At 43.3% G+C, this 69788-nt stretch overlaps 7 protein-coding genes across 9 annotated transcripts; 3 read left to right on the top strand and 4 right to left on the bottom strand.

Moving 5' to 3' along the window:
* Positions 1-1665: 1665 nt before the first annotated feature.
* LOC146614836 (cadherin-like and PC-esterase domain-containing protein 1) lies at positions 1666-3732 on the bottom strand. Its single transcript, XM_085375839.1, has 5 exons — positions 3681-3732; positions 3497-3600; positions 3362-3414; positions 2520-2706; positions 1666-1949 (listed from the first exon to the last, which is right to left on the bottom strand). Exons 1-5 carry the CDS (start codon positions 3705-3707, stop codon positions 1739-1741), a joined length of 582 nt encoding a protein of 193 aa, XP_085231965.1. The 5' UTR covers positions 3708-3732; the 3' UTR covers positions 1666-1738.
* LOC146614837 (uncharacterized) lies at positions 3730-11550 on the bottom strand. Its single transcript, XM_085375836.1, has 9 exons — positions 10979-11550; positions 7985-8159; positions 6157-6251; positions 5995-6079; positions 5738-5807; positions 5521-5668; positions 4869-4941; positions 4172-4330; positions 3730-3785 (listed from the first exon to the last, which is right to left on the bottom strand). Exons 1-9 carry the CDS (start codon positions 11171-11173, stop codon positions 3745-3747), a joined length of 1041 nt encoding a protein of 346 aa, XP_085231962.1. The 5' UTR covers positions 11174-11550; the 3' UTR covers positions 3730-3744.
* Positions 11551-16279: 4729 nt separating this feature from the next.
* ing3 (inhibitor of growth family, member 3) lies at positions 16280-22754 on the bottom strand. The gene is made up of 12 exons (XM_085375492.1): positions 22646-22754; positions 22433-22504; positions 20373-20473; positions 20206-20271; positions 19447-19543; positions 19288-19359; positions 18486-18602; positions 18242-18408; positions 17516-17709; positions 17249-17441; positions 17114-17152; positions 16280-17031 (listed from the first exon to the last, which is right to left on the bottom strand). Exons 1-12 carry the CDS (start codon positions 22671-22673, stop codon positions 16915-16917), a joined length of 1263 nt encoding a protein of 420 aa, XP_085231618.1. The 5' UTR covers positions 22674-22754; the 3' UTR covers positions 16280-16914.
* Positions 22755-23987: 1233 nt separating this feature from the next.
* tspan12 (tetraspanin 12) lies at positions 23988-31559 on the top strand. Of its 2 annotated transcripts, none has more exons than XM_085375951.1 (7): positions 23988-24391; positions 24782-24864; positions 25044-25179; positions 26449-26514; positions 29127-29234; positions 29350-29493; positions 29606-31559. In XM_085375951.1, the coding sequence occupies exons 1-7, from the start codon at positions 24242-24244 to the stop codon at positions 29936-29938; spliced, it is 1020 nt and encodes a 339-aa protein (XP_085232077.1). In that variant the 5' UTR covers positions 23988-24241; the 3' UTR covers positions 29939-31559. The 2 variants fall into 2 exon arrangements, with proteins under 2 accessions (XP_085232077.1, XP_085232078.1); XM_085375952.1 differs by having other exon boundaries at positions 24234-24356.
* Positions 31560-34887: 3328 nt separating this feature from the next.
* On the top strand, positions 34888-38447 carry LOC146614840 (GTPase IMAP family member 4-like). Its single transcript, XM_085375509.1, has 2 exons — positions 34888-34921; positions 37873-38447. The coding sequence occupies exons 1-2, from the start codon at positions 34888-34890 to the stop codon at positions 38445-38447; spliced, it is 609 nt and encodes a 202-aa protein (XP_085231635.1).
* Positions 38448-50888: 12441 nt separating this feature from the next.
* Positions 50889-52163, top strand: gpr19 (G protein-coupled receptor 19). Its single transcript, XM_085376676.1, has one exon. The coding sequence runs from the start codon at positions 50889-50891 to the stop codon at positions 52161-52163; it is 1275 nt and encodes a 424-aa protein (XP_085232802.1).
* Positions 52164-54087: 1924 nt separating this feature from the next.
* On the bottom strand, positions 54088-58637 carry crebl2 (cAMP responsive element binding protein-like 2). 2 transcript variants are annotated; one of them, XM_085376131.1, is made up of 3 exons: positions 58441-58637; positions 55660-55854; positions 54088-54922 (listed from the first exon to the last, which is right to left on the bottom strand). In XM_085376131.1, exons 1-3 carry the CDS (start codon positions 58453-58455, stop codon positions 54767-54769), a joined length of 366 nt encoding a protein of 121 aa, XP_085232257.1. In that variant the 5' UTR covers positions 58456-58637; the 3' UTR covers positions 54088-54766. The 2 variants fall into 2 exon arrangements, with proteins under 2 accessions (XP_085232257.1, XP_085232259.1); XM_085376133.1 differs by lacking the exon at positions 58441-58637 and adding an exon at positions 57763-57802.
* Positions 58638-69788: the final 11151 nt, after the last annotated feature.

The following is a 69788-nucleotide window of genomic DNA, read 5'->3' on the forward strand; positions in this document are numbered from 1 at the left end:
CTAAATTCCGTTTTCATGGATGCCTGGATGTTAAACTCAATTGTTACACCTGGTAGAGCAGAACGCTGATCATTTTATTAAAGATGAAAGACTTTAGACAGTTTTTCAACTCTCAGTAATGCCATAGTGATCATTTGATATATGGACCTGCAGCGGAGTTTAGGTCCAGACACGGCTAGTGACATCAGACTGAACAACCGGATAGATACACTGTCACAGATACTTGTCTTTAAGTGAAGATTTAAGGTGATAGGAAATATAAATAAATGCAACTTGAATCTTTACTGAAGCTCAGTGTTTGGCACAGAGTTCATGTTCACTGCTGTAATAACTAATAATGATTAATATAATATTGGCCATATTATATTTACATTACCAAAGTGAGATGACTTTAGTCTCATGAACAACATTAGCTAATTGTTATTTACTAGCTAATCTTAAATGACTGTTCAGTAGAGAAATGAAGCCCAAAAATCATGTTTTACAGTCCTGTGGTCTCAGCCTCAGATACTTATCAAATCACACAAAGCTCATGTAGAAACAGATGTACAAAATATGTTCTCCTTCATTTCTGTCAAACAAAGCTGTATGAAACATTTCCATGGAGAATTTTTCTTTTTGCAGCATTTTTCTTTTTGCAAGTGTTTTTCTTTTTGCAGCATTTTTCTTTTTGCAAGTGTTTTTCTTTTTGCAAGTGTTTTTCTTTTTGCAGCATTTTTCTTTTTGTAGCATTTTTCTTTTTGCAGCATTTTTCTTTTTGCAAGTGTTTTCTGAAGTTGCAGTCCGTTTGGCCTCTCAGGGCCACCGTATTTCTTCGCTGAAAAATAGATTTCTCCTCAAACACTTGCAACTGCAGTTTTTTTTTTTTACATGCAATTTTTTTTATGTCCGCTCAATTTTTTTTTAACGTGCGCTCAGAATAGTGGCACAAAAATAACGCCATACAAAACCACCGTCACTCCTAAAACTTCCTCCCGTTTCTTAACAACTAATTGCCATGTTTTGATTGGTTGACATGGTACATTTTTCGACCAATGGGAAAGGCTGGGGGGTGTTGGTTTCATTTTTGCTCACAGGCGGAGAGTGCTTTCGAGCGTTTTCCTTATAAAATGCCGTTTTTACCGTTCATTCCCACAGTAAATATAAACAACGATAGTATTCAGGAAGAAAAACAAACACTGCATATTTTTTAATCACAACTCTGGTTTTACCTGGCCTATCAACACAATTTAAAAACTGGTATAAAGTCCACACTTTTTCCGTCAATTGTTCCGTCTGTCCTGCTCACATCTCCAATGGTTGTCCACGTTGTTAACGTGGCTTCACTCCACATCAGCCACGGCGCTTTGCCAGCTAGAACACCGGTGTCGGCACATAAGGACGCTGTCATAGCCTGTCAACGACGTTGATTAGCTGCGTATATACGTGAATGTGAATCGCGTGATTGGCTGGACTATGGGATAAGAGAATGGTTCTAATCCTATACGGGAGCAGCCAGTCACTTACTGACTAACACTGCAAAACAGAATTGTTAACGTATTTACATTAATTTCAATTCAGGTTAGAATTTCTTTTTTGTGCGCAACGCAGATTTTTCCTGCGCAGAGACCGTGCCAGCAGTGCGCAATTGCGCACGCGCGCAGCTTAGAGGGAACATTGGATATAACTGATGCCTTCAACCTCATTGAAACAGCAAAATACAAACTTAAAGGAGACTTTGTGTTTGAAGAAATGAATGTCACACATCCTGCAGTCCACCAGCTAACAGAAAAGCTCCTACCTGCACAAAGCTGCACATCACGTGATATCCAAACATGGGCAGGCTGGGCCGACTCTCCCTGTAAACGTGGACAGTGTAGATGGACATGATAACAGGCTCCGGGTGGCTGCCGTCCATCACCAGGATGCTGATCTTGCTGTTGCCGAGGCCAACCGGGTAGTTCGCCATCCTGAAGGAAGAAACTTCTTGTTAATCCTGCTGTTGTAAAAGTGGCTGCAAGGAGGTGCTCTAAGGTTATCCTCTGTGAAAAGGAGCAAATGGAGCTACAAAGCCAGATTCACATTTTATTTGAGTTTCATATATCCAGCATGGATCACAAATCTAAACTGAAATAAAACAACTCTTGTGTCCCTTCCTTTTTCCTTATAAAAGCCCAGCATAATGCTAATGCATGACAGGGAGTCCTCCCTTGATGGCACCTGTTTCCAAACCATGACTCCAGCAGACGTTAGCAGCATAGTTAAAGCCCAGAAGAGAAGTAGTAGTAGCTGGTTGCTGTCAGTAGGCTGCTGCTTGCTTCATGCCCCAAATCAAAATGGCGAATGCTATAAAGCAGTTCATGCTCTGATTTTACTTCAATAGAAATGTGTTAAAAGAATCTAATAAAGGAAGTACATCTGTTGTCTGCTTAAACATGCTGTCCAATCAAATGTCACATTTCGAGGTTCCTTTCATTCAGGACTATCTCAACTGCACCTTCTCTGCTGTAACCTGTTGGTTTTTACAGTCCTGGTCTCACCTGGGTCCTCGGTGTTCATCCAGGTGGATCCTGCAGGCCGAGCTGACAGGCTCCGGCCGGATCCGAACTGTCATGGTGTCAAAGGTCACCTCTGCGTGGTACTCCTTCACCAGGGGATGGAACGGGGGGTTCAGAATGAGGGGGGGGTCTGTGTAGATCTGTCGAAGGTGGGGGTCCACACAGAGACCTGAAACAGAAGAATCAGCATGACGTTCGATCTCGAGGTTCTACTTCACTTCACCCATGACACCCACCACTAATGAACAGAGCTTTCACAGTAGAGTACTGAGCAAGTCCCGCTAGGAAGCCCCTGAACCTGTTTGGGGGTAAAACCATCTCCTGTTTCCTCAGGTAGAAACCAAGCATCATCCTCTAAGGCTGAAGCTGGAACTCCGTTAAAGAAAAAAACTTTGCGGATGCTGTGATCACACTTTGGCTGCATGGATCAGAAAACCTCTGCAAACTGCATCCACTAACCACAGCTTCACTTCCACTTGTACGTTAAAGCAGATAACCGTCAGTGAGCTGATGCTTTTCCATCTGCAAACAAATGCCATTTGTCCTACCGCCACCAGGAGGCACAAGTGAGTCTGTCCATATCTACATTAGTGTGACAGATATGAGCAGTACCAGGACCAGCGATGAGCACATTCTTCCTGTGCTTCTCTCACAGGTGTAGGTGTGAATGGCTGTCTGTGTTAGCCCTGTGACAGACCGCGTACCTCTACAGGTGTAATTGCCTGTCGCCTTGTGACACCTAGAACAGGTTGTATAGATTGAGCAGCATCATGTGACCACATGTGTTTCCAGATGTCAGGACAGGTCTAAAATCCACATCTCACCTTCGTCCTGTGAGGAAGACAGAGCTGGTTGCTGACTGGGCGGTTCGTCTGTCCTGTGGGAACATCAGACATAACCCTTCAGTGAACATCTAAGTTCACACACAATGGATCATCTCACACCTGTGAGCCTCTTACCTGCAGCTCCTGTTTGTTTTCAGCTTGTAGAAACCTTCGATCTGGGTCAGGAGGTCAGAGAGGCCACGAGGCAAGGATGAGGAGGAGGAAACACTGGGATAGAGCTGTGGGGACAAACAAGGCAGACACACACAGTTAACACTGCTGAAGAAGAAGATGATGAAGGAGGTGGGGCTTAACTAACCGGCTGAAACGCTGATGAGGTCTTCATCAGCAACTGAAAGTGCAGCAGAAGAAGAAACTCGTCTTCAGACAAACAGACGCCAAGTGTCCCTGTACAGCCACCGTACTGACACACACACACACACACACACACAGAGTCAGGTGGGTGACATTTAATTTTTTCATTTATTAATAAAAACAAACAGAATCTTTTTTTTTTTTTATGAATCAAATAAATGTCTGTAGGATGTCCATCAGTTTTAATTCATTTTAAACTCAGTGTTTCTAATGCTTTTATTTATTTCATTTTATTTGTTTTGGTTAATTATTCAAAAAAATACGCTTTTTATTAGTTTATTAAAATATTTATTCTTTTTCTACACATTTTATTGAGAATCTATTGATTATTTATTGTTATCTTTTGCATTAAGTATTCATTAATTATTACTTATTCATTCATTTTTTTCCTGACATGGAAAACTCCTACTCCTTTAATGACAACACGCTACTCACCTGGCTCCCCTCCCTCTCCGAGGACAGGTGTGTGTGTGAGGACAGGTGTGAGAGTGGCGGCAGCAGGAAGTCCAGCGTGTCCTCCAGGATCAGGTCTTTGGTGATCTGTTGGTCGAAGGCATCGTTGCTCAGAGCTGACACGTTTAACTGTGTGTCCACCTGAAAAGGAGAGGCAGACCAATCATAGAGCAGCTGAGGTCAAGGCGCCCTCTGCTGGTTATTCACCTGAACACCTCAGGCTGGTTGTATGTTTGAGGTCCAGTAAAGTGTGGTTATTCTCAGGTCCAGTCAGAGACGGAAGCTCTGCTGGGTCATCATGTAACTCAAGGGTGGGCAACTCCAGGCCTTGAGGGCTGGTGTCCTGCAGCTTTTAGATATCACCCTTGATCAACACACCTGAATCAAATGATTAGTTCATTACCAGCCTCTGGAGAACTTCAAGACATGTTGAGGAGGTAATTTAGCCATTTAAATCAGCTGTGTTGGATCAAGGACACATCTAAAACCTGCAGGACACTGGCCCTCATGGCCTGGAGTTGCCCACCCTGATGTAACTCAACCTCCAGGTGTCTCAGCAGCTTGAAGCTTCTTCTCTTCTTCATGAGTTTGAGACCTTTCACCCAGAGGAGGCAGAACGTCTCTGAAGACCAGCTGGAAGGCTGAGCTGAACTTGAAAAGATAATGGTCAGACTCTTACCTGGACTACCACAGGTGTGACAGAGCCGCTGAAGAACAAAGTAAAGGTGAGCAGCTGGAAGCACAACAGACACCTGAAACACACAGTAGTGACAATATGAGCCACCACTGGGCGCAGACTGCACACACTCAGTAGACATGACAGATCCAGTCTGAGGCATTTTCAAGTTTTCAGCTGAAACCAAAACAGACACCCAGACACTGCACCATCCTTTCTACCCACCTTTCTTTCTTACTCACTCCCTACTTTTCTACCTTCATTTCTTTCTACCTTCCTACTTTTAGCTGCAGTTTGAAGCAACTGCAGACAGACAGGTGTGTACTGAATCTGGATTGTGAAACAGGAAGTAAAGTTAAGAGTTTCAGCTCAGAATTCACCTGCTTATGGTTCGCTGCTTCTTATTGGTCGACGCTGCAGCCGCCTGCAGCACTTTACTTATCACCTGCTTCACCTGCCTCAAAGCCTGATGGGAGGCTGCTGGATCAAGGTGCTGCAGCAGGAAGTCCCTGAGCTGACAGGAAGAGGAGGAGCTAAAGGCTAACAGCAGTGGTCAATGATAATTTATCGTCCCCAATGGGAAACTGATTTGCAAGTGAAAGAGGATGTGCTAGCAGTGAAGTGTTAGCAAGTCCTACACAGGAACATGTTTTACCTTCACAGGTCGGCCCCTCGGATGCTGAATGGTCATTACCACGCTGATGTCATGCAGGAAAGAAGTCAGCGGGGTCACTGAGGTTACCAGGACATAAACATTCACCATGGCAACCAGAGCAGGAGGCGGGGCTTGGCTGTCAGGGAAACTTTAGAGAAACAAGAAACGTTACCTTACAGAACTCAGACAACTTCCTGTCAGCTGGTCACATACAAACCTGTCCAGAGGAATCTCCACCTTCTGATTGGTCGATCCACAGGCATGAGGGTTCATGGGTAAACTAGACTCTGAGAGAAACAGCAAGAGGTTAGCTGAGACCTTCAGATTAAAGCTCAGTTCCAGGCAGTGCTCTTATTTGGCAGTAATGTCTCATGTTGGATGAGCACAGATCATGCAACTTAGGCCACAATCAGCTGATCTATCACATTTAATCTAGATCAATAAGCTGATTTGATTTACCTGCTGCAGACTTACCTGTCAGCTGGAAGTGTGTATAGAAGTGACACAGACCTCCACCTATGTTTGAAAATGCCTCTATCAGCCCAGGCAGCAGGTTCACCTGAGCACACACACAGTTTAGCTGTTATGTCATCAAACATGCCGTCAGTTGACACAGACAGGACAGAAGGGGCTCACCGTCTGATGACGCTGCAGGTGAGAGAAGGAGATCCTCCTCAGACAGCTCTGCTCTGACGTGCTGAGGCACAGCAGGAGGCTCCACCCACCAATGCCTGTAACCATGGAGACACACAGAAGCCTCACCTGTAGTTTAGTGGAGCTTTATTCACAAAGCGACAAATCACGTCAGTCAGGTAGACTCAAATCAACGGCAGCCTGTGAGGGACATCGTCTTCGTCACACTTTCAGAGAGAATAAAAGAGCCACCTGCACGAGTCCCAGCTCGCCCCAAACTCCTTTAACTGTGAAAGACCACAGAATCCAAAACCACCGGAGGCCTTTTCTGCTTGTTTTACACAAAGAAAACGGGAACATGTGGAAGCGATTGTTGACAGGAAACGCTCTGCGGTGGGCTTTTTGCTGGAGCTGTTAGGTTTCAGCAGAAAGAGAACGAAGCAGGATGTTCAACACAGACAACTTTACTTCAACAGTGAGACCATGCTCATGCTGTGAACCAATAATACACAGATTTAAACCTGATGTCCATCCCTCCCTCTATCTGTCCTTCTGTCTATCCATCCATTTGTCCATCCATCTGTCTGTCCATCCATCCATCCCCCTACAGTGAAGACGAGTTGAGCTTCTGCTTAGTCTCTTTCTGTGTTGTTTTATGACCAAACATGAGCTAAAGGAACTTCCCGTTCCAGCTTCCTGTCGTCCTCGGTCTGCAGAAAGCTTCACTTCATGCTCTCAGGTTTCTCTCAGCTTCTCCTTAAACCTCAAGCTTTACTGTCTCACTGCTCCTCAAACATAGGGGGACACAGACAACACAATAATGTGCCTGCCTCTGATCACATAAGCCAGTCAGTGAAGGCTTTATTACTCTGATCTACAGGTTCAGGTAGAGGCTAGGTTATTGTGTAATTAATAAATAATAATACATGACTAAAGCCAACATGTTCTTACAGAGATGGTGTAAACAAGGCCTCTGGTGATACTGATATAATGTTTCTTAACACTGACCTAATGAAAGGAAACATGGTGATGAATCTTTGATGAAGGGTGTTAAGAAAATATCTGATAGAATCATCCAATCAGAGGTTCAGATCTCTTTGCCTCCACAGGATTCAGTTGATGTGGTAATGAACATGTGAATAAATCTGCATCATCATTGTTACCCTCACATCTCCCTGAATTGTTCATGATGTTCAGTGCTGTTGATAAATCATCTCTGAATTTGACATCAGCAGCTGGATGACCCTCTGGTCTGTTTTTTTTTTAGGCAAAGTGGGTGGGGTTAAACCCAGAGTGACAGGAAGCATGGAAGCCCCTCTGTGGTAACAGGCCATTTTTCGGTCTTGTGCATGCTCATGTTTCTCTGCCGTGACATGCACTACTGAAGTGATTTTCCACAAACACTTGCTGAGGTCCATCTGCTTTCACAGGAAGTCTCCACCCTCCTCCACCCACAGGAAACCCTGACCTCTGCTCGCTCATGTCGCTGTTTAAAGCTCCAGCAGGGCGGGGCCGTCTGAGCGCGCTCACACTGTTTACATGCTTGATATACAGAGACTGTGTGTGTGTGTGTGTGTGTGTGTGTGTCTCTCTGTGTGTGTGTGTGTGTGTGTGTGTGTGTGTGTGTGTGTGTCTCTCTGTGTGTGTGTGTGTGTGTGTGTGTGTGTGTGTGTGTGTGTGTGTGTGTGTGTGTGTGCGCGCGCGCGCGCGCGTTTGTCTTTCTGACAGGTTGAAATGTTTAAAGAACGGTTCATTCAGGATCAGATTCAGAGTGTTTATATTCCCAGCAGCACCTGAAGCCAGCACAGCACCCCCTCAGATGTATATTTACCCTGCGTGCTCCTCAGGAAGCTGCTCGTCTCGGCGTATCTGGACAGGTGGACCTCGTAGTCCATCTGCTGCAGGACTCTCTGGTACAGCTGGACCTCGGTGTCTGAGGTCGGGTGTCGCCCCGTCAGAACCACGGCCCGGCGCCGGTGGGGGGTCCTCTGAGACGAGAGCTGCAACTGAGGGGGCGGCAGGAGTTCGTGTGAATCAGAATACGAATCAGAATACTTTATTAATCCCTAAGGAAATTATGTGGGTTACAGTTGCTCCAAGACAGTAATAGACTAAACTCTTTAAATAATACAATATGTTACAGAGTTTACAAAAGTACAAATTGGTGTGGAGAACATTTTTGTGATAGCTTTAAGAGAGTTTGACACAGCTGAATGACACCCGGCATGGTAGAGCTCCAGTTCATGAAGCACTCAGAGATGAACATTTAAACCATGAAGCTGTGTTAGCCCTCAGACTAAGGTCAGCTTGCCGCTCTGATGATGGCTGTCTGCACACAGCCTGTCAGGTGTTTCTTCTCACCAAAGAAGAAGAAATGCAGTCAGCTCAGGCCTGCAGCTCTGAGGCTGGGATGCTGTTTTCCTGTCGGGTCAGTGGCTGTGATGTCAGCCTCACACTGCTTCCTGTTATGCTTAATCTAACACCTTCAGCTTCCTGTCAGCTGACACAACGAGGCAGCAACGCTCCGCTGTCTGGACTCCAGACAGATCGATCACAGACAGTTCTTTATCAACTGGGATTTTTACAGAGAAAATTCCAGATTAACTCAGCAGGAGGAGCAATATCAGACCATCAAGCCCACATTCCAGACTGATGGACTGAGTCACATGACCCAAAACACCCTCATCTCACCCCCTCCCCGGTTTTAATGTCTCACTCAGTTTAACGTGATCTGTGATCCCAGCGTGTTCACTGCTACAGGATTAGAAATGAGAGAAATGATTTTACACATAAATACATTAGAATTATGTCATTATAGCAAATATTAAACCAAATGACAAACACACATTTTTAATTAACCTGTCCAAACAGCCAATCAGAGTCCAGCTGATGGATCAGACTGTTTCAATTACGTTAACCCGTTCAGGACCCACTGACCATCACCCATGGACTGGACAGTATTTTCTGGTTAGTCAGAGTCTTTTCAAACCTCTGAGAGCTCATGAGGTAACATGGTGTGCTTGTCATGGTCCTCTGCTCCTGTCAGACTGGATTAAAATAGATGTTGAGAATCTGCTCCCAGCAGTAAATCCTCACGTCTGACTGGAAGCTGTGGGGAGGAACCAGAGAAATGAACAGCTGATGGCCAACAGCTGAGAGTCAGCTGACACAAGAACAACATCGACCTTTGACCCTGAAGAATGGTCAAAGAAAAGCCCAGAAACTTCCCGAAAGACCTTAAAAGGTTTCATAACACATGAAGACACTAGGGACGGCCTCTCAAACATCAGACACACCAAAGAACCCTGAAGACACAAAGACAGAGCCTAGAATTTCCTAGAGGTGGAATAATCAGGCCCTGCATCACCCGGACACCAGTACATACCACAAAATACCTGTAGCATTCAGAAAAACCTGAAAGACTCAGGAAAGAACCCTCCTGAGAGACTGAGAAAGACCCCAAAATACTCTGAAAGAGAAGGAATCCTGCAAGAATACTCAGAAGTACCCTGAAGTCTGTGGAGACCATTGTGTTCAGGGTGACCTGCACGGTGAGCCCTCCTCTGCTGTCGCTTTAATTCTGCGGAGGTCGAACAACACACACAGCAGAAATACAACATTCAAACCTTTATTTAAAGGATTTTTTTTACGTCTTACACGCTAATGAAGACCGTTCAGATGTATTGATGAAGTTTGTTTGTCTTCATGCATAAAGACTCAATAATAAATTCCTTCTCAGATGTTCCCGTCCTGTGGGTCGGCAAAATGTTTTATCGATAAAGTTTTACTGAGCCACAGCATTACGAAGATGTTACAGCTCTTCTTGAGTGGTGTAAATCTAAACTCATTATCAAGTTTTCAGATGAAGATGGAGTGAAAGCTCATTAAAGCCTCAGCGTTACTCCAACTCTGACCTCTGAGCTCTGAACACGACACTCAGTAAAAGGTGAAGGATGAGCAGACAGGAGTTTACAGCCCTCATAAAACAAAACAAACACTGTGAGTGTGTGCGTGTGTGTGTGTATGTTTACACTCTTGTTATCTGTCAGAAACTGGATCCTCGTGGCAGAAATATTTCTATCGGGACACCAAGCACCAGGACACACTTAAAATACCCAGAACACATGCCAACTGGATTGGCTGGCTCTGATTGGTCCATGCAGCTGTCAGTCACCCCGTGGTAAAATAAAACCCTCGTGCTCACAGTCGTTCATCCGTCTGTGTCTAAAAATATAGCAACAATGAGACAGAAGGAGCCTCGGCCCAGCAGGAATCCTCCTCCAGTGGATGCATTCAGAAGTCCATTCAGATATCAAAACGTTTTAAGAAGAGTTCACTCCACTCTGCTGTCTCAGGGTCGTTCACATGTATTTGAAGTGTTTTAGTTAAAACAGAGCTTTGGGGTCATTTTGGGTTCAATAATAAAGTTTATGTGGAACCAATGAGACAGTACAGTAATAAAGCGCCTTAGGAGAAATCTAAACACATTTGAGGAAGTTTTAAAACAATATGATTTTCACTAAACTCTGACACATGATAAAGTGGAGTACAGTTTGACAGAGTTTAACTGGAGTGAAAAATATAGTGTTTGAAAGGTGACGGTCATCTAAGACTCTGGAAATAATAAAAACAGCCTGACATTTGGTGATGGGATAGTGGGGCGGAGCCCTCAGGTGCCTGAATCTCACTGGCTCAGTGCAGATGCTCCTTAAATGTTTGCTTTTGTTTTAATTGAGTTTGGTGAGCAGCTTTACTAAACTGATGCTGGTGGGGGTCATTATGGGCCACTCAGAATGACGTCATGGTGTGACGCAGATATGCTCACCTGTGCGTGTCTCTGCAGAGCCTCCAGAGTGCACACAAACCTGCGGGTCAACATCTGGAGCGAGGGTACCTTGTAGCACACATCTGACCGCACCGGCTCGTCCCCCACCATCAGGTACACACAGAGTACGAGCAGGAGCGCGAGCAGCAGCAGGGGCGGGCCGGAGCGCCGGCGGAGCAGCGGGACGCACCGCATCACCGGAGGGCGAGCTTCACCGTACCTCCGTCACCTCCATCACCTCCGTCAGCTCAATCTGAGCCCACTTAGGTCAGCACAGAGCATGCGCAGTTTGAATCCTTCATTAGAAAATAAAGTCCTGCTCACCCGAAGACACGGGTGAGCGCGCAAGAGAGGCCGTGACTGCCGTGCTGCTGAGCCGTGCGCGGACCTGAGATCAGACGGAGGAGCCACGAACTCCGCAAACTCCGAGCTCACTCCTTTAAATGGACACTGTATGACTCCTCGAAGTCAAATCTGCGCCGTCCTCCCCTCATTATCTTCTCCTACTCCGTCTAAACTGCTTTACCTCCTGTGCTGGAGCCACGCATCAGGCTGGAGCTGCTGTGGAGTAGCGGGACACCATCTGGTTTGAGTTAAAGCCAGCAGCAGGAGGAGGAGGCTCCGTCGTCAGGTTTCAGGTCCTGGGTCCGTCCTCTCCTCCAACTTTTCTGCACACAAACAGGAGGAAGCTGCTTTTCCCCCTCTCTGCAAGGAGTCTGCAGGAGGTCAGCTCCTCCTAGTCCAGATATTTCAGGCGCGCGCACTCCACGTGCGTGATATATATATATATATATATATATATATATATATATATATATATATATATATATATATATATATATATATATATATGTGTGTGTGTGTGTGTGTGTGTGTGTGTGTGTGTGTGCGTGCGTGCGCGGATGTGTGACTATGTGAGTTAAAAAGCTCTCACTGTTTCTGCTGACCAACAACTTTCAAACTGCATCTTTGTACTCTAAAATCTGGAAGACTGGCTGGCCCAGAACTACAGCTGGCTAAACGTTCCTATTCCAACGGGACCCCCACACCCACCCACAGAGCTATTAAAGGGAAATTATCCACAGAAATGTAAACATATTTATCTGCTATTTTGACCCGAGAGTCTCCTGGCTGACCTCTGCCGGACGGTAGAGGAACTGCAGCTACATCAACTAATAAAAACAAACTATAAAGCAATGATGTGAACTGGCTCTGTGGTCTTCAGCAGAGGTGGGTAGTAATGAGTTACATTTACTCCGTTACATTTACCTGAGTAAGTTTTTGAGAAAAATGTACTTTTAAAGTACCTTTTTTGCACAATACTTTTTACTTTTACTTGAGTACATTTGTGAAGAAGAAACTGTACTTTTACTCCGCTCCATTTGCAAAATTCGACTTGTTACTTTTTAAAAAATAATGCCACCCAGGCAAAAGAAAAATAGAAAAGTATATTGTTCTAACAATATACCTTTCATGTTTGAACAATATAATATCACGTTATTACAATACACATAATTATCACGTTCGTACAATTTAAATATTATATAGGCTACATCGCAGCTCCAGTCACGGCTTCCATCACTGTCTTTTAGTGATGTGTAGGTCGCGAATGAAATGGCTCTTAGAGCCGGATCTTTGACGTGAACGACGCGAGCCGGCTCCTTATCGCGAGCCGTGGGTTGTTTTTTTTCTTTCTCTCACCCTCTCTCTCACACTTTTTTTTTAAAATTATTTGCATATATATGAGTTCTTGTGTATAAATACCAGAGTTGGGACTAACGCGTTATTAAGTAATGCGTTACAGTAACTACGTTATTATTGTGGTAACGAGCACGATAACTAGTTATTATGCCAAAATCAGGAACGAGTTAGTCGTTACTGGGATTTAGATAGGCTTGTTATTCGTTACTTCGTGTGGTGGCTATCGCGGAGCTTCCACAGATTCAGTAACATTAGCAAGTGGTGGAGGCCAGCAGGTGGATGAAGGAAAAGGGACGCAGAAGGAAAAGAGACCCGAGGCGGCCGTCGGTCCAAGTGTGAACTGAACTTCAGGTAAGAAGTTATGACCTGCAGTCTCTCTGGGTCAGATATGAACCAAGTTTAGGTGGAGTTTATTTTCGTTATTCTGACTTTTTCCGTACTGCGTGCTAGCTAGCATGACGGAGTTTCTATACAGCTGGGTGGTGCTATGAAGTTAATGATGTTGAACTTTATTTTGTTCATAAGTTATTAGAGTTGCCAACCTTCCCGTCTGCTATTCAGAGAAAATATTACACGTTTCTTATTGAGGTGAAAAGAAACAGTTTGTCCCGTAATTCAGCTACAATGAAAAAGGCACAAAGCTGGAGTTATTCTGTGTCTTTGCTGCACAGCTGCCTCTTCTTCTCTCATTCTCCCCCCTCCCTCTCCCGTTTCTACTTCAATCATGAAACTGATCAATGATCAGCTGATCGTCTCTCTTGTTTGTTTATCGCCCACTTTGCGCCGAAAGAGGAAACCAGCGGATGTCGCGCTAAACAACAGCAGCGCGTTTAAGCTTGATCAGCTGTTGTTAGAATTTATTTAATATTAATTTCTAGTATCAGCTGATGTTTGCTGGAGCCACAGCTGTAAAGCTGCTGGTCATGATGTCGGTTTGGATATGTGGTGAGAGGGAAACATGAAGATGAAACCAGGAGATGTCCTTACTGAATCATCAGAGCTGAACAGGTGATGGAGAAACAGGTTTACCTTTTAGGTGACATGAATGAGTTGAAGGGAAGTTATCAACAGTTTCTGAGAGACTAATAACCCCAGGATCCTTTTCTAAGTAGCTGACAGCTGGTAACTGTGCAGGGGCAGGTCTAGCAAAGTGTTGCCAGGGGGGCATGTAGGGCATTAACAGGGAGAGGGGGGCACAAAGAAATACTTTTCTTTCTTATTCTCATTTAAAATGTCTAGCTTTTAAAAAATAATTATCTGAATCTTACAACAAACGATTGATAGATTGATGCATATATACCATAAAAACAGTGTACATCACTGTCACAACAGTGTTTGTTTTCATTCAAAGGCTTTATGATTTTTCCTATAATGGTGGGCCGGTCTCTAGTCAAAATGCCCGGGCCAATTTTCTGTCCCAGTCCAGCCCTGTATGCAGCTCATCTGCAGTCTGGTGTTACCTACATCTTCCTATTCAGAAGGCAGAATTTCTGAGTTCTGAGTACAATCGAAAGCACCACGACTGCAGTTTTTGTGTTGGATGTAAAAGGCGCACATGACTCTGTGACGTAGGCTAGAATCATGGCAGCAGTCAATGACGGTCCAGGCGTGGGATTTCTCTCGTGGAAATATGCACATTATCTTTTCCTTTCTATTGGTAGGTGGCACAGTGCACTTGTGGCAAGTAAGCAAGCTAGAAGACTGGCAAAGTAATGGAAGCAACACATTAACAAGAGAATTCTGAGTAAAACCAAAGTACTTTCCCTAGTAACTAGTTACTTTGAAAGTAACAAGTAACTTGAAGTAACGGAGTTACTTTTGAGAGAAGTAACTAGTAATGTAACTAAGTTACTATTTTAAAGTAACTTACCCAACACTGATAAATACACAAACAAAACACATATGCTTTCAATTGTGTAATTTAAGTGATCTAGGTAGCTCTGTTTTGGAAGTTCAGTTAATGCTAGAAATGTGTTTTGGAGTTTGTACGTGTTTTGTCTCTAGGGGCCACCGCATATATTTATATATAAACATATATAAATAAAACCACTTTTTTTTAACATTAGTAATTCCTTTTGTGCATAATTTTATATTATTGTTAATAATAAATTAATTAAAGCAACAAAACAACCTGAAGAGCCGGTTCAGAGCCAAAAGAGCCGGTTCTCTAAAAAGAGCCGGAAATCCCATCACTACTGTCTTTCTCGTCTTTTCCCAGAGTAACAGCCAAACATTGGCTAGCACTGCTTAGCCTTGCACGCATTCTTATTTTAAACTTAATCTGGAATTCATTGCAAACTGTTTGTGCGGGATATGAATGACAAGATTTTGTTTTTCTACAAGAGTTAGTAAAAACATCTCCAGTGTGATCAAATCTTCTTGCCAAACATCTGCAGCTTGGCAGTGTATACAGCACTATAATGACCAGACCTAATTCTTTTGAAAACCATACATCTTCCACAGGTCTCAACTTCATCAGACATCACCTAGACTCAGAGGCCAGCTGAATGAGGCCAGCACAAACAGTGGCCTAACCGACTAAGATGATGGATCCATGGGGTCAGGAAAGCCAGAAGCAATGGAGCTGGAGAGGTACCTTTCATGTCCATTCACTGGAGGTGTGGATCTATTACATGGCGTTCCTCACATCAAGAAGCTGTCGATCAAAATCAGTACAGCTCTTCCTGCATCTGGAGCTTGTGAAGGACTTCTCAGTCATGCAGGACTCCTGTTCACTGCTGAACAGTTACAGCTTCACAGAAAGAACGTTGAGAGCAAACTGCTGCTGAAGCTTAACCATCACTTCACTGAGTGAAGAAATGGCACATTTTTGCTAAATATGCAGAAATAGATGCACACCCATACAATTTATGGTAAACTGAGCTCCCTTGTATGTACATATGTTGAAGATGCCTCGTTCTAATGTTTTCGCTGAGGCTGCTGTGGCATTTCGAGCAAAAATGAAAATAAAGTTGACAGCATATCGTGTCACTGGAAATTGTTTGCACTGTTTATATATTTATATTATTTACTGTAGGCATTGGTGAAAAAAGCTTTATGTTGTGAAAAACTGAAATCTGGAAATTAGAATTGTTGTGCCTTATTTTGTTGATCTTTGTACATATATTCCTGTTGAAAATACTAAAATCTGTATATTTATTTTTGTCTGATAGCATTTATTTAAAAAATAAATCAGACATTTCAAACAGTTACTCGCTACTTGAGTAGTCTTTTCACCAAGTACTTTTTTACTCTTGAGTAACTTTTTTGAAGACTACTTTTCACTTTTACTTGAGTAATAATATTTTATGGTCCAGTAATGCTACTCTTACTTGAGTACAATTTTTGGATACTCGACCCACCTCTGGTCTTCAGGCTTAGAAACTTGCGGATAATCTTTGTACACGGACTTCAGAGACACACAGATTTAATGAATAAACGGCACTACGTGGCAGCCTGAAGTTCTCACCCACCAGATGTTTACAGTTGTGACAGCCGCTCACAGCAAAAATGAAGGAAAACTGTTTCCATCAACGCTTCCTGTTGATCCCATTAGGTCAAATAACAACAACGCACCAGCTGATTTACCAAAACATCGCTTTATTGGACTCTTCATTTTAACATTTGTCACACACACGCAAACCAACACGGCACAAACCAACACACACACACACACACACACACACACACACACACACACACACACACACACACACAATACATTCTGGCTTACTATGGAGGTCAAATGAGACTCATCTAATTTGGCTCCAACGGGCATTCATAGTTGTAGTCCAACAACCCATCCTGTTTGTAGTTTTAAATGAGTGAGAGGGGAGCATGGCCTCATGGGAAATAATTTCAGCTTTGGGAAAAATCTGCATATAATGGAAGGAGACAAAAAGACCTGGTTTACAAACTTGGCTATTCCAAGTATAATCCCAGATTAACCAAATATAAAACCTGGGTTGTATCTGTGCTCTGACAGAAAGACTCATTAATTATTCTGACCAGTTTAAAATGTCAAGATTAACTTCACTGAATCTGAATAACAAAGACTAGTTTTGGCAGAGACTGTGGTTGTTTTTAGGCTTAGACTGAACCCAGATTTTATTTCTCTCAGAGCTGACATCACTTCCTCCACACGGCTTTAAATCCTCAGTGTCTGATGATGAGCAGTTTGCTGTTGGTGACCTCTGACCTCAGCCGCCTCTAATGAAGGTTACAAGGAGATGTGTCTATTTATGGCGGCTGCCCCTCCTCTTCATGGCCGCTGTGCACTGAGGGCAGTACCACTTCCCCTTCGGGGCCTCCGTCAGGCCAACACAGCCGTAGTGGAACCACTCGATCGGACACTGAGGACATACACAGACACGGTCAGCACATACACACAGACACCCGTTTCCACGGGTCAGAACCTGAAGGTAAAAGACTCACGTCTGTGTTGTCACAGCCGACCATCTCTCCATAAGAAACCTGAAACACAGAAGAGGAGTCACCATCATTCTATGAGGCCTCGTCAGTGATTGGTCCATCAGCAAACCTGATGTATGCGTGTATGTGTGTGTGTACCTGGTTACAGATGCAGTATCGGGGCTCGTTGGGGTCGTAGGTCCAGTCCACCTGACTGTTGGCCTCGGCTTCAGGCAGCACCGATGCCTGCTGGGAGAGCTCCTGAGCGAGCGCCGATGACGAAGAACAGGACGACAGTGAGGAGGAGGAGGACGACGAAGATGACTGATGGTTGGAAGACTTAATGCTGCTCCTGTAAAACAGAAGAAGAGTGAGTGTTTATCCATGCTGAGCGCTGGAGGCAAGAAGCCAAGATGGTGGTCTTACTTGGACTTGCGTCCTCGAGAGTCAGAGGTGGTGCTGGGGGTGAGGGTCTGAGTGAGGGTGGAGGCAAGGGCGGAGGAGGAGTATCCGGCAGTGCTTTCCCGGGACAGAGCGAAGTCCCTGCCCAGCTGGAAGTCGTTGTTTTTGATGGCCTCATAGCTCGCTTTGAGGCTGGACGTCCGCCGGCCCTCCTTCATCTGCTCACATGGATACATCAGCAGTAAAACGTTTAGGTCATGCATGCATGCATGTTATACTCTGTATGATACTGTATGTGACAAATAATAAAGCTTGTTTGTTTTGTTTGTTTGTCAGTAACACAGACAAGCACATCCCGTAGCCGGATGTCAGATTTTCTACCATCTTTCAGTCCTTGAACTAACAAAATGTGATTCAAGATGTCTGATTTAAAAATTCTTTGACCTGCTCATCTCAGACTGACAGTTACTTGAAATTTCAGGTTTGAGTTATACCGGAAACCCAACTAACACAGCAAAGCAGCAGAGCTGAGGCACTGATGATGATGAACAGGATGTCTGCAGATGACTTCAGAGGTGATGGAGACAGATCAGCTGCTCATGCGTTCTCTGTGGAACAAACGTTTCTGGAAGCTGTCGCTTTTTTCAAAGAACCTTTAAAAGATTTTAACTGATCCAAAACGACAAGTTTGGCCTGCAGGTGAAAACACCTGAGAAACTCCACCCCTTCTCTAACTGGATGTTCTCTCACCTGAGCTGTGGCCTGCACCGCCTGGGCAGCAGCCATGGTGATGGCACCGGCTCCAGCTCCAGCTCCGGGCCCTGAGGACAGCGAGCTCAGGTTGTAGGCCATAGGCTGGGAGGAGTTGACGCTGTACGCATTGTTGGTGGACGAGGATGTGCTGTTGGTACGGCAGCCTGCCGAGGACACACAGGTGAGGCAGGCAACACATGGCAGGCGGTCAGAGTGCTCTGGTGAGGGTCGTGGCTCTTACCTGGCGTGTTCTCTTTGGAGGCGTCTGACGTGAGCGTGGACAGCAGAGCTTCAGACTTGAACTTCTTCTCTGGGACGTGTTCTGTGGTGTGGTGGCTCGGAGCGCTATATTTTCTCTCTGAGAGCACACAAACATGCAGTTAGCTGACACTTCCTGTTTCAAACTGAAAACAACACAATACCATCATCATGTCCCGCCCCAAATTCATCTGAGGTTCACACTGCTTCAATCTGACACCATGTTTATGTTTGCTGCTGTTACCATGGTGAACCATGGTGTGGCCAAGAGTGGGTGATTTCAGTCGGTTAAATCAGTGTGGACAACTCAGAGAGGCTCACTGTGCTTATGTCACAGCTTCCGCATCAACTCAAATGATCCCGAATGACCTCAGCAGGTAAGGTCTAACGAGAACAAGTATCGTGACGCTAAACTTTTAAAAGTTGCTAACAACAGCACGAGGACGAAGCCAGAGAATGAGGTTAGTGTGGTCTAAAACCCAGGTTATCACTGCAGTTCAGGTTGATGCGTGATGTGTGACATCAGCAACTGGGAACACCTCCCACCTCGTTTACATCAGCATGACCGCTGCATGTTTCTGTATTCTAACATTTTAACAACTATTAATCATCCTCAAAAAAATATTTTTATTTCTCATTCTCAGATGAACGACTACACGCCTCTGAAGACGCTTTCAGGGATTCATATGCATGGATTAGGTGGTCAATCAGTATGGATCAGGAAAGATGCAGGCAATGATCCAGACAGCAGACAAAAAACAGATCTGGTGTTGCTGTGTACTCACTCTCTGTGGCGGCGTGTGAGTGAACGTGGTGGTTGTTGACAGGCTGAGACGGGCTGTCCATCTCCAACGATCCTGAGCACAGATGTGTGACAGGAAGTCAGGCACACGTTACAGGAAGTCTAACATTCCCCTGCCGAATACAACCAAAGAGCTACTCACGTCTCTCAAGGATCTCAGTGATGCCAGCGTTGTCAGCCTCCAGCTCCATCTTGAACTTGGCCAGTTCCTGGTCCAGTTTACGCAGGTGTCGGTCCACCTGAGACACAGAGGATCAATGAGGTCAACAACGAAAACCAATTTTAAACCAATCAAGCAGCTTTTCTGTGACACATGAATAATCTTTAAGTGTTGGGCTGATGGATGTCTGGATGTGTTAATAATCACACAGATGCCCCCAAAAGTTGATTCTTTTCATCTGGACGTAGCATTTTCAATGGGAGAAATGTTTCGTCACTCATTCAAGTGACTTCTTCAGTCTCAGCTGACTGCAGGTTTCCCCAATCTCATAAACAGTACATTTGCATTATGACTGAAACTAACACCACTGAAGGAACAATGGGCTGGAAGGTCAGTTCCTTGGCCATTAATATGCAAATTCTCATAACCCTTGATCAACATTGACTGATCAAATCTCACAGATGAGTGATCAATCTAACCAATCAGTGATTTATAACTGAAGGGTCTGAGTTTAGCTGGTATCTTTCAGTGATAGTGACCATGCTCTCAGACTGCAGGAAAAGTAACTCCTTGTGCTTTTTTAGTGGCTCTTCAAGGTTCTTTCTGCCCTCTAGTGGCGGCTGTGTGGAATAACTGAGGGTTCCTCTGAGATTTCTACACGTTAAAGCTGTTAAAGCCTAAATGTGCACCTTTGCCATTCTGTGATCACCTGAGTGACACCTGAAGGAAACCTTTACTCACCAGGTCATAGATCTGATTGGCCAGCTGGACTTTCTCATCTGCATCTTCCAGAGCTTTGTAGTAATCCTAAGAACACACACAGGTTTAACCCAAAAACCCAAGACACCCACCCACCCACCCACCCACACACACACACACACACACACGAAGAATCCGCCACCTCTGACCTTTTTAATGACCTCCATCTGCTCCTCTCTCCACTCTGGTTTGTTCTTCTTGGCGTTGACGAAGAACTCGATGACCTTCTGCTCCAGCTGATCCGTGGCATCTGAAGGAACAAACAGGAAAGGACGTGAGAAAACGCAGCACTCAGCATTTTACCATCACGTGTGCAAAGTCTGACTGCGGCCCTCCCTCAGGTGTTTCCTCTCTGTTGGTGAACTGCAGATTTATTCTGAGCCTGGGGATCACCTTTGGACTGTAGTTCTAATGAAATCAGAGCTGAGGACTCACCTGGTCCACACTAACCTGAGTGTGACTCCCTCAGGTGATTTGTTTTTGAGTGTTTCCTGCCAGCTGAAACCTGCAGCAGTGAGTGTGCCATGTGTGGATAATATTTGTTAGATTTTGTTGATTCGTGATTGGATACGCTCTGCAGTATAAATGTGCAGTATAAATAAAGTTTGATTAAAACTTTATTTCCCCAGCTCTCACTCAGTGAGTGCTCCTGTTATGTCACAGATCTGTGCCTCTGAACCAATGTGACTAAAGCTGAAGCAGTTTCATCATCTATTTGCAGCAACAAAAACATAGTATTCCAGAAACATGCTTTGCTAATTCCAATCAGCGCATCCAACATTACCTGCCCGAAACCGGAAGTGGCGTCATCTTCGCAGAAAATACGGTTTTTTCCTATAGAATACGCTGGTGGTTTTTAAAATTCATTTTTAAGTTTATGGCTTTCTGTACAGTTTCTGGGATGCTAAGAACTCAAATTACACTGCTGGAAATAGCTCATGCTGTTTTTTGCAAATTTGCATTACAATAATTATTTTCATTTTTCCTACAGTATATAAAAATCTGTGTATGTCAAAAATAAAACTATGAATACACTCAAAATAGATTTCCTGTGGTTGGAACCTATTTTGCGCAACTTTTTTGCATTTACAGTTTTGAGGGATATACCCCTGAAATTTCTCTAACTAGAAATATGTGTAAAAAACAAACAAGCAAAAAACAATGTTACATTTTTTTTGGTAGTTTTATTGCACTTTTTTGCAATTCATGTAGTTACTATAGCAAATTGAAATACTCCCAAAAAATATCACTACACCATCTAAAAATATATAGATAAGCTCTGGTGGACTTGGTTCTATGGTAGGTCTTAAAGGGTTAATATCCTGAGGTTTAAACAGATAGAAAAATGACAGCAAAGTGTCCAGCAATACTGGCCCTGTATTTATTTGGTATCAGATCAATACTTAAATCTGCAGTATCACACAGCACTAGCGCCCAGCACAGGCTCATTCAGAGTATCCCTAACACTCATTTATTATTACACCTTTCAGAGTCGCGTTTATACCATTGTTACAACATTGTTCTTTTTCTGGCTGCACACACAAGCGTTTAGAAAGTGGTTTAATTGATCTAACTCTAAGTCCAATTAAATTTGTGTCAGTGATTGAAACAAAATATTTTAGAGGAAATGATTACTATTTTAATAATCCTTCATTTTAAATTTCAGTTCAAAATTATTTAGTTTGTTCAGCAACTTCATAATTTATCAAAACATATTTTACTAAAACCTTTTTTTAATTTAAACTTAAAAAAAAATAGATATTTACAGAAATCCTATTAAATAATCTCAGTTTAGACCAAAGAAAACTGATTATTTTTTATTTATAAAGTGCTAAAATAGTGATTAGGACCTCCTGTGAGCGTCTAACAGCGATAATCATTTTAAAGTTGCTTTATTAGCAACTTGACTTTTAATGTGCATGAATGTGAACTTTCGGATCGGCAGTAATAAAGGGGAGGGGGCCCTGTGGGTGGATGTGACCCTGCAGGTGGTTGCTGCGCTGCAGTATCGTGCTGGTATCTACTGGGTTTCAGCCCGTTAGCCGCCTCTGCTAACGTGTGCTAATTAAGTAAGCGCCATTGGGCGGTCATCAGCGCCGGGACGCGGCTCTGTTGCTTGGACAGTCCCAGCAGGGCTGCCGCTATGTGTGCATGCCGCAGCGCGCGTGTCCCCGGTGTGTGGCGCCGTTGGCGGCAGGGTTGTACGTACTCTGAACCTGCAGGTCCATCTCCCTCATTTCCGTAAACCTGTCGCGGAGATCCATGGGTAGCTGCTCGATCACTGCCAGGAGAAGAAAAGGCGGTTACCTGCTAGCACGGCTAGGCTAACTGCCGGAGCCGACCTGGCCGGAAAATAACACCCATTTAACGCGCAGCAGAGCCCTGTGACACCGCTGCCGCTTCGGTGCAGTCCCATACTCACTCTCCAGGTAGTCCTCCAGGTACAACATCGTGTTTAATTTAAGGTGTCAGTCGTTTTCGCCGACAATTCTCTGCTTTCAATATGGCGCCACCTGCCAACGTCTGCTCAGAAAAAAATACCCAGAAAAAAGGAGGTCACAGATGCTGACGCAAGCGTCTGCCCGCGCTCTGATTGGTTCACATACAGGCAGGCGTTGACAGGACAGATGCATCATGGGAATTGTATTTATATTTACACTTCTTTACGTCTTTTATGCACTACTATAGTAATCCTTTATTTATTTATTTGAAAATAAAAAGCAAGAGGGGTGTTTTTCTCAAGCCTTGTAAACTATTTCATTTCGACTGCACATTTACACAAAGCTTTTGGACATTTTTTTTACCTGAAAAATTGCATTAATGACCAGCTGAAAATTATATTTACTTTTCTACAAGAATATGTGGACAGAAACAACTAAAGAGATTAAGAATAAATCCATCTCACCATTTCTGTTCAGATATGTTTGCTAATGTATTAAATATTAGATTTGTGCGTTGTGGTACTAATTTAACACATTTAAAGTATGTGGACAAACAATATAAGCTGTGTGGTAACTTCTGTCCACATACGCTTGTGTTTTCACACATGTTCAGCTGTTAATTAAACATATCCCACTTCATGCGACTATAATTATTCATGAACCGAGCAGTGATTCTATTTTAATGATCATATATTAATTATAAGTTCTTATCAGTGATTTTAATAACTGTAAAATGAGTGCACGTGTTAGCCTATATACTTTGGGGTATATATATTGTTTTAGATTAGTGTTATAAGAACCATCCATTTACCATTTAGACAGCCAGTCACATGCGTTCACATTATTTTGATTACAAGTGTGAGCAGAAAAACAAACAAGCAGCCTAAATGGCCAAAATTATGTAGACACAAACGACATGTCTTACTGTATTTCCGTGGAAGTTTATGTCCACATTCTTTTGTCATACATTTTTCTTTCTACGAGTTTATGTTCAGTTTCCGGCAGTGTGTAACATAATAATATATGTGCAAATAGTCAGAAAGTATGTGGAAAATAATTACAAGGTAGCCTAAAGTAAGTTTCCACATAATTTAGGGACAAAAAGTGCTACTGCAAAGAGTTTATGACCAGAACTATGTGGACAAACACTCCAAGCGCTGTGTGTGTTTCCTGCAGCTTCATCCTCTCAATCTCGGCCTGCTGACCCCACGGTTGTGCGGCTGGAGGCGGACACATTCCTCTGTCCTCCCCCCGGACACTGTGAGAGAGGAGGCGGAGCTGCTGCTGCTGCTTTAATTAGTGAAGAAGGAGCAGCAGGAGGAGCAGAGGAGCGGACGGTTCGGATTGTTACGCAGCAGACTGACGGAGCTGTGTGTGCGTGTGTGTATTCGTGTATCCGGTGACAGTCTGGAGGTGTGCGGACAGCGGTGACCGGTTCGGAGCGTGCGCAGTGAGGACCACCTGCTGCTGGTCACCGAGCGGGCCAGGGCGCGCGGGGACGGAATGCGGGTTTCACGCACGGAGCACGCGCAGTTCCTGAGCGCTCCGTGCTGTGTGCGTGCAGCGAGCATGTTGCCATGGTGCCCCGGGCTCAGATGAGCGGCACGCGGAGGAGCTCCGGTCGGGATGGCTCGCGAGGACGCGGTGAGGTGTCTGCGCTGCCTGCTGTACGCGCTCAACCTGCTGTTCTGGGTGAGAGGAGCGGGCACGCGCACGACTACAAGAGTGTAATTGCCCTTTAATGATCAGCGTGTTTGAGTCATTATACTAAAGCAGTCAAACAATGCAGTATTTTACTGCAGTAACTGTAGGTACTATGTCTAGTGGTAGTTGTTTGTATGAAGTACTGTGTTTAGTGGTAGTTCTGTGTACAGAGTACTGCGTTTAGTGGTAGTTCTGTGTACAGAGTACTGCTTTTAGTGGTAGTTCTGTGTACAGAGTACTGTGTTTAGTGGTAGTTCTGTGTACAGAATATTGTGTTTAGTGGTAGTTCTGTGTACAGGGACAGGCGGCGCTGGGGTGAAGCAGGCCGGGTGTTCCTCGCTGCCTGCTTCACATTCTCAGATGTTATTATAGGCAGCAGAAACATATCCATGTGTTTATTTCTGTGTGTCCAGCTGATGTCAGCATGTGTGCTGGGAGTGGCGGTGTGGATCCGTGACTCTCTCAACACCGTCCTCACCCTGACGGCCCACACCAGGTGAGTCTGACCTGGCTTGCAGCTCAGGTATCAGAGCCAACCAGGTGACAGCACCTGAAAGTTTTAATCATCTTTATCTGACACACCTTGTCTCTGATAGATGATCCAGATGTGAACTAAACAGCTGCTTTGTGAAGCTCGGAGCATGGAGGCTAATTCGTGTGTGTGTGTGTATGCAGGTTGGAGGAAGCTGCCGTCCTCACGTACTCTCCAGCTGTTCACCCCGTCATTGTTGCCGTGTGCTGCTTTCTCATCATCGTGGCAATGGTGGGGTACTGCGGCACGCTCAGGTGTGACCTGCTGCTGCTCTCCTGGGTACGAATGCTCACATCACACACTTCAGAAAGGATTTTTACTTTAACCAAAGGCGACATTTATCTCAGATTTTACAATCAGAAGCAGGAAGTCCATGTCCTGGATTCAGCTGACATTTAACAAGAAACAGTTTCTGAGTGCTCTGACACATTTGGAAAAGCACAGATGAAGTCTCTGTTTTGAATCAGCCAGCAGAGGAAACATTTTTAGCTGCTCTGACTGTTGGTCAGTGTGTTACCTGTATGTTAGCATGACTGTTGGTCAGTGTGTTACCTGTATGTTAGCATGACTGTTGGTCAGTGTGTTACCTGTATGTTAGCATGACTGTTGGTCAGTGTGTGTTGGCGTGACTGTTGATCAGTGTGTTAGCTATGACAGGTCTACACTGAGACTGATATCATGACACAAGCACCCGCGGCTCCCACCTTCCTGTGGCAGGGTTAAGGTTCAGTGGCATTTTGCGTACACAGTGAAGTGGGAACATCAGAAACCTGGAGCTGATGTCTCTGAACCTGAAGCCCTATGAGCACTGAGGCAGACTCACCTGAGCTTCATCATAATGACACACTCCTCAGGTAGACTGATCTCTTATCAACTGGTTCTGCTGCAGCCTATCAGAGCATCATCTGCTCACCAGCTGCTAAACAAGGTGAAGAGGTCAGCCTCCACCTCCACACGCTCCACCCGCCTCACACACCTCCATATGGGAGGATTGAGCTCAGTCCAGAGTCCACCACTGTCAGCAGGTGTGCAGGTGTATGATGTCTCACACACACAGCCTACTCTGGACTCTCAGGTAGAGCCCACAGAGGTCACACTGTCCACCTAACTGTGTGTTTGAGCTACACCACCTGTTTTCTGTGCTCTGATTAGGCGGGACCAGGTGTTGGGTGCCCCATTGTTCCCAACAGGTGATAAGATTGTCTCCGAAAGATGAGCTGCTGAGAGGAGCTTCAGTCTGCTACAGGGACTGCCCCAGGGCATGATGGGAACCCGCTCAGCCAGTTCCAACACACACACACACCTCAGTTAGCTGTGAGATTACATAACAGTAGAAGTCTCTCATGTTTGTGAGTGAGTAGGTTATTCAGGTGGACAAGAAGATAAAACCAGCTTCAGACATCACACATTACTGTGCTGCTCAGGGTTAAGAGCTGCAGACACCTCGGGGCTGTCACTGAGGGAGAGGACGAGGTCAGCTTCATGCCTTTTTGACAGAAAGGTTTTAGGTTGATTATCAGACTAAACTCGTCTCCGCCTGTGTTTCAGTACTTCGGCAGTCTGTTGGTGATCTTCTGTGTGGAGCTGGCCAGTGCTGTGTGGACCTACGAGGAGGTGAGAACATTGAAGCTTTGAATCCCTGAACATGTCATGTAGTCAGACGTGAATGTGTTTAACCAACAAACCATCAGAGCAGGTAAAATTATAATCGTGATTCATAACTGAGCCTCTGTTCATGTGAAATTCTGCAGCTTTTTCTCACTGACTGATCGTGATAGTAACGAGTTTGTCAGTACGGAGTTACGGCGGTGTCGCACACATGCAAGTGTTTCCGTCCTAAACGGATCATTTCTCGCCTCATGCACCGGCTGGACTCCAGTCTCTAATAATAATCAGGAATCTCAGACTTGTCCGGCTCCTCTTTCAGCGCTGCCGCGACACGCCCGTCACCTCACACCCACCTGCAAAGTACTCAAATACATCTACTCCAGTACTGCAGGGTACATTACCTGCAGTAGTTTGTAGTTTCAGTGAGTGTCAGACTCACGCTAACAATAACAAAATAAATATTGGAGGCTTGCTCCTCTGGGAGAGCTCAGAGAGCCTCGAGTAGCGCTTTCTGACTCATTTCTTACAGCCTGAGCTTTTCCTGCTGATTTCTCAAAGTTCTCAAAGTTTCAGGTGATCTCCAAACATTTTCAAATGAGCCAATCAGATTTTAGGGGTGACAGAATATGTTCTTTCGTTTGTTGTTTATAAAGTTTCATTTTGAATGCTGTCTTTGAAGCACAGCAGTTTGAGCCTGGCTTTGAACTCTGACCTCAGGCTCAGTTTATCTCTGCATTAGCTGCCTGCAGGGGGTTGTGGGTATTGTAGTAGTGAAGGTTTTACTTTTTTCTTTATCAGTCGAGCAGACACTCACACATGGACCTCAGGTTGGTCCCTGTTTGGGGGGTTGCAGTAAAAACCTGAAGTCCTGAGTGTGTGAGGCCTGTGGGTTTGTCATGTGGAAAGTGGCTGGAATTTTTGCAGTACAGAGGAGGAGGAAGGTAAAATCAGAACGAAACAAAAGCCAAAACAGTGCAGAAGAACTGGACAAAGGACACGAGTAGACTGAGATGATAAATACCGGAGGTAATGAGGCCAGCAGAAGGAACAGCTGGCAGTAATCACAGGACGAGGCAGGGGAAGTAAATACAAAGCACAGCTGACAACAGACTACCAAAGATAAAATGAGTAAACAGGCGACAGACTCACACATTTCACAAAAGTGAAATAGCTCAGACAGCGGGGTACACATAGGAATAAACTACACAACAACCAGTGTTGGGAAGGTTACATGTAAAATCTATTCCAGTACAAATTACAGAATATAGGCCCAAAATGTAGCTTGTAACGTATTTTGTTAAGTTACTCAATGTAACGTATTCTGAATAGATTACTTGATATATTGTCATGCTTTTTAAAACTACATGAATGAAGGATACTTGCCACTGAGCTAACATTCTTAGCTGGCGTTAGCTGAGGTTCGTTCAGACTGTTAGACTTGATGGATAGCATTAGCAACCTGGTAGCTGCAAATAATCATGTGCAGCTCTGAAAGCAATAGCAACTAGATTTTTAAATCTTAGTATAAAATGAGTAACAGTAGGGTGGAGATTAGATAAGGCTGCACTTTTTGCAGGGATCTTGTGTAGAAAACTATTTCTGTATGACTATGTTTTCTTTCTGTCTGCTTTCAGAACTGCACATGATTATTAGCATCTAGCAAGTTATAATGCAGCCTTCAGTAAATTAATAAATCACACAGCAATAGTGCATCGAAGATACTGAAGTGGCACATAACCCAGGTAGCTACCGCATCTAAAACAAGGTAGTTGCAGTAGGCTAAGGTTAGTTTTTAAAAAAGAACTTACTTCCGGATGTTTCTTTAGGTTGGAGGCGGAGTCTTTTCACACTGAGAGTAGCTTGGTTGGTGGCAAATAGAGTTTGCATTGCTCGGTCAGATTTCGCCCATCCCTTTCGTCTTTAAATGTGACGTGGTGTCGGAATTTCAAAGTAAGAAATGCATTTTGCCCATGCACTGCTGGCTGTGTTTGTGTAAGTGACACCACCAACATTAACAGGACGCTTACATTAGAGCCTCTTAGAGCCTCCTTTCCTGCAATGCGTTTAATTACCAAAATTAGAGAGTGGATAAAGAGGGGATAGCCTAACATATGAAACAACGTAACTGTATTCTAATCATTACCTATATAAACGGTAACTGTAATGGAATACAGTTACTCATATTTTGTATTTTGATATGTAACACCAGTACAGGCATTCCGATACACCCCAACACTGACAACAACCAAACTCTAGCTTGCTCAGCACAGCGGTGAACCACACTGATCCAACTGACAACCAACAGAACATTAAATACTGTTTCAAAGACCACCACAAAGCCTGGGTCCAAACCCAGAATGACCAGCTGACGTATGTTCATATGTTATGAAAGGAGCGTGATGGAGAATACACCGCAGCTCTGTTTCCTTCATCCTGAACCTGAACTTCAGTTTCCTGTTTTTGACCAATCAGGAGCCACGGGTGTGTGACTCATGTTTCTCCATGGGGAACAAGCTGTAATGTTTCCAGCAGTGAGCTACACCCGTTTAAGATCTTATTTTTACTTTTGTTTCACTGTAATTGACATGGTGTGTGTGTGTGCATGTGTGTGTGCGTAGCCCTCAGTGCAGCGCTCTGACATGATCAGCCTGAAGTCTCGAATGCCAAACTACGGTCTGCAGCGTTACCAGTGGCTCACACACACCTGGAACAGCTTTCAGACTGAGGTAACACACACACACACACAAACACACACACACACACACACACACACACACACACACACACACGGTGTGGTCAGGTGACCTGTGTACTCACAGATGTTTCTTCACCTGGCCTCAGTTTAAATGCTGCGGTGTCATCTACTTCACTGATTGGCTGGAGATGACTGAGATGGAGTGGCCACCTGACTCCTGCTGTTCCAATCAGTATCCAGGCTGCGCTCGCCATGCCCACTACCACGACCTTAGCGACCTCCACCAAGAGGTGAGCCACAGCGGCTTCTCACTGGACAGAAACATCAGAGGACACGCCCTCTGATGACCCAGCTGCTCTTAAATCCTCCTCCTCTTACATGTGTGTTGTGTGTTTGTTTTAGGGCTGCGGTCCAAAGATCTACACCTTCATCCGTGGGACGAAGCAGTTGCAGGTGTTGCGTTTCCTGGGCGTGTCCATCGGTGTGGCTCAGATCATCGCCATGGCGCTCACTCTCACACTCCTCTGGGCGCTTTATTATGGACGGAAGTCTCCAGAGCCGGACATGCCCACACTGCCGCCACCGGATGACCCCGACCCTGACACAGCAGCACATGCAGCCTCGGCGGACGCTTTAAAGTCGGGCTGCAGCCGCTCAAATAAAGGCTGCACCAACATGGCTGCCACCACACCGAAACAGCAGTTTGAGATGGAGCGACTTCACGCTGCCGCCTAAAAAGCTTCGTCCGGCTTGTCCAACACCAGACAACCTTTACTCAGTGAGAACACGAGCACCGGCAGCTTCAGAGCAAAGCCACACCCCCCGATGACCTCCTGACATCGCTGCAGCTCCAATCATCACAGAACAAAATGCGTGTCAGCGCGTGCCTGTAGCTGATAGAGAGGACTCATCATCAGTTTTATGTTAAAATTTAAGTCCTGAAGTTAAACTCTGGACTTCCTGTTTAAATAAGGCAGGTCATGTGCTTTTTCTACAGGAAAACAGGAAAATAATCTTTTATTTTTACAGTCTTGCTCTATCACATCCTCTAAACCGCACCACTGGATTATTGTTGATATCAGATGTACATGTGTGCAGCCTCTCAGCTTCCAGTTGGTCAGAGTGAAGGCGTTCCCACTCTTACAGTCTGACAGCTGATCTGATGGTGATGGGTGTAGCTGCTGCTCTGTTCGTGCTTCTCTCTGTGAACTGTGAGTCATCTGAAGAACAGACTGTAAACTGAGGATGGACAGAATGGTGACTTACTGCAGGTCTGGAGGAGACAAGTGAGACAGGTGAGGAAGAGAGGAGGCTGTTCCTGTCAGACATCGTGAACTCTAAAGGAGCTGATTTTGTTCTTCGGGATGATGAAGTCAGAGAACATGTTAGAGAACAGACTTCCTCCTGTTTGGACTCCCCGCCTCTAATGAGACCAAACATATGGACACAGCCGGCTGGAGACGGACTCCAGATATTTTCCTGACAGCTGTGTCAGGAGCCACTGGAACATTAGATGACTTTTGAATTGGATTATTTATGGAGCTCTCTGAGAGACTGTACACCCACAGGAAGTGTGAGAGTCTGTGCATGCTGTTGGATATTTATTGTTTGTTATTACAGCGTTTTCACTGGAATAAAACGAAATATTAAAGCTGTTTGAGACGGACGGCTTCTCCTCTGCACTTTAATGGCTCCTTACTGTAACAGCTGGGACTAAAGTGACCTCCCTGCTTTGTTCTGATACTCATGTGAGAGCATCTGTGGACGACCCAACTCTCACAAACTGTTTGCTGTGATGATATTTCAGATTATTGAGATGGGGCGATGTGGGAGGAGCTTCTGGATTTGGAGTGAAACCTGTGACATTCCTGCAGCTGCTGGGAGAAAGCGGAGACGGTAACACGGATACAGGGCGTCAGCTGCTTGCAGTGAAAAGCTCTCCAAATCCAGCGAGCATGAAATCCTACCTCTACTACCACTGTACGCTTTATTAATAGGTCGCTGAGTCTCGGCGCTCCGGCCTCAACTCTCCAGCGCTGTTTCATTCAGGCTGCCAGCGTCTGTGAGGGCAGACCGGCTCACTTTACTCGCCACGTCTATTTTTATATCACACGGCTTATCGTACACTCATCTGATCATTGTGTAGTTTCACAGCATTTCACGTATTACACAGTCCTCTGAGACTTTCTCTGATCGAACACCGCTCTCAGATCAAAACCACGTCAAACTCGTGTTTCCTTGTGTTTGATGAGTCGTGTGATTCAGCGTGCGACAAACTGAACTTCATCTTTGTCTGAGCTTTTTACTCACAAACCTACGCACCTGAACCCAAGCCTGTCCCTTCAAACAGAGACAAGACCGGCTCATAAATCATTCTGTCTGTCCTGTGGCCCTGTGGGTTATATTCAGCGTGTTTCACAACCTGCTGTGAGGCTGTGGATAGGCTAGCATTTGTGTCAGTGTGGTCACATGACCAAGTGTGAAAGGCACATCTGGAGAGCTGTTCCTTTCACACTTAGTCATGTGACAACACTGACATGATGGCCATGACCATGGAGCTCTTCATATCTGGAGCTTGAGTCAGCACATTTATGGATATATGACAGCAGAAGCATCCCGACCCCACACAGGGGTTGCTCTGAGGGGCAGGCAGTACTATCAGCAGTGCAGTGTGAAGACTCAGAAATGCGTCAGTTCCTGTTTTAAACCGTACACGTGCACACACGCATCACTCAGTGTTTGTATAAAAGAACACGCTCACAGAGACGTCTGTCATCTTTTATCATTTTCTGTGTTTAGTCCTCAGTGAAGAGCTCCTCAAGGTGTTCAGGCCAAAAGAGTCTCCCAGCATCCCGAGTGCATTTTTAAAGGTTCCAGGGGCACCACGGGATGCATAGCAATATCTGCTCTTATTTTAGATTCTATGTTTAGTTTAATATGGGGCCATGTGCCACCTGTGCGTAAGAGAGTTTTGTGATTTTCAATATTACTGAATAAACAACTGGTTGGTCTGAACCTCAGGAAGCCTCCAGCTGCTGCTGGCCATCACAGTAACGACTGACTGTGAGTTCCAGGGGAACAGGATCTGCTGCGGTGGAGCAGCTGATGCTCATAGAGGAGCAGTTGTTCCAGTGGTGGCTGGTTTGCAGCTGCAGACAGTCTGAAGCTGGTATAAAAGTGATGTGGTGCTGAATCCAACCATCACCTGCTCTGTACCTGTCCATCGCACACCCACCTGTTTAACCTGCACTCATCTGCCTTGTATAGTCATGGTTACTTTGAATAACACTAAATTATATTTCATTTTTTTTAAGATGTTCCATATTAAGAATGGAACTCTGGCAGCACATAATTCACACCTGAATTATGTTTATTATTCAAACATAATTCAGGTGTGACGCAGTAACTCAGCTCAGCTTCAGATGTAGAACAGCAGCAGTGGAAACACTGGGACTCAGAGGCCAGGCCCTGAAGTCTAACACAGTGTGCGTGGTAGGATCGGATAGTTGCACTTCCAGCACTGATGTTACTGATATGGCAGAAACAGGATGTCACAGAAATGACCTTTCCCAGCTGTCCATGTTTGGGAGTCGTTCCCAGACCTCCCACAGCTGGACATATTCTGGATTCCTGCTCTCTGACTCTGCATGGGAGTATAGTGTCACATGATCTCTGGAGCCATGTGTTTACATACAGTCTGTATGCAGCGCTCACACTGTTAGTGTTCGTGCTTCATTTATGTATTTATTCAACCCCAGTTCCAAACAGCTGGGATGCTGTCTGTTTGTATTTCTGTCTAAATCATAAATACAAACAGAATGTGATGGTTTTCAAACCTCATGAGCTCATTTTATTCACAACACAGAAACATCACACGTTTAAACTGAGAAAAGGAACCATTTTAATTAAAATATTAGCTTGTGTAGAATCTCATGGCAGCGACATGGCAGTGAAGTAGGACGGGACTATGTTTCCTCTCTAACATCAGTCTGTGATGGTTTGTCAGCTGAGGAGAGCACCTCTTCTGGTCTGATGGAGCCTTTCCAGATGTGCCAGCTGCCAGCCTCATAGGCACTGATGATGGAGCCATGATGGTGCACACATGAACCTGCATGTGTGGAAGGCACGGTGAACTGAGTTGCACAAGGAGATTTCTCCAGATGATCTGAATCTTGTGATGTTGTCATGTAGTGTTGTTGAGGATGTTCACAGTGAGAAACATTATTCTGAAAATGTTCCATAGATTTTTTTCGTACATGTGTGAACCTCTGCCTCTCCAAAACGCCCTTTAGACCGAGTCGTGTTACAGACCTGCTGCCAACTAACCTGATTAGTTACGCAATGTTCCTCCAGCATTTTTCAGTATCCACCTTTTTCAGTTTAAACATTTATTTAATGTTTAAATATGTTTTCTATGTTCTGGAGTGAATACAAATTGAGTTTGAGATTTGCAAATAATTTTACGGTTTCTTTAGGTTCAGTTTGAAGCATCAACTCTAATTTGCACAGATAATAAGTTCATGTATGTGATGCTGATGGTTTCTGCAGACAGAAGCTGAGTGACTGATGATGTGCATGAGAGAACATAAAAGCTTTGCTCAGTAGAAGATGTGTTGTATGAATCTGATAATATTTATTCTTCAGAGATCTTCTGCAGGCTTCAGGCTGCAGACAGAAACATGATTCAGCTGCTTCTCTGTAACTTTCCAACATGGTGTTTCTCTCTGACTCCCAGTGGGGTAAACAAAGGTCTCCAGCACAACCAGAAAACTCATTTGTTGATGCTGGGAGGAAGTAAAGCCTGGACAGCTTCCTGCTCTCTGTGTCTTCCTCTCTTTTCTCCTGTGAGTTGTGCACAAACTCAGATTTCAAAATTAGAACAAACTACTGTCACCACACTGATGTGTGAGTGACCTTCTGCAGCAGCCGGCCCTCTTACTTCAGAAGTGCCCTGCTTCCTCTCAGAGATACTCTGGATTTCTCTCTGAACACTCACAGCTGTAAACACACCCACATCCACAGTTGCTCTCTGTAAACACCTCTGCAAATATGCAACGAATACGTTCACCACACGGTGGCAGCGTCTTACCAGAAAGGTTCAGTGTGATGACCAGCATTACATTCTGGTCTGTAGATCTGAAATGACTGCAGACTTCTAAAGTTTCTGTGTTAGTTTTTAAAGCTGCAGTCTGAGCGCTTTCAACTGCTAAAATTAATCAGGTATGTATTCCAGGAACATCATGTCTGTACAGATGTTCATCTAACACTAATATAACAATAATGTTAGCGTGCCTCAGGGCAGGCTGGAGGCTTCCAGAGTCACAGCACAGTCATGTGGTTAAGTGTGGGATTACATGAGTGCTGCCCACGCCTATTAACATACATAAAGTCAACCATTTCTTTACATTCTGTTAATTTTACAAAGTTTTAAACTCTTTAGAAAGTAAAAGTTCTTCATGAAAACACTGAAGTCCTCCATTTAAAACCCAGGTCACTGCTGTCCTCCAGCTACACTCTGAAGACGGTTTGTCTGTGGATGGATGGATAAAGTGCTCACCCTTTGTGGTCGTTTCTTCTCGGCTCGCTGGTTCTGATGGTAGATTCGGCTAAATTTGACAGGGACCGGCGTGCCACTTAGAGAGCAGATGGAGCTGAAGATCTTCCCCATAATGGTCTTTGGTACCATGTCGCCATATCTGAGAGAGCAGAGAGCCAGAGGTCAGCCTGGCTGTGATATATGTGCTGATATAACATGGAGAAAAAAGAGCAGACAGAACAGTCTGCGATTCGTGTTCTTTAGTGAATCGTCCACACAGAGCTACAAAGTTTAGTTCGAGTGTGTTTCACTATCAAACATGTTACTTTATACCACACACACTAATGTTGGAGCATTTCTCATGTGGACCCACTTTATAAACAAGTTCGAATCCTTTGGTTCTGACTCTGGGTGGCGTGGTGGTGCAGCGGTAAGCACTGTCCCTTCACAGTAAGAAGGTCCTGGTTTGAATCCAACGGTTGGTTGGTTTTTGTCTCAAGTCTCTGTTGGTTCTCTCCAGCAAGCATTTATCATTTCTAGGCTGGACTACTGAAATTTGTTATTATCAGGATGTCCAAGTTAATCCAAAATACTGCAGCAAGAGTACTGACAGGTACTAGAAAGAGAGAGCATTCCTGTACAGAGGAACTATGATTAGTTAAACAACCAAGCAAAGACTAAAAACAAACAACAGGTGAGCTCATCACCTCCAGGTGTGTGAAACTGAAGGGAGGGAGCCAAGGATACGTCCTGCATGTGAAAGACAAGGCCAGGTTAATTCACACACACAAAACTCATTTACATGAGTGATAAGAATATACAGGATGATTGTATTGGAGGCTGAAAGATATTTCCTATCTTACCACTAGTGCCTAGCTGTAACCACCTCTTGTATAGGGCCTTTTTCTTTCCCTTTTCCTGTATTCACCACCCCAAGTAACATGCTGGTCTGCCAAGTGACACCACTGAGTCATATGAATCATCTGTGTAAATCTCATGTGCTTGCTAGAGATTGATACTAAAATCAAACAATGAAAGGAGTCACTCATGTTGAGGAAACTAAATGTAATTCTAATAATTATAGGAAAATTATAGAAAATGGTTTTATTGGCTAAAGAAATGTAATCAAATGGCCAGTGAAAGTGAACATGTGTGTAATGTGTGATAAACTGTTATCTACAGCAGTCTTGTTATTGGTAATAGCCACGGGGAGGCCACAAGCAAGAATACTCCTAGACACTGCTAAGCCCAGATAAACTGTGTTAAAAAAAAATACATTAAGAAACAGATTATATCAGATTTATATTTCAAATATGACAAAAATGCTGATTTTACAGCAGCAAAATTATTGTATTTCTGCGGTTTAAATATTTAATAAGCTGTGGATAGTCAAATAAATTGAATCATCATAAATACATAAATACATTATTTTATATTTATTACTTAATTTTTTTTTATTCTTATTACTTTATATTTATAACACTCGGAATAAATAATAAGGGAAGGACACTGGATCAGCACCATGATGCAAACGTGCGACCGTAGTTTATACAGTATCTGGAGAAGGTATTAACATGTCACTGTACGTGCGCGGGCGTGTTTTAGGGCTAAGGGCCAAAGATCTACAGCTTCATCTGTGGGACGAAGCAGCTGCAAGTGTTGCGCTTCCTGGGTGTGTGCATCGGCGTGGCTCAGATCATTGCCATGGTGCTCTCTCTCACACTCCTCTGTGTTTGTTTGTTTTATGTGTATAGATTTTTTTACATTTTGTTACATTCTTACCCTACAATGACAAGCCCTTTCTTTTGCCCTACTAATATTCTGGTTTCAGTTTATTTCCCACAGTTTATTTTAAATCTGTTGCCTTATGGTTCCAAGAGCTGTCACTGCATTTTATTATTATCTCATAACAATTGTTTAATCAGCTGACATTTCTCCTATGGACTTTCTAATGTCTGCAGGAGCAGAAGCAGCAGGAACCCCTCAACAGCAATTTTGTGGATTTTTTATGACATATATACCTACACTGGACATATACTCATATATACTATGTAATCATATATACTCATATATGCACATTTGTACTGGAGTGTTTTATACATTGGAATAACATGTTAAGCATTTAACATAGATGTTCAAATCACAAGACCCATATATTTAGGTCAAATATTATCTACAATTATATTAATAAAGTTTGTGCCACTTGTTGTATGAGCACATGCGGACCAATCCTGTTTGAAAATCTAGTAATCAGGATTAATAAGTAACCTTTGATCGTGTTATGGCCAACGGTGAACTTTGGGTTAATTCAACTTGGCACTGCTAAGTATGCACCTGGGACTCTCTCTCTGCACGTCTCCTATAGCCGATATGGTGAACAAATCTGGCCCTGCTGAGGATTCACCTGGGATTCTGTTTTCTCGCTTCAGTTACCCAAAGTCTAGAAAAACCTTTTCTTATTAAATATAGTAGCCTACTTCTGGCAACAAAAGCCAACAAAACTGTCATGAAGGTTAACCTTTAACTGCAGTTTTGCAGACTTTTGGACCCACTTTGGCAATACAACTGTCAAAGGGACCCAACTGAAAATGATGGATGACAAGGTGTTCGAATAGAGCTTGGAAAGTTATGGCATAGTGCCAGAGAGTTTTGTAACACAAATGTTGGAGATTAAAAAAGGAACAAAGTGCAAGTAGGATTGGCAACAGATTGGAGAAAAGTATTGACAAACATATTATATTGATAACTGAGATAATATTGACATTTGTAGAGTTGAGAAAATACTTATTAGTAGAAAATTAAAAGTAAAAAGCAAGGAATGTAAAGTTACCCAGCAGCTGGAGGAGGGGTTGATATGCCCCAACTAGCTTTTTTTCCTCTCTGTCCATTTTGTGTGTTTCCGCTGGCTCTACACCCCAGAGTTCACTTCACTTTGCTTGCTATGTGTGTCTTGCTGTATTTGTACTGTTTTTGCTGTTCATATGACACTGTTAAATGAACTTTTCAAGATTATGTTTTTGAGTGATTTGATTTTAATTGCATCTGAAAAGCGGAACCTCCACAGCATTGGTGGGATAAGGTTATCATACTGGCTTAAGAATTTGCGACTCGACACAATATTGTACCCCATCAGGTAAAGGTAAAATTCAAGAAGCCTTTGGCCAGGCAGCAGACAAATACAGCATGGTTCTCTTTACTGGTGGGGATCAACTTGAGGACACGTCTATAGAGGATTTCTTGGGGGAAAACTTAGACCTGCAGGAACTCGTGGCCAGATGTAATGGCCAGTACCACGTCTTCAATAACAAGAAGAAGGACCAAGCTGAGGTCACCGAGCTGCTCATGAAGATCGGAAGTATAATTCAGAAGAACGGAGGAAGCCATTATACCAATGAGATGTTCCAAGAGGCTGAGAGAGAAATCGAGGAGGAGAAACAACGAGTCCTGAAAGAGAAAGAGGAGCAAATACGCAGAGAAAGAGACGAACTGGAGAAGAAAATCCAGGAAAAGTATGAGAAGGAGATGAAGAAAATCACTGAACAATTCCAGAATGAGATAGAGAGATCAAACATGATGAGAAGATTAGAGGAACAGCGTCAAAGAGAAGCTGCAGAGAGCCAACGAAGACTATTGGAAGACCAACTACAAAAGGCCAGACGGAGACCTGAACAGTCTCCTAAAGGACGGAGACGATGTTTAACAATGTGATTTATGCAGTGAAAGCCACTCTGTGGTCTTAGTGGAGGAAATAGTGTCAGTCAGTGTCATGACAACTAAATTCACACAGAAAACTCTAATCACTGTATTTGAGAGCTGCACAACCAACATGCATGTATGAAGCCAAATTAGACAGGCAACATCCTCTACATTTTCAACTGATAATTAGCAACACGTAATCCAGTGGTGTCCAACTCCAGTCCTCAGGGGCCGTTGTCCGGCAGGTTTTAGATATCACCCAGGGTCAACACACCTGAATCAAATGATTAGTTAATTGCCAGGTCTCTGGAGAACTTCAAGAGAAGTTGAGGTAATTTAGCCACTTAAATGAGTTGTGTTAGTTCAAGGACACCTCTAAAACCTGCAGGACACCTGGAGGACAGAATAAGTGATTTGAGCTTAATAAAAATAAAATAAAATAAAAGCTAGAAGTGCCACTGTTGGAGTCAAATTGTTAAATGTTGTCATTGTGTTACTTAAATTTATAAGTCTTAGTTCAAGCAGCATGATCAAAGACATTCCTTTGTCTCCAGCCAGTTTGTTGGTGGGGGAGGCTGAAGCGTTTTATTAGGGACATCCTATCTGAAAGTTCTGTTTTCTTGTGTAGTGAGCTTCTGTTACGGTTTGGAGCAGGACTCAAGCGCAGGACTCCGGTTCTGATGTTCACAAGAAGGGTTTATTTACAAGTCACCAGGTGTATATACAAGAACGTGCGGGGGGGTTATATACAGCTGAGTGTGGGGAGAAGGGGTCTCCAGGGAAGTCCAAGGGAAAGCACGCGTTCTTCAGAAAATCCACTCACACGATCACAGGCTCACACTCCGACACTGCCACACGGGAATCACACGGGGAAAAATCCAGGAAGCTCTGTAGACAGGGTTAAGAAAGACGCACAGAGGAAAACACTCTTAACTAAACTTGCTGTAGCTTGACTTCACTAACGCGTGGTAGACAACGATCCAGCGACGAACAGCAGTCACCTCCTCGCTTAAATGCTGCTCCCCTTAATGAGACCCAGGTGTCTCATCTCCCGAGGGCGTGGGCCGAGGGCGTGAACCCACAGTGAGTTCCGCCCCGGCGAGAGAGAAGAGGAAGAGAGGGAGAGAAACAGAGAGGGCTGATCAGCGTGCAGCTGATCCGCCTGGCCGTGACAGCTTCCTGCTTTTATGATCCGTTTGTGGGCAGGAGGTCACACAAACGCACCCCCAAACACACACACACACGTGCTTACACGTGCACACACATACACACATAGTGCCTTGTCTTTTGTAACCATAGGGGGGGGTTTAAAATGGGAGGTGCTTGTGTGTACTGTAACTGTTTTCAATAAAAAGGCGGCAAGCGGAGGTCTGAGTCGGGGTCATTTTGCGGTAGGATTCAGAGTGCTTTCTGAGACAGTGACCGGGGCCTCCCTTGTAAATAGATCGAGTAAAATAGATCGATAAAATAGATCGATCGCTCTGTGTGTTTGTTTGTTACAGATTTAGATTTTTTTGTTACATTCTTACCCTACAATGACAACCCCTTTCTGTTGCCCTACTAATATTCTGGTTTCAGAATACTTTAACAATTCTGTTTTGCAGTGTTGGTCAGTAAGTGACTGGCTGCTCCCGTATGGGATTAGAACGATGCCACCTTATCCATAGTCCAGCCAATAATGCCATTCACATTCGTATATAAGCAGCTAATCAACGTTGCTGACAGGCTATGACAGCATCCTTATGTGCCGACACCGGTGTTTTAGCTAGCAAAGGGGCGTGGCTGATGTGGAGAGAAGCCACGTTAATGACAATGTGGACAACCTTTGGAGATGTGAGCAGGACAGATGGAACAATTGGCGGGAAAAGTGTGGACTTTATACCAGTTTTTAAATTGTGTTGATAGGCCACGAAAACCAGAGTTATGATAAAAAATATTTGCAATGTTTGGTTTTCTTCCTGAGCACTATCCTTGTTTATATTTACTGCGAAGAAATGGTAAAAACGGCGTTTTATAAGGAAAACGCTCGAAAGCCCTCTCCGCCTGTGAGGAAAGATGAAACCAAAAGAACCCACCCTTTCCTATTGGTGGAAAAATGTACCATGTCGACCAATCAAAAATTGATATGGCAACATGGCATTTAGTTGTTTAGGGAGGGGGGAAGTTTTAGGAGTGACGGCAGTGTTTTGAGATGTGAGAGATTTGCAACGTTTAGCGCAAATCTTGTGTTAGTGTGTAGTGTAGTCAATAGTTTTGTTGTGTGTGTCAGAACAATGAGGCGACTACTGAATGTTACAGGTGTTACAGGAGTGATACACCTCCTGTTGTCAGGCCTGCAGGTATCAGGCTGTTCTCCTTTATCTCATAGTGGACAGAAATTATTTTTTGGAGTGGCACAAATAATTTCAAATTTGATGCAGAACAGCTGATTGTTCTGTAAATAGTTTGAAACGTTTATTTTAAAAAATGCCTTGGCTGCATTTTTAGGTAAACAGCTGCAAAAAACTTTGTTTGCATAACTCAGTTACTTTTTTGAAGAAGTAACTATATAATTATTGCCCAACATTGGTCATTATTTACTGTATTTTGCAGACAGAGAGTTACAGGACTCTCTCCCAGACCACAGACTCATAATACAAGTCAGAGCTTTATAAAAAAAAAAAAAAAAAGAAAGTTGTGTTTTCAAAATTGGAGTTCAAGTTATTTTTACTTCCAATAGTGTTAACATACTACACAGGTCATGAACAAGATTTCTTTTACATTTTCATTGTAAGTGGGCTAAAGCAGTTAATTAAAAGTAGTGTAACATAAATGTAAACGCTGTAATTTGATTATTTTAATAAACCATGTAACTTGGATGGATTCGATGCTGGCGTGACCACAGTGCACACGTCTGATGTTGCTCACAGTGCTTCAAGGGACCGCTCAGGGAGTTTGTGTGTTCGCTCAGACACATGAAAAATTAGAGGGAACATTGCTTGTGTATAATATAAAAGAAGATTGATTTTATTCATCAGTAAGATACATAACAAATATTTTCTTTCAATGTTAGCAGCCAAGATAGAGACAGTGTTTGTTAATGCCATTATTGTGTCAACACTACTCTGATTCGTATAATCCAATTGCTACTAGGCCAACATCAGTTATCCTAATCAAAAATACATTCACTGTATTAAAACTGTCATATTAATGTTACTAATGTTTTGTTTGTTTTTTTTAATCTATGTGCAACATGATTTTTAGTCTTATTTCTATCACAATATGTAGGAAGTTGGGTAAAATTCTCAAAGGTCATAAAAGGTAAGAAAAAAGGGAAACACCAAAAACAAAAAATATAGAAATAAAACGTTAATCTGTAGAAGGATAAATCATGGAACATTTTTCATTTTAGGACATCAAATAAAAATGCTTTAAAAATAATTCAACTATTAAATAATAATTAAAAGTGTGATTTTTGGCTAAGTTACACATAACGTTAGATTCTGAGAAATTTCCCCTGATAGATTTTCTTGGTATTATTTACCTTCCATACTTTCAGAAACCTTTTACATATTTCAGTACAAATAAGACCCAAACTCAAACTAAATATTTTAAAAACTTCATCAGCTGATTAATATTAATAATGATTAATATTGCCAAATACAAGAGCACATCAACATGTTTGATTATTAAATGTAAATGTTACTTACCAGGTCAAATCTGTTACTTTAATTCCAAATATTTTAAATTAAAGTAATAGTTAAAGCTTTTTCATTGGCCAATAATAACAAATAATGACTTTTATTAATTTTTTATTTGTATCTCACATAAATAAATAAATAATAAATATTTAAATTCTATTGTTGGCAGTAATTGGATACCATTTTAATTCATGAAACACCAGTTTGAAGCGTCTTCACCTGGTTACATGAACGAGTGTCTGAAATATTTTCTTACTACCATTTTTACTGTCTGTTATGATTATTCCTTCTCCTCTCTCATATTAGCACCATCGTTGGTTTCCCATAGCAACTGGCCTGTTGGTCTTCTCAGCACAGTGGTTGTCATGGTGATATGCTGCGCAAGCAACCCCCATCAGCATTGGACCAATAACCACAGATGGACGACATCATTTCCTTTTATAGAGCCAACATGTTGAAGGCCTGGGAGACAGAGATAGCGGGCTGACAGTGAGGACGGTCGATGGGAAACACCGAGGCTGCAGGACGCTGTAAACAACAACAAACAGCAAACACTGAACCAGCCCTGCCCTGTGTGAGCTCAGGCCCCCATCCCACCAGAAGGGGCGATTCATTGGCCAATTTGAGTCACTGACTGATTAAAAGGGACCAGAAGAAGGGGGTTAGGGTGTCAATGAATGAATGGGAAAGGGAAAGTTCGTCTTCATGATGCCTGATCATCTCTCAACATAAGGATCAGTGAATAGGCCTATCTATCTCTACTAGCAACTGTAACAGCCAATATATGAAAATGACAAAAGTAAAGAAGAGGTCAGAGCAACACCTTCCAGTCATGTTATGACAGTTAATGTTGCATTGTTTGTCCACCAGAGGGAACTCTGCAACTTACCTGTTGGCAACATTTTTGGAACAAACAGGCAGAACGTGAACAAATTTAAAAAATGAGTGCTTACTTTTTAAATATCTGTCTTAAAAAATAGGTCAAGCTCTAGTTGCTCATTTAAAATGTTTTAGTGATCTTTAAAAACGTCTCACTTTCAGGCACTAAAGATGAATCTGTGAGACATGGATAACGATGGGGGTTGGATTCAAATAAAAGTGTTGCAACTTCTTGGGACAGACATGAAAAATACTGAAATACATCAGCTTGTATCCATGAACATGAACTAATAAATGATACTTATATGATGTTTTTGTAGTGCAACCCAGTTGCAAACTCTGGAGCTGTGATGGACAGATTGTTAGCCAGCGCCCTCGCTCATCCACACTGCTTTAAACCCCTACAAAACAAAACTTTTGGCTTTATTAGGACAAGAGTGAAAGACTCACACCCAAGGTAGCCGAGGGACGTCATACTTTGGATTATTTTATTTATATCATTTTAATCATAAAATTGTTTTTGTTAATGTCTATATTTTTGTCTCTCTTCCTTGAAGCCTGGGTCCTCTAACAGCCGTTCCTAGGACTGCACTCTTCTGGACAGAGATCTCCAGTGTTGTTTATGGGATCTGAGATTATACAGTCCATATCAAAAGTTGTGGACCATTTGAAAAATGGCGCAAAAAAAATCATATTTTGCATGTTTGGATCTTAACAAGGTTCCAAGTAGAGCTTCAACATGCAACAAATGAGAGGAAGACAAGACATATTTATTTGAGCATGCAATTTATTGAAAACAACACTTAAACTGAAATTAGGCTGTTTTACAGCTGATCAAAAGTTTAGGACCACGTGCCTTTAAAAGGCCAAATCTGTGCAAAAATATGGATTCATTGTCATTTTCTGTCAGGTGCTCACACTGTCATCACCTTCTGATGGCAAAGGCAAAAAAACTTCCCTTTTTGAACGTTGTTGGGTTGTTGAACTGCATAAGCAGGGTTTCTTGCTGCACACCATCACTGCTGAGGTTGGACGCAGTAAGACAATCATTTGGAATTTCCTAAATGATCCTGTGGGTTATGGAACAAAAACATCAAGTGGAAAACCCCCCAAAATTTTTCAAGCACTGAGCCGGAGGAGCCAATTGGTGACAAGACACTGGACAATCCTCGATCCAAATTAAGGCCGTTACTGGTATAGACTGCAGCCCCATTAGGGTTAGGGTTTTTGCTTTTATTTTTTTGTTTTAGTCTTAAACGTTTGATCAGCTGTAAAAAAAAAAAAAAGCCTGTTTCAGTTCAAATGTTGTTTTTAATAAATTGCATGTTCAAAAAAATGTTTTGTCTCACTCCCGTTTCTTCTTGTTGCATGTTGAAGCTCTACTTGGAACCAGTCTGCACTTCTGTTAAATTCATGTATTTTTTAAATTTATTATCAATTCAGTTTTTTATATAATTGGCATAAACAGTCTTCTGTACAGCAGTCTTCAGCTGAGGCTCATCATTCCCTCATGTAGCCTCGGTCCGCCCCTGCTGACAGAGAAGAAAACATCCACCCTCCTCTTCCTCAGCTGTAGCTTCATCCTCCAGCTGCCGTGATGTCTGCTGGCTGCTCGGACCTCCTCCTCCTGTGAATCAGACACCATCATGAAGCGTCTCTCCATCCTCTGAGCGCGTATCTGCCTCACCTGCGGACTCCGGGACACTTGATCACCTGCAGGTTTTGTCGGCCTCGTCCATCCTTCATCATCCTCCTCTTCATCAGCAGACATGTTGTTTAGGCAGGATCCGTGACGCCGCGCTGACTGCTGATGGATGGAAGGAGCCGGAGGAGCGGCTAGAATGACGTAAGATGGAGGCTTTTGTTTCCTTATCTTGGTTTTTAATCCGTATTTATTCAGAACATGGCCTGAGCCTGAGCTCGTTATTCAGAGGACATGACGTGCTGCACGCGGCGGACAGCTGCAGCAGGTGTGCCTGCTCGGTGTTTTTCCATGAGCGGTCAGGCTGGACTCTCAGCTGCTCAGCTCATCAAACTGTGCTGGTGTGAGCGGTGAGCAGGTAGACATGATGGGCTTCAGGCCGGAATCAGTCACAGCGGGGTTTACAGCACCATCATCAGCCTCCTCTGAGACACATTCGTATTTTAATGGAGGAGGTAATCATTTCAGTTAGAGAGCCTTCATCGAACTGTCCACAAACATTTGGCCATGTACAGCAGATCGGCATCTGCACAGATCTGTTTTAATCAGGACTTTGATGTAAAAAAAAACAACAAAAAAACCCCCAAACAAAACAAAAACAAACAAAACATAGCTGCTCATTTATTTCCATGCATCGATTAATCGATCACTTCTTTTTTGACTCTAATGTTCAGGGCAAACAGACACCTAACCGGCTGATTATCAGTTATTGGATAAAAACGTTACTGATTTTTTTTTTAATTACATTATGTATGAAAAGCAAATAAAGTAAATTAAATCTGGAGTTTTGTAATTCTCTAATAAACTCATGTAAATCAACATATCAGATTTTAGTTGCTGAACATTTTGAACAAAAACTGAGAAAGTTTCTGGCAGTGTGAGAGCATGATGATGAACATTTGTAATTTTATGACATTATAACAATAATTAATTAGTCATTCAGTAAAAAGTGCTTTGTGTTCATTATTAATTATTAGTATCCTGGTTATGGATGAAGTAAACTGTTCGCTTTGAGTCCTTTGTGTTTATATCAGAGTGGAATTAATCCAGATCAATAATTTAAATGTACATTTACATTTACACTTTTTGTTTTCAAATGTCTGCATGTGTTGTTTATAATATGAAAGATTTACAGCAGGGTTAAATTACAGCTGGAGACTTATTTAAGTAATTATTAAAGGTAACCTTATTCTGTTCATTTCCAGTTTCATACTCTTATTCCTGGACTCTTCTAGAGTAGCTTTGCATGATTGATAAGAGATAAGATAAGATAAGATAGAACTTTATTAATCCCTCGGGTGGGTTCCTCTGGGAAATTCGATTTCCAAAAAAAGCACAGCAACGACCGAAGTTACAGTTACAGAATTGTTATATATATATATAAATATATATATACACACACACACACACACACACACACACACACACACACACACACACACATATATAAATACAGAAACAAATATAAATAAAATATACAAAGGGGATAAATAGAATAAATAGGAATAAAAAATAAAAATACAAGTGAATTGCACATTTCAAGTATTGAGTCTATTGCACTGTTGACTATTTACAAAAGTATTGCACAAGGTATTGTACAGTGAGGTGAAGAGGCACTACAGCTTAGTTGTTCCCCCCTCCTTTGTCCTCCTCTCTCCCCTCCCTCTCCCCTCCAGAGAGGAGTTAAACAGTTTGATGGCGTGTGGGACAAAGGAGTTTTTAAGTCTGTTAGTTCTTGTCTTTGGGAGAAGCAACCTGTCACTGAACAGACTCTTCTGATTGTTTATGGCCGTGTGCAGAGGATGCCTGGCATTGTCCATAATGTCCATCAGTTTCTTTAATGTCCTTTTCTCTGCCACTGTCACCAGAGTGTCCAGCTTCATGCCGACCACAGAGCTAGCCCTCCTGATCAGTTTCTCCAGCCTGGATGAGTCCTTCTTTGCTGTGCTGCTCCCCCAGCACACCACAGCATAGAAAAGTACTCCAGCAACCACCGACTGGTAAAACATCCTCAGGAGCTTCCTGCAGATGTTAAAAGACCTCAGCCTCCTGAGGAAGTACAGTCGGCTTTGGGCTTTTTTATACAGGTGCTCTGTGTTGCATGACCAGTCCAGTTTATTGTCCACCCACAGCCCGAGGTACTTGTACTTGTTGACCACCTCCACCTCCTCCCCCTCTATCTGAACCGGCAGTGGACCTTCTCTGGACCTCCCGAAGTCCACAACCAGTTCCTTAGTCTTTGAGGTGTTGAGTTGCAGGTGGTTTGTGTGACTCCATGCGACAAAGTTCCTCACCAGACTTCTATACTCCTCTTCCTGATCATCCCAGATACACCCCATGATGGCCGTGTCATCTGCAAACTTCTGAATATGGCATAATTCAGAGTTGTAGCAGAAGTCAGAGGTGTACAGGGTGAAGAGAAGAGGGGACAGCACAGTTCCCTGTGGTGCTCCTGTGCTGCTGACCACAGTGTCAGACGTGATGTCCTTCAGCCTGACGTACTGTGGTCTGTCGGTGAGGTAGTCGGAGATCCAAGCCACCAGGCAGGGGTCCACCTCCATCCTGTTCAGTTTTTCCTGAAGCATACAGGGCCGGATGGTATTAAAGGCACTGGAAAAGTCAAGAAACAGGATCCTGACCGTGCCTTTTCCCCCATCCAGGTGTGAGTGGGCTCTGTGTAGGAGGTACAGGATGGCATCCTCCACTCCGACACCTGCCTTGTATGCAAACTGTAGTGGGTCCTGGGCATGTTGTACCTGTGGTCGGAGGAGGTTGAGGAAGAGCCGCTCTAGAGTCTTCATAAGATGTGACGTCAGTGCCACCGGTCGGAAGTCATTCAGCTCATTGGGCCGGTTCTTTTTGGGGACCGGGACGATGCAGGATGTCTTCCATAGGGCGGGCACTCTCCCCAGTCGCAGACTGAGGTTGAAGACTCGTTGTAGCGGCTCCCCAAGTTCAGCAGCACACGCCTTTAGCATCCTAGGACACACCTTGTCTGGGCCTGCTGCCTTTCTGGGGCGAAGCTTCCTCAGTTGCCTCCTGACCTGATCCACTGTGACACTGGGAGATGTTTGGGAGGAGGGGAGGGGGGGAGATGTCTTGCTGGGATTGGAGGAGGGGGGTGTCATGGTGTCAGGAAGGGGGGGAAGCGAGGGAGGCAGGAGAGTGGGAAGAGGACTCTGTAGTGAAGGTGAGGGTGAGGGTGGGGGGGTTGTGGGCTGGTCAAACCTGTTGAAGAAGTTGTTGAGTTCGTTTGCCTTCTCCACAGTCCCCCCCACTGTGCTTTTCTTGGTGTTGTGGCCTGTGATGGTTTTCACACCATTCCAGACCTCCCTCATATTGTTCCTCTCCAACTTCTGCTCCACCTTCCTCCTGTAGGTGTCCTTTGCTTCCCTCAGGCAGCGTTTCACCTCCCGCTGTGCTGCTTTCATCTCCTCCTTCACTTTGCTCCTGAAAGCCTTCTTCTTCATGTTGAGGACAGTTTTGACTTCCTGTGTTACCCACGGTTTGTTATTAGGATAACACCGTACCGTCTTAGCAGGGGCGACTGTGTCCACACAAAAGTTGAGGTAGTCTGTAAGACAGTGTGTCGCCCCCTCTATGTCCTCACCATGTGGGCTCAGGAGCACATCCCAGTCTGTGGTGTCATAGCAGTCTCTCAGAGCATCCTCCTTTTCTGGGGTCCATCTCCGGATGGAGCGTGTTGTGACAGGCTGCCTTTGGACGAGGGGTGTGTATTGTGGCTGTAGGTAAACCAGGTTGTGGTCTGACTTCCCTAGTGGGGGGAGGGGGGTGGCTCTGTATGCATCTCTCACATTAGCATACAGTAGGTCAATTGTCCTGTTGCTCCTTGTGGAACAATTCACAAACTGGTGAAAAGCAGCCAGAGTAGAGTCCAGTGTGGCATGGTTAAAGTCTCCAGATATAATAATGAAAGCCTCGGGGTTTTGTGTCTGAAGTCTTGCTGTGACTGTGTGTATTTTCTCACAGATTGAGAGTTAAAAATAATATCTTTAGGAATATTTAGTGTGTGATGGTTAATAAGGAAAAGCACAGGTCTGCATTAATTATCAGTTACACCTTATACTAAATCATTTGGGGCGTGAAATGTCAGAAAGCTAAACACACCAAAAACCTAAATAATTCAGAGTGATTTATGTTTACTCTCTTTTGGTGACGCTTTAGTTTAAACTGCGTTGTCCTGCTTCCCTCGTTTACCTACCCACCATCAGTCAAGATGGATGTGGTTGCTAAGGTTAAATCCAGAAGAGTAAACACAACGGCAGCCATAAACAGAATCTCCTCTGAGAGCTTCTTCACATCCTTAAAGAGCGACCTCAGAGGAGAGCTGGCTCTCTATGGAGGATTAATCAAATCAGCTGCAGCACTGACTGGGAATTAAGTTCTGAGGTGGAGATGAGGACGGTGATGATGAATAGTTCCATGTGGTGGAGTTTGTCTTGTACCTGAGAGGAAAACATGCAGCTGTGTTTCCATAAAACAGTCCTGAGCACTGCTGCCTCTGACATTTCCTGGATTTTAAGAAAACATAAACAGCTTCCTCACTTTTTTAATATCTGGAGATTCTACATTTCCCCAGACGTGACTTCTGAAGTAGAACTACGGCTTCATTAACGCTCCTGTCCATGATTTCAAGTCCCAAGTAGAATTCCTACTGAGCAAAGATCACCCTCTGTAAATGTTTTAATTAGAACTCAGAGATGAGCATGGCTGTGACATGAACAAACCATAATCACTTACTGTGTATGCTACCGTTGTATATAGTGTATTATCTTACGTATCTTTTTATTTGTTTGTATTTTATTTGTATTTTTTGTATTTTCCTTCTGACCTAAGTTGAGGTAACGCAAAAATTTCCTCGTTGTGGGATCAATAGTCTTATCTTATCTTATCTTATCTTATCTTATCTTATTTAAACTCACCAGTATGACTCTCAGCTAACTTACTTACTGCTAACTATCTGATATCCAAACAACAAACCAAACTTTCAAACTTCCTACCAACTTACCAACCGACCATATCCTTCACTCTTTATCTCAATGCCAATCTACAAACAAGCTTCTGGAGCTGTGTATCAATGACGCTAATTCTGACTAACCCTGCAATCTATTTAAGCTCCCTGTGCAACATCAACAAACTCTTATTAATGACTTCTTTGGCCTTTAACTGAACTACATTCAGAGTTTGAATGCAATGAAACTGCTAGTGTAGCTAAATTAAAGCTAGCTGGCTATCCACCCCTGCATCCTGGTAGTGCTCCAGAAAACAGTAATAAACATTTCATTGGTGAAGTAATTTGGTACTGAGATTGTATTTTACTAGCAATAATATTACAAGGTTATTTTGTCACATTAGTTGATGATGCTAAGTTAGCAACCCAACTGTGGCATTTGGGTAGTACGGCTGACCTTATCTATTCAGGACACATCGATAGCTAGTAATCTATCAACATTAGCATGCAAGTTAGCATTAACTAATATTAGGCACAGTCGATTTTGATTTTCAAATCTAAACGAAGAATGACTAGCCTGTCACTAATTTTCACCTGATGTTGGCTACAACATTGAGACAGGTGGGCCTCATGAGATAAAGCAGTTTCTATCTTTTGTTAGCACACCTGCCAACATACCACTCAGCCAACTATTAATCAATCAATTTTCCTAACCACTTGACTTGCCAATCTAATAACCTATGGTGCTTTCACAAACCAGCTATTCTACCCAATGACCTCATCTACCTACCAGAATACCAATCTACGTACCTGTCAACTAACTTGACTATCTGTTCACACACCAACGACCCATTCTCCTAACTACCTACCTTTGTATCTATCAAAAAATTTGCCATTAACCTACGTATCTCGCCAATAAAACAAATCTCATTACTTCTTGAGCCTCACACCTTTCTGAAAGATGACCAGCAGTAGTCTATCTAACCACCAAACAACCAACAAACCTTTTTATTTTGCATGTCTGAACTATTTATTGTTGAGTAATAACTTGGTGTAGGGATTGTGAGGAGCTGTCGATTGTATCTGGTAATCAGGAGTATTGTTGGGATAAATAAACAGTTTATGTTGAAAAATATTTCCCAAACATTAATTTGGTTGTGGTTTTTCTAATGCCAAATGTCTGTGTCTCCACAGCTGCTCTCTGACCCAGCAGTACAGCAATGGTGTATGCCCAGACATCAAACACAGTCGGTGTCAATCCCTCCATCTACTTGCCATCGTTCATGTATCAGATGTCATTTAACTACTCCAAGAGAGAAAACTCAACTGTCCTGGCAACCTTACCCACAACTCCCCTCTGCAGCCTCGAGGGCACGTCCACCGGCCAGTTGAATACTACCTCTGTCCCTGATGAGCTGACTTCAGGTGAGGTTGCCGTCCTAGGCTTGGTATTTGGGGTTCTATGGCTGGTCTCCATCTTGGGAAATGCCCTCGTATGCCTGGTCATCCACCGAAGCCGACGGACTCAGTCCACAACCAACTATTTTGTGGTGTCTATGGCCTGCGCGGACCTGCTCATGAGCCTCGGTTGTGCCCCATTCGTCCTCTTGCAGGTTGCCTCTGGACGTTGGCCAATGAGCACAGCAGCTTGCAAGGCTGTGCGCTATCTACAGCACCTTTGTCCAGGTGTGCAGGTCTACGTCCTGCTTTCGATCTCAATAGACCGCTTCTACACAATCGTCTATCCCCTCAGCTTCAAAGTGTCCAGAGAAAAGGCAAAGAAGATGATTCTGGCTTCGTGGTTATTTGATGCAGCCTTCGTCTCCCCCTGCCTCTTCTTCTATGGATCTACATCTACAGACAGTCATTGTGACTTTTTCCTTCCTGAGAGCTGGGGCAGCATAGTCTACGCAGCAGTTCACCTTCTCATTGGTTTTCTGGTCCCTGCTGGATTGATCATATCATTCTACCAGAGGGTGGTCAGGTACATCTGGAGGATCAGTGCTGATGGCCACACTGTGCGGCGGACAATGAACATTGTCCCGCGGACTAAAGTCAAGACCATCAAAATGTTCCTTATGCTTAATTCTGTTTTCTTCCTCACCTGGACACCCTTCTATCTTGCCCAACTGTGGCATCCGAGGGAGTCTGATGGGCCCAGCAGGCAGGGACTGCTTTTCTTCACAGCCATCTCCTGGATCTCCTTCAGCTCCACAGCATCCAAACCCACCCTGTATTCTGTCTACAATGCAAACTTCAGACGTGGCATGCGGGAGACATTCTGCATGTCATCCATGAAATGCTACCGCAGTAATGCCTACACCATCACCGCAAGCTCCCGCATGGCCAAAAAGAATTATGTTGGGGTGGTGGACATCCCAGTGCAAGCAAAGATGGTGACTAAAGACTCGGTCTACGATACATTTGACCGAGAAGCTAAAGAAAAGAAGGTAGCTTGGCCCACTAATGCGAACCCTCCAAATACCTTTGTGTGAATGAGCTTGGACAGCTTTAAAACTGAACTCACAAACATAAACTTGTCTAACATAGCAGTGCCAGTGGTGGCAGGTGAATTAGCTGGAGGCTAACATGCTAGCACTGTATTTAAGTAAAACGTTTACCGAATGTGTTCAGATTGTATAAAGGGCTTTTTGTGATGTGAGAAACCCTATAGCAGCCATATTGGTGATTTTTATACTTCAGATTTCAATCAGAATTTGTTTTCGTGCTGTGTTTTGATGGATCATTCTCCATGGATAAATTCCATTTTGTGTTTTGATGTCAACTTGTTAGCTAGCTAACTTTCTGTGTGGTCATCGATCATAAAAGTCTTGTAACTGCATCTGGTTTGCTACAGTAATGTACGTGGTAGATGCTAATGTTAGTAAAGGCTAAAATGTTAACACTGACATTATCTGCTTTGTCACAATGACTGAGTAACGGTGAGCTGGTTATATACCAAAGCCCGGGATCCAAGCTTGTTCAAATAAACTGGGCTGAATCATTGGAATACAATCAGGATCAATTATGACTTTAACAACCATGTCAGCAAGACCCATTCAGGTTCAAACTTAGCTGAGTGGTCATAGCTAAACATGACAACATGCAGACACTGTTTGATTCGGTTCACTTTCAGAATGGTGCTTAGTTCTTAAAAAGCATCAAGGCAGAACTCGTTTGGTGTGGATCGGTAGCTTAAATCTTAAAGTGCGATTGCAGAGGGACTTAAGTCCTGTAATTTCTGATTGAGATGGGTTCCTCAACATCATCCTCAGCACTGCTGTGTGGAAACGCTCGACAGGGATAGAACCTGAATATTTGTCCTCCTTCCAGTGTGCTGAAATATCCAGACTTGAGATCAAATGGATGTTTGTAGCTGTGATCAGTTCTCATGAAGTTTGATCAGTGTGATTAAAGATGATTTGTTATATGAAGGAAATTTATGAGTTTTTGTGGGAATATCCAGGAAAATGTTCCAGAAGACAAAAGACAGAGAAACAGAAGCAAGCTTTTAGAGAGTGAAATTTAATGAAGTCAGTAAAGTCATTGCTGCACATTCACCTCTTTCTGTTTTTAAGGCATTAGTACATCTGAGACTTGTGCACGCTAAAGTGTGGATATCTGAAGTCTGCATATACATTACAGATCAGGGGTGAGCTGCAACATTGCTGCAAGGTTACGAGCATTAGTTGGTCCTAACATTAGGTCAGTGCACCACATAATCCACTGCGTCATCGTGTATTTGACTAAAGCTCAAAAACACTGAGAAACTCTAGGATTTGGTTGGATCTCTTTCAGCAGCAGTGACCTGCATTGATCTACAGGTGTCGCTCACCTGTGTTACACCAGCAGCTTGATAGAGGTGCTCTTGTTTGCTTATGGTCAGATAATCAAGTCCATTGATTAACTGATATGGATGCAGTAACAACGCACTGAGGTTTTCACACAGTGCCTCTGCAGACTGCTCAGTGTGTAATAAATGATGACACAATGGGAAACATCACATGCTTCTCTTAGTCTCAGGTTATGTTTACCTGATTCTGTGACTTGCTGAGCCTCACCTGAGTTTTTATTGTAGACCTTGTTTTTCATAGAAGGTAAATGTGTGTACCAACTTGCACTTTAAATGTTCCACAGTCCCTGCAGAATGAACACGGTGGCTCCGTCCGTGCAGTTGCTGCACTAACATCAGTGCAATCAGATCCCATAGTCTTGAGACTGTGTTTCATCCAAAGTCCCTCTCTTCCTTCCTGCAGACAGTCACAGCACTTCCTGTGAGTCTGCATTAATCTGTACATTGTTTACGGGACACTCATTACCTGCTGTAAGTACAAATGTTTGGGATCCATGCATGAATCTTAACTATCCCGTCCTCAGATTCATGCATGAACAGAAGATACTCTGAGCTTCACTGAGGATCAAACAGTTTATTTATTTATTTGCTCTTAGACATTTTAAACACACATTTTCTACAATCTTAAAACAAAGTGCTTCAGCTATGTTTACAAAGGTGCACAAAAAAAAAAGAGCTTACAAGCTGTTCAGAAACAAGATTTCAGATTTTAGTGCGTGAAAAGAAGCCGCGGGCGCCGACCTGCTCGCTGCTGGTTTAGTCAGTCCTTCAGCTCACAAATGTTATCAGGATCAAACCAGAGGAAAGCCCGGCTTGACCCGATGACCAGACAACAATAACACAGCAGCTGTCCAACAGCTGCACACACACGTCACTATAAGAGTTTAGAAACAGGAGTAAGTCATGTGACCTGCAAACCACCACAGAAAGACATTGATCCTCAGTTCAGAGCATGTATTTGTGTTCTCAAGTTTAACATCTTTATTCACTGGAATGGTGATTAAGCTTCAGCTCCACAAACAACTTTCTGCTGCTTCTGTGTGAAGATGTCGGATCTGACCTGCAGCCAGGAGCTTTTGTACCCCCCCTGCTGGCTGTGAGGGTTACTACATGCACTGTACGAGGAGGTGAACCTCCGTGCTGAGAACAGAGGGAGGTTTATTCTCTGGAGGTTTAAAGGTCTCATGAGTCCTGTGTGAGTGATGAAATGCAGGAGAGGAGCAGGAGAAGGAGGTGGAAAAGCGTCTAACTCTGCCCATTGCTGCTACTGATGTTGTTCTTGCTGTTCTTGGACGTCTTGTTGCCACCGCTTGGAGGCATTTTCTGCTCGTCTCCGGTGAGCAGAGCTTTAATCTCTGACGGAATCTTGCCCTGATCCATGGCCGAACACCACTGCTTGTACTGCAGGAGGACGACAGGAGACAAGTGAACAGCAAGTTAACAGTCTATATACGATGAATATATATGACGAGCATTTGACCTGACCTTCATCGTGTTCTCATAACCACTGGAAACTAAAAGCACAGCTGAAGTTAAACTCCTGACTCATCGCCCAGAGAGCTGCAGTTGTACCTGTCCAGGTGACTGCGGTCGTGTTTTTACTCTCAACAGAAACTGGGTGAAGTAATGTTAATTGTGACATGGGGTGGCTGTAGCTCAGGTGGCAGAGCAGGTCAGTCACTAATCAGAAGGTCGGTGGTTCGATCCCAGGCTGCATTCTGGCTGCATGCCAAATATCCTTGGGCAAGATACTAACCCCATGTTTGCCTACTGGTGGTGGTCAGAGGGCCCGGTGGCGCCTGTATCCGGCAGCCTCGCCTCTGTCAGTGCGCCCCAGGGCAGCTGTGGCTACAATGTAGCTTGCTATCGCCAGTGTGTGAATGTGTGTGTGAATGTAGTGTAAAGCGCTTTGGGGTCCTATGGACTAGAAAAGCACTATACAAATGCAGGCCATTTACATTTGTGTGCGCCCCATTTTCAAACTTTATTTAAATACCAGGAAACGGAGCGTAGAGAGACTTGTGTGTTTAAACTGGGAGTGTCTGACCTCTGTGGTCGGTGTTATGAAGCTTCTCTTTGGCACAGAGCTCAATCATGTGTTTGAAATCTGAGTTCATGTCTAACTGGTGTTGTCTCACCATCTCAAGCTCCTCCCGCAGGGCGCAGATGGCTCTCTCCTTACTGGAAACCAACTCCTCCAGGTACTGGTACCTTAGCTTCTTCCGGGCTCGGCACTCGCGGGCGCTCTGCCGGCTTCGCTCCAGTTTGGCCTTCAGGTCGATTTTGGCAGGTTTACGGCCGCGTTTTCCCGGCTTCTTCACTTTGCCCGCCATCTGATGACAAGCAGACACGAGCGATAAATTAGACACAGGACAGAGACACCACCAGCAGACACCACCAGGTCTGTTAATGTGCTTTGAGCAGAGAGGTGATACCTGTTATTTCTGACTGGATTGGTTGAGCCAGCTCACACACAGAACGCCTGGATGTGCTAAAGTTCATTTACAGTGAAAGCTCTCAAATTAGCTTCCAGACTAGACCTGAATGAGCAGAGTTGGCAAAAGTACACACATTCTCTACAATACTACTGTTAAAAAAATACTCCAGTAAAAGTTGAATTTTTATTCAAGTAAAAGTAAAAAAAAAGTACCAGCTCTGAAATGTACTCAGAGAAAGAAAAAGTAGCTCCTCAAAGAACATTTCCTCCACCTATTTTTATGCAGCATTGACATAACAATATTAGTCGATATGAATACAAACTTTATTTCAGTCTAAATTTTATTTCCAATAATTGTACTCAGCTTGAATCGGTTAAGTAGAACATGAACAGGAAGGAAAATAAAAACTCTTTTCTGGTGCCTGCATTGTAGAGGGTGACTTTACTTTTAAACAACAAAATGAATGCAGTCAGGGGCTAGAGTGGATTCAGCAGGTGGGTGAACACTAAAATCAGTTTTAATTGCTCAGTGTTGGGGAAAAAATATCATAACTCACTATAATTTCTACTGAGAGCTCCAGTAAATTTTCTTAGTGTACAGGTTGTGATCAGCTGACCTGCTGCTCTTTGTGGATTTACACACCTGAATTCAACCAGATGTGAGCAGATGTTTCATGAGTTGTCCTGGCTGATTTCCATACACTCACAGTACACTGTTTATGCTGTCTTTATATTAGACACTATAAAGTTGGTATGAAGGTGGAATTCAGTGAATGAGTCTCAGCATCATAAGCTAAAATTCAAATGACTCTCTGCTACACTTCATGTAAAGTAAATCTGACCATGGAACCACAGCCACTGTGCACCAGTCACATACTGTTCTTTACTTTAAATCCATCACAGTACAGCAAACTAAGCTGTTTATCCTGCACTAACCTGCAGATGATTTTCATGCAGGCCTTAAATAACACAGTTAAGTCTACCTCAGTTTGTTTAGCATGTTTCACAATATGAAAAAACACAGTTGCACATGTACAGACCCAATATCTGATTGGATAACATACTTGATGAGGACTTACGAGTAAGCTTTAAATGAGCCGTCCTTTTAAATCTAAGCTCTCTTCTTCGTTTCCTGTCCTTTCTTATCTTTCTCCATCTCTGAGTGTAGTTACCCCTCTTTCTTTTCTCTCCCTGTGAAATACAGAAGCTGGACCTTTAGCTAGCAACTGTGTGACAAACTGCACACAAACAGTTCGTGTGTTTGCTGATGTTTGTTAAAGTGCTGCATTTCAAATTACCTAACACAAAATGTTACTCCCTTTATCCTCGCTCCTCTTCAGTAGCTAGCTAGATGCTGAAGTACTGTGAACACAACCTATGGACACCTGCAGTCGTTCTAGTGTTGTGTTAAAAAAATAAAAATTTAAAAACGTAATAAATGAATAAATAAATCAAAACTCCGGCCCACTGTAACCCCTGACTACATCTCTTTTTATGCCACATCGCCTGGTGATTAATAAACGAATGGGATTTCCTTTTATGTGTTTCTGTTTAGGCTCAGATTGGTTTTAAGTTTGGAGGCTCGCAGTGACTGAAATAATGACTCCCCTCAAATCAGTTAAAGGAAAAGTAACGAGCCTGTCTGAAACAGTGACGAGTAGAAAGTTAAGATATTTGTTTAAACATGCAGGGAGTAAAAGTTAAAAACTAGTCAGAAAAAAAACCTACTTAAGTAAACTACAGATACAGTAACAAAGTATTTCGTTACTGTATCATCCAACAAGTACGACTGACTTCTACTCACCAATCAGAACACTGGAAAACAGCGTCAGCAGTCCTGAAGTCCCTCAGACCTCGGTGTGAGGACAGCAGGAAGGTTTTTTTTAATAATATCTGACAGCTGATGAATATCAGCATTAAATAAATAAACTTCTTGTGAGCTGCAGACAGTTTACAGCAGGTTTGTTGTTCTATAAATAATAATTTCTTATCCTTCCTGAAATAAACATGTTTACGGCACGGGGAGCTAACGTAACCTCGGTTAGCACACAGGATACACAGCTGTAATCTAGCCCATTAAAGTGATTCCTTCTTTAACCTCCTAAGACCCGAACTCTTCCACTGCATGCATTTTTAATTTCTCTTTGATATTTGGGTATATTGGGGCCCGATGAATGTAAAAACAATTTTTGTTTTTAAGAAAAATGAGAGCCATATATGAGCATAGTCGTTTAAAATTTTGATAGACCAGTAGCAGTATAATGTCCTTGTAAGTGGATATCAGGCCCTTGTAGAGCAAAATTCAGTATTTTGGTCTAAATAACCCAAAATGTGATGTCCACATATGTGGACGGCAGGTCATAGGAGGTTAACGACACTATCGACACTGACAAAGGTGAAGTGACCAGACGTTGACTAGTTAAAGCTACTAATTAGTACCCCGCAGTTTCCTTTAGCCGTTAGCAGTCCTTAGCTAGCTCACCTTGTTGTCTTCCATGTTGCTAACGCGCAGGCTGCCGTTAGGTCCGCTCAGAGATCACACTGTGTTCCCGGAAGTCTGGACGGAACGAACCGGCTCGGTATCATCAGCGAGGGCTCCAGAAGCAGCTCATCAATCAGTCTGATCACCGATCAGTCTGACAGCTCCCTGCTTTGTTTACATCTGCTGACGTCTACGCGTTTACGTCACTTTTTTTTTTACAACCAAAACTTTATTAAATAAAATAATGGAACAAAGACAGCTACCACTAAACCGGAAATAGTGAGATGGTAAAATAAATAAATAACGTCAAACCCGAGTAAATAGTCAGATAAAAACTAATTCTATTCTTAACAAGTATATTAAAATATATCTGACACACTCAAACGTTTAATGTTCAGAAGCCAAATATTAACAATTCGAAAATCTGTAAGTTAGCAGTAACAAATTATATTTATATGTAATAAATAAGCTCCAGCTTTAGTTTAATATATTGAATGTATTTATACCATTTTATATGTTTAATGTGCATAAACAGTATATCTACTTAAACCCTAGTGTAATCAAATAAGTTACCACGCCTTGTGATATCGCCTTTAAAAAGCTTGTTCATTTTACTCTGGTGAAGAAATGAATTGTTGTGATATCGTCTTCATGATTTGCAGTAGAGCACAGAGCAGGTCTTGAAAAGTGCGTTCTCTAACTACACGATAAAACTCTGGGTTTCCCAAAATGAGGGAACAATAAAACTTACAATAAAACCTGTTCCCTTTTCCTTTCCCAACCCTCCTCTGACCAGAAATTCTCACTTTTCACAATGACGGTCTGAATTTGGACGCTCAGTTAAAGTTTCAGTCTGAGATCACGCCATGTGAATGGGTGAAGTTGTTTTTTAGAATCTCATAATTTGGATCTTAAAAGTAAAACGCTTTAATGTCTCTCTGATGAGTTTTGCCTCTAAAATTTAAAAAGTCTCCTCAGTAAATTAAATATCAAACTTTAGAATCTGAGGCTGAAAGTTCACAGTTAAGAGGTGAAAGTTCACACTATTTACCCAAATGCTTTAAGAAGTTGATACTACAGATATATTTTTCAACCTTTGATGTTTTAAATAAAGTTTTTCACCTGCATTCTGCCGTCATCTGGTGTAAAGAAAACAGAATAATATGAAGAAGGTTTGTAAGGGTCGCTGTTGTCACAGAGAACAGACGGTCAGTGTGTGCAGGACAGAAACTGATGAAGAGTCTGAGCTCATCTTTACTGCTCAGTCTTCAGTATACACCAATTCACTGTTGGATATAAATGCACATATATTTTATTATTTTACTTAAAGTCTTTAAAGAGCCATAACTTATAACCACCTCTCCTCTTCCACAATCATCTCATCATCACATTCAGAGGGTTAGAATTCATTCATTCATTCATTCATTCAATTATTTATATTAAGAAAACACATCCTGCTGTCCCTGAGAGTGGATTCTATGATGACATCTCCTCACAGGCCAAAGGGTCAAATGTATGTTAATCTACCCATGACCTGCTGACTAATCCTGTTACATCAGCTGCTGGAAATTTAGAGGAAATGAAGATTATGTTGTGGAAGAAGGTTATACAAATATCAGAGCTTCTGTTCTGAGTTTACTTCCTCAGGAAGCTTTAGTGGGATTAGCACAAAGAGACATGGAGAGCAATCATGGTGGATCCTGCTGAGACTGTTCAGGTGAAGTATGAAGTCATCAGGCTACTGTTACACACACTTTGTTCATTCCTCTGATGTCACTGACAGTAGATGTTATTTTAAAGATCATGCCCAGTTCTGTCATGATACGTGTGAACACGTGTGAAGAGAGCCAGAGATTAATAACTTAACAATAACTAATGATTAAATGCAGAGAGGTGTATAAGCACATAGTGTGTGAAGAAGAAACACTCAGTGAATCATAGTGTAGCACCCAACCCATGTAGCTAGTATTCAAATTAGATCAAAGGGGTGTTGTAGCACTGAGTAGGGCCGTGGGTTCTTTAATTTAGTGGCTTGCCCTACTAACCTGTAATGCTGATGTACCAGATAACACTTCAGAAAGTGCAAACTGTCAGTAATGCCTGGGGTTGCTGTCGGTGAGGCAGCTCTCTATGCTCCTCCTGTAGGCCTCCTTGCCATGTTTGATGCCCCTGCTACGTTGGCTCATGCAGTGCTGTACAGGGAACTATATATTGTACATACTATTGTTTGAGTACTTACGATTGTTTTTTTTGTACTTTTTATATTTTACATTTATATTTATTATTGAAACTTGCACCAAGGGAGTGGCACTCCAATTTCGTTGTACTCTGTACAATGACAATAAAGGCTATTCTATTCTATTCTATTCTATTCTATTCTAACTATCCCTGTTCTGATTAGAGCCTGTACTCCACTTGTCAACCAAGGTTTTCCGTTAGGAACAACCCAGATGGTTTTAGTCACTGTCACAGTCTCTACGAAGCACTTAATGTAGAAAAGGACTGACTGATGATAAGCCAATATTGGAGAATTCTGCTCTCCCTTTCTAGTCCCTGTCAGTACTCTTGCTGCATTTTGTATTAACTGAAGGCTTTTCATCAAACTTTTAGGACATCCTGATAATAACGAATTACAGTAGTTCATCCTAGAAGTAATAAATGCATGAACTAGTTTTTTCAGCGTCACTCTGACACAGGATACAGTGGGGCAAAAAAGTATTTAGTCAGCCACCGATTGTGCAAGTTCCCCCACTTAAAATGATGACAGAGGTCAGTAATTTGCACCAGAGGTACACTTCAACTGTGAGAGACAGAATGTGAAAAAAAAATCCATGAATTCACATGGTAGGATTTGTAAAGAATTTATTCGTAAATCAGGGTGGAAAATAAGTATTTGGTCACCTCAAACAAGGAAAATCTCTGGCTCTCACAGACCTGTAACGTCTTCTGTAAGAAGCTTTTCTGTCCCCCACTCGTTACCTGTATGAATGGCACCTGTTTGAACTCATCATCTGTATAAAAGACACCTGTCCACAGCCTCAAACAGTCAGACTCCAAACTCCGCCATGGCCAAGACCAAAGAGCTTTCGAAGGACACCAGGAAAAGTATTGTAGACCTGCACCAGACTGGGAAGAGTGAATCTACAATAGGCAAGCAGCTTGGTGTGAAAAAATCAACTGTGGGAGCAATCATCAGAAAATGGAAGACATACAAGACCACTGATAATCTCCCTCGATCTGGGGCTCCACGCAAGATCTCATCCCGTGGGGTCAAAATGATCATGAGAACGGTGAGCAAAGATCCCAGAACCACACGGGGGGACCTGGTGAATGACCTGCAGAGAGCTGGGACCAAAGTAACAAAGGTCACCATCAGTAACACACTACAACGGCAGGGAATCAAATCCTGCAGTGCCAGACGTGTTCCGCTGCTGAAGCCAGTGCATGTCCAGGCCCGTCTGAAGTTTGCCAGAGAGCACATGGATGATACAGCAGAGGATTGGGAGAATGTCATGTGGTCAGATGAAACCAAAGTTGAACTTTTTGGTATAAACTCAACTCGTCGTGTTTGGAGGAAGAAGAATACTGAGTTGCATCCCAAGAACACCATACCTACTGTGAAGCATGGGGGTGGAAACATCATGCTATGGGGCTGTTTTTCTGCCAAGGGGACAGGACGACTGATCCGTGTTAAGGACAGAATGAATGGGGCCATGTATCGTGAGATTTTGAGCCAAAACCTCCTTCCATCAGTGAGAACTTTGAAGATGAAACGAGGCTGGGTCTTCCAACATGACAATGATCCAAAACACACCGCCCGGGCAACAAAGGAGTGGCTCCGTAAGAAGCATTTGAAAGTCCTGGAGTGGCCTAGCCAGTCTCCAGACCTCAACCCCATAGAAAATCTGTGGCGGGAGTTGAAAGTCCGTGTTGCTCGGCGACAGCCCCAAAACATCACTGCTCTCGAGAAGATCTGCATGGAGGAATGGGCCAAAATACCAGCTACTGTGTGTGCAAACCTGGTAAAGACCTATAGTAAATGTTTGACCTCTGTTATTGCCAACAAAGGTTATGTTACAAAGTATTGAGTTGTATTTTTGTTATTGACCAAATACTTATTTTCCACCCTGATTTACGAATAAATTCTTTACAAATCCTACCATGTGGATTCATGGATTTTTTTTTCACATTCTGTCTCTCACAGTTGAAGTGTACCTCTGGTGCAAATTACTGACCTCTGTCATCATTTTAGGTGGGGCAACTTGCACAATCGGTGGCTGACTAAATACTTTTTTGCCCCACTGTATTTCTAATTTTAGAGATATTTCAGAAATGGAAGACACAAAACAAGACACAAGAAGACACAGGCTTACATATTTGTTTAATTAGTTCATTAAAGGACATATCCTGGTCAAAAATGATTCCAAGATTCAAATGTCCAGCTGGGATAACCACATTTACTCAGAGCCTTCTTGATATGTTCTTCTGCTTCCCTGGGCCCTGTGTCTGTAGGGATGCTGTTCACTCTGTGTTGTAGTGTCCTAATGACACCCAGTTTGTGCTCCAGTGGATAATGAGAGTCAAACCTTAAATACTGATCTGATTTACGGTATACATCGACTTTTAAATGTCCCCCATTATTGATGGAAATCTCACAGTCTAAGAAGGCTAACCTGCTACTTTTCATATTCTCCCCAGTGAATTTGATGTCTTGGTCCATTGAGTTAATGTGACCACTGAATCGTGGTATGTCCTGAGATTTAATTTTCACCCAGGTTTCAGCCACATACCTGAACTAATGACTTGGGGGTGTTCCAGGGTAGCATAACAGAGCCATCTTTTCCACTTCTTCCATGCACAAGTTGGCCACAATGGGTGAAACTGAGGAACCTCAGTTAGCACTGGAACCCTAGGTAGTACTGACCCTTGTATGTGAAATAGGTGGAATGAAGACAGTTCCAAAAGCAAACACACTTGGTCTATGCTGAAGAGTGGTCCTGTTGCTGAGGTTGGGGTCATCCTGTAATCTCTTACGAACTACCTTCAATGCTTCCGTGACTGGGATGCAAGTGAAGAGAGATGTAACATCGTACGAGACCATGGTTTCATCTGCCTCCATAATGACGTCTCTCACCTTCTCAACAAAATCTAAGGTGTTCTGGATGTGGTGTTCAGAGCTGCCTACCAACAGGTTGAGCATCAAAGCCAGAAACTTTGAGATGTTATAGGTGACCGAGTTGATCATACAGACAAGTGATCTTAAAGGTACACCCCTAGAAATAGCCTGTGGTATGCGGTCCGGTCAGTAGCGTTATCTTGTTCTACCTGCTCCAGAAAATCTATCACCCTGTTCCTGTAGTCACTTCCTGGGTCTTGTTTCTGGGCTCATGAGTATTTTTGTCACTGAACAAATTTTCTCATGATAGTCTATATGGTTTAGCAAAACTGTGCACCTACCCTTGTCTGGCAGAAGGATGATAATGTTGTCATTACTAACTGATGTAAGTGCCTTCCTCCTTCATGCTGATGTTGGATGCTGGGGGCTTTGCATTGCTGAGACATGCAGAAACTTTTGTCTGCAGCTGCTCTGCTTCTATGTCTGCAATGTTGTTGTTTCAAATTTCTCTTTCTGTGGCTGTGATCAGTTCAACTAGTGGGATTTGCTTCGAGAAGCTGGTCAGGGACTTCGTTTGCTCTTCACTACCCGACTCACTGGACCCTCTACAATTTGCATACTGCCACAACAGGTCCACTGATGATGCCATAGCCCTGACACTACACACTGCCCTGTCACACCTGGAGAAGAGAGACACGTATGTGAGAATGCTGTTTGTAGATTACAGCTCAGCATTCAACACCATCGTTCCCTCGAAGCTGGACAGGAAACTGCAGGATCTAGGACTGAGTAGCTCCCTCTGCAGCTGAATCCTTAGCTTCCTGTCTGACAGACGCCAGGTGGTCAGACTAGGCAGCATCACCTCATCCTAATGAACACTGGTGCTCCACAGGGGTGTGTACTGAGCCCTCTCCTGTACTCACTCTACATCGACTGCACGGCCACTAACAACTCCAACGTCATTGTGAAGTTTGTGGACGACACTACAGTGGTGGGTTTTATCACCAACGGTGATGAGACTGCCTACAGGGAGGAGGTCAGCGCCCTGACCTACTGGTGTTAAGACAACCATCTCACCCTCAACGTCGCAAAGACAAAGGAGCTGATAGTGGACTTCCAGAGGTGCAGAGAAGTACACACCCCCAGCACCATCAACGGCGCTGCTGTGGAGAGAGTGAGCAGCTTCCGGTTCCTTGGTGTACATCTAGCTGAGGATCTTACGTGGTCAGGACACATAAACAAAACAGTGAAGAAGGTGCAGCAGCGCCTCTTCTTTCTCAGGAGACTGGAAAGATTTGGCATGCATCCTCAGGACTTTCTACCGCTGTGCCATTGAGAGTATCCTCACTGGATGCATCACCACCTGGTATAGCAACAGCACCGCTTACAACCGCAAAGCTCTCCAGAGAGTAGTGCAATGTTCTGAACGGATAATTGGAGGTGAGCTTCCCTCCCTCCAGGACATCTACAGGAAGCGGTGCCTGAGGAAAGCGGGGAGGATCATCAAGGACTCCAGTCACCCCAGCCATAAACTGTTCAGACTGCTTCCATCAGGAAGGAGGTTCTGCAGCATCCGGTCCCGTACCAGCAGACTGAGAGACAGCTTCTTCCATCAGGCCATCAGACTGCTGAACACTTCATAGACACCTCAGCTTCACTACTGGAACTTCAACATTATGCACTCCACACTGTATATAAATGCCACTGTTTTGCACATGTCCAACTACCAACCTCTGTATATTTTATTTTATTGTTTACTCTATTTAATTTGTAAAATATGTATACACACACACACACACACACGTAGAAAAACATATTTAGTATACACATCCAGTAATGCATACATTCTTATATTGTACATATATTTATTACTCTCAGATTTAGCCATTCTTATATTTTGCTTGTTTTATGTTATTGTATTGTTGCACAACTCTGTTGCTTGTGAAACTCGCACACAAGAATTTCATTCGCATGTACTGTACCAGTGTACCTGCACTTGTGACGTGACAATAAAAGTGATTTGATTCGATTTGTCTCTGCATCACAGATACCACCATGACTGTCACATTCACTTGCCGTTCCTCCTCAGGTGTGGCTGTTATCTTGACTGTACCTGTACTACATTAGAGCTACGATCAAACCTCTTCATGCAGTGTGATTCTAACTGGTTGCTATGGTTATACCTCTGACCTCTGTACCTCCTGCGGTACCATTAGAGAAAGTGATGTAGTGAAACACTGTGTCAGAATAAAAGACATAACACTGATATTATTTTTCAGGCTTACCGTTTAGAGCAGCTGCGAGGCAGAACATGTGAGCCCATCACTACTCTCTGTGCTCGTTGATCAGATCCTAATCTCTGGTCTGCTTCAGCAATCAGCTTCTCTCTGAATCGAACTGAGCTGCCAATCTTCTCACAGCTTGTTCACGCGTGTTTTAGCGTTCGTTACTTTAGATTTATGGTCTGCATCATAACTACAATGTAGCCACAAACTCCCCTAATTCCACACTCTAACCTAACCTGCACCTCTAAAAAAGTACCTGTACGTCAGGTTGATGCAGCTGCTGTGATTGGTCTGTTGAACACCGTTGATTCTTCCTGTGCATTTCCAGCTACTTTTTCAGCAGCCAGAAATTCTTTTAATTATTTATATTTTAAACCTGTTGGCGTGAGATGAACCAAAGATGAAAGTCTTTACTGTGAGAAGAAACAAGCGTGCTCAGAGCATCTGAAAGCAGGCATGAGATGACAACCGTCTGTCTGATGCCTTCATCAGTGAGAGTTAGCCATGCGTCCTAATTGCTCCAGTATGAGAGAGCTTTCAGTTTTCTTCTGCTTGTGTCGCTTACATTGTCATCTCTGTGCTCGGCATCCCAAGACAACTAGCTGATTCAGAAACATTACACAATCAGCAAGGTTACACAAACACACAAAAATATCCCATCCACCACAATCTGACATTTTACCAGCATGCTGGTAGTATTTTCAGTGCTCCAAGTACACAGGTTCCAGATTAATGCTTTCACTGTTTTTCCAACACTTTGAGTGCAGCAGAGCACATGAAAGTCTCAAGCCTGAAAAACACTATCAGGCTCCGTTAGATCAGGTTTACACTGCATTCGTCACGAGAGCAGGACTTTTATTCTGTGAGTAGCACCTGTGTGATTGATCAAAGTCTGAATAAACTGTTTCTGTGACGGAGAGGAGCAAAACTGCGTCCGTGTTTGATCTGTGTTCCTCACAAAGTGCATTCTGGGTAAACTTTCAGGCTCATATGAGTGAGTAGGGACTCATATGAGTGAGTCTACTCACTCATATGAGTGAGTAGACACCTATAGCCTACTCAGTAGGCTATAGGTGTCTGCGGGGAACAGGTGAGAACAGATGGAAGGTCTTCTTTCATCTGAAACCAGGATCATCTTCTGCTGTGACTTACACTTTGCAGTATATTGTACAGTGAACTTGTCTGTCTATTTCACAGTATAATTTGCAGTATATACAGTATATTTCGCAGTATATACAGTATATTTCGCAATATATTGTACAGTATATCTTGCAATATATTTGGCAGTATAATTTACAGTATAACTTGCAGTATATTTCGCAATATAATTTGCAGTATATACACTATATTTTGCAGGACACAGCACTCTCGGGCTTTTCCAGAGGCAGTACTTTGCGCGTGCGCACTGCATCGCTGCCTGCGCCTTTAAGAGCCCGTTGCGCCGAGCCGAGCAGCTCTGACGATGACGCCATGCTGTTATTTTTATCGCGGTGACCTCATCGTTCTATGGCAGCACCAGGACTTCACCGAGTCCCTCCGCCGCTTCTGCTCTCCTCTGCGACCCGTCCTCTCCGGTACACCAGGCGGACTCCCCCGGTTTGTCCAGCCGGGTCGGAGGAGCTGCTGTCCGGACTCTGACGTCGAGTTTTCAGACGGTGAGTTCACCAAAATTTCTGGTTCAAGAGTGACCGAGCGGCGGCTGAAGTTCCGTTACCGGGCCTAAAGTTAAAGTTCGCTCCGTGTGTCAGCCCGGGCTAACCCCGCGTCTGAGGGGAACTTAGCGGGAAAACGTCGCTGTTCGTCGGTTTCTTTTTAGGTGAGCCGGAGTGGCGGTCAGAACGCGGAGACACACCGATAAAATGTGAGAGAGCAGCGGGCTGAGAGAGTTATAAAACGGCCAACGTAACATCCGAAATGTCGCCCACACCGCCCGAAGCTCCCAGAACCAGCGAGGAGCCTCCAACAGCAGCCAGGCCTCCCTTAAATCAAACTCACACTACAACAGCACAGGTTAGCTCGTATTAGACCGTCTGTGACTGCGCTAAAATATACCGAAACTGCCTTAAAATAAAGACAGAACAATATTTGTGGGTAGTAATGTCCTTTTAAATAATAGTAAATTTACTTATTTGTTTAAATTACCCTTAAACTCTGCTGACACCACTCATATTAGCTCATATTACAGTTCCAGTGCCTGTAAGTTCCCTTAAATATGCCAGGACTTCCTTAAAATGAAAACTAGCGTTATGTATGTGTATTAACATCCTTATAAATAATAACTAACTCAGTCTATGCAGGCAGATATCCATTTATTACCGCAGAAACTCTTTATCTGCTCATCTCAATTTCATTTTGACCAGTCTTCCTTAAACATGGTGAAACTTCCTCAAAGGTAAAGTATGAGCATTAATCTCCTCGTGATTCACTCAGATAACCCTGAACACCACCGATGACAGAGCTGTAAACATTAAGCTCTCCTTAAATCTGCCCAAACCTCCTAAAATAAAAGATAAAGCCTATTTGTTTATATTAATGTCTGATAAATGAAGCACCCTTCAGACTCTCAGATAACCTTTAAACTGCTGAGCATGCTTTTAACAGCACACACTAGACTTCCCTTACTAAATGTCCTTAAAGTTAAAGGTACATTTATTTTAAATATAAATAATATATTTAATGGAAATGTTCCATTATTTTTTTTAAGTGAAATAAACATCCAAATGTAAATAAGTTATTACAAAGTTAACAGGTGACCATTAGGTGTGTGAATCAGGTAAGCTGAGTAAATGAAGCTCACACTTCTCTGAGTGATCTGACCTCAGAGTCACGTTTCAGACTTCAGAAGAAGGTTTGACATTTAAATTTGAGAACCGTCTCTGTTGCATCATCTCTGCACACTGTCAGTACAAACGCAGGCAGCAAATAAGCATGATCAACATACTGAAGGATAATATGAGCATCAGAGGGTCCACACAGCCTGTACAATAATAAAACTTTGGATTGAAATACTGCAGGGTTAGATCAACCTAGCCGGCTGCTGTAGGTGTGTACTGTACAGCTATACCGGTCCAGACAGTCCCCTGAGAGTCTGTGTTCTTACAGATATCCAGACTGTGATGGAACAGAGTTAATGAAATAAAACAATTGTGGTTCATCTCAGTGGTAATAACAGTCTAAAGGAACTGAAAACTGATGGTTTAAGCTGCCAATAATCAATCTGTCAGTAATCAATACTCACCTGTGAGGGTGGACCTTTATCAGCCTAACCTGTGTTAGATTATTTCATAAGCACTGTCAGGTAAATGAAACCCAGCTAACTCACTTATTATCTGTGTGTTTCCTTCAGGAGAGGAAAACCTCGCCGTTTTCAGTGGTTTGTTTTTAAACGTTTGCACTGATGCTGAGAGGTGTCAGTTTAGAGCCGGTGAGTCACATGACCAGAGCAGTGAATAATTTTTATTTATGCGTTTACGTTTAGTGAGTGTGCTCAGTGAGGAAATTTAAGTGTCATGCAGGTCAGTAGGATGGTGGTGAAGCCTGATCAGTGTCCTTGAGGGAACCGGAAGTGATGTCAGGGTGACGGCCAGCTGCTGACAGCGTTTCCACCAATTACAATTAAACGCTCAATCATGGCGTTGTTTATAGCCATCACAGCACTGGTTTACTTCCTCTTCAGCACAATGAGCTGATCATGTGTTGGGGCTGAACCACAAGTTCCTCTCTGTAGTGGCTTTGGAAGCCTCATTTTAAAAATTTTTATTATAATTAATAGTTAAAACAATCTGCTGCAGCATGCCCCACCCACCTTTTTACCAGCTTCTTATTTTGAATGCTTGCCTCCGGGTGATTGGTCGACACTCCAGCGTCATTTTCAGAGTGTTGGCTCAGGTGAGCACAGCGGGAGTCTAACCTGTCTGTGTGTGATGTCAGCACAGGGCTAAAGTCCT

This window comes from Diplotaxodon limnothrissa, linkage group LG17 (genome assembly GCF_057381915.1).
Source record: "Diplotaxodon limnothrissa isolate DT_005_m linkage group LG17, D_limnothrissa_male_GT1.1, whole genome shotgun sequence".
NCBI lineage: Eukaryota > Metazoa > Chordata > Actinopteri > Cichliformes > Cichlidae > Diplotaxodon > Diplotaxodon limnothrissa.

Coding starts and splice junctions, on each gene's coding strand:
- LOC146614836 (XM_085375839.1), bottom strand. CDS start 3,707: ATGAAGACCTCATCAGCGTTTCAGCCG. Junction 3,601..3,680: donor CCTCATCAGCGTTTCAGCCG/GTTAGTTAAGCC, acceptor TTGTCCCCACAG/CTCTATCCCAGTGTTTCCTC. Junction 3,415..3,496: donor AAAACAAACAGGAGCTGCAG/GTAAGAGGCTCA, acceptor ATGTTCCCACAG/GACAGACGAACCGCCCAGTC.
- LOC146614837 (XM_085375836.1), bottom strand. CDS start 11,173: ATGCGGTGCGTCCCGCTGCTCCGCCGGCGCTCCGGCCCGCCCCTGCTG. Junction 6,252..7,984: donor CTTCCTGAGGAGCACGCAGG/GTAAATATACAT, acceptor CCATGGTTACAG/GCATTGGTGGGTGGAGCCTC. Junction 4,331..4,868: donor TCACACCTGTGGTAGTCCAG/GTAAGAGTCTGA, acceptor TCTCCTTTTCAG/GTGGACACACAGTTAAACGT.
- ing3 (XM_085375492.1), bottom strand. CDS start 22,673: ATGTTGTACCTGGAGGACTACCTGGAGA. Junction 20,272..20,372: donor AGATGGAGGTCATTAAAAAG/GTCAGAGGTGGC, acceptor GTGTGTTCTTAG/GATTACTACAAAGCTCTGGA. Junction 17,442..17,515: donor TCTCGAGGACGCAAGTCCAA/GTAAGACCACCA, acceptor TCTGTTTTACAG/GAGCAGCATTAAGTCTTCCA.
- tspan12 (XM_085375951.1), top strand. CDS start 24,242: ATGGTGCCCCGGGCTCAGATGAGCGGCACGCGGAGGAGCTCCGGTCGG. Junction 24,865..25,043: donor ACCCTGACGGCCCACACCAG/GTGAGTCTGACC, acceptor GTGTGTATGCAG/GTTGGAGGAAGCTGCCGTCC. Junction 26,515..29,126: donor CTGTGTGGACCTACGAGGAG/GTGAGAACATTG, acceptor GTGTGTGCGTAG/CCCTCAGTGCAGCGCTCTGA.
- LOC146614840 (XM_085375509.1), top strand. CDS start 34,888: ATGTCGCCATATCTGAGAGAGCAGAGAGCCAGAG. Junction 34,922..37,872: donor GAGAGAGCAGAGAGCCAGAG/GTCAGCCTGGCT, acceptor GTACCCCATCAG/GTAAAGGTAAAATTCAAGAA.
- gpr19 (XM_085376676.1), top strand. CDS start 50,889: ATGGTGTATGCCCAGACATCAAACACAGTCGGTGTCAATCCCTCCATC.
- crebl2 (XM_085376131.1), bottom strand. Junction 54,923..55,659: donor TGCGGGAGGAGCTTGAGATG/GTGAGACAACAC, acceptor GTCCTCCTGCAG/TACAAGCAGTGGTGTTCGGC.